The following is a 69,777-nucleotide window of genomic DNA, read 5'->3' on the forward strand; positions in this document are numbered from 1 at the left end:
TTTGATAATTACTCTCCCCTGTCCACGTTGTATCACTGCATTCAGGAATTACGGGCACAAAAAAATTTCTGATTTTTAGAACCGAACACTCTTTTTCCTTCCCCAAAACTGGCCAAAGCTTCTGATCTTCCAGGCATGCTGCAGAACCATCTGTCCAGAAAATGTAGGAGTAGGGAGTTGATACATCAGAGAACAAGAATTAATTAGATGCCTCTTTCTCAACCCCTGCTAGATATATATCATGGTTTCTGGGAAACCATCAGGTGTGGAAGAAATATTGGCAATCTGGTCATTATTTCTATGTGCAAGTAGCGATGTAGCAACACATGTATATCAGTCCCAGAAGAAGGACACACATTCAGAGTACCTCAGACCTCCGTTTGGGAGACGGATGCCTCTAACATGACATATGCACAGAAAAGTTCTTTTACCTCAGCCTCTGATTTAATCTATAAAAATTCTCACTGGTGGATTTCCTAGGAAGCAAGATACATGGCAAACCACATGGCTCGCTACAATGGAGGAAGCAGCAGTACAAAAAAGTCTGTAAAACACTCAAAAGCTGATATGGATAAAAAATGTGTTTTGTTATGCTTTCTGGCACTTCCAGCTTCCATCCTTTGGGTAGATCCTATAGACCACTGCATCGATATAGCCTGGCATCCAGTGCCATACATTTAGAGCTCTAACACTCAGTATTGCCTGCTGGGAAGAAGAATTAGTTTATCAGGATCTTATTTCTGCAGGAAATCATTAATCAAGGTGCAAAGGAAGTTGGTGGCAACATGGCTGCAGCATTGCGATGCTGCAAAGTTGGTGACAGCCCTCTAAATTTTTGCCACGTGAAAAGTTTTCACTATCTTCTCTTATAACCCTTATCTTAACTAGTAACAGTATTAGAGGCTCACCTTGCTCCACACACAGGACAGCAGCCAGCAAGGTGACTAAAGCAGCCTTCATCTCCACCAGATCCTCTCAGCCAGACTGGGAAGATGTTTGGAGAGCAGGTTATATACCTTTTGAATGGCAGCAGTTTTACATGTTCCAGATGGCTCGCGGGTGGACATGAAATCAACCCAAGGGTGTGTAATGTGCATGTGGGAGTTCTCCATGCTGGAGCCCATGGAACAGGCTGGCACCTTCGGGAAAAGACCTTTTAGCAACACATTTCCTGCTCTTCTGGTTGTATGAGTGATGGGAAATGAGGATCTGCTCTCCTCTGAGTTTTTTCCTTTCCTTCCTCCCAGCAGAAGCAGCAGCTGATGAAATAGCAGAGCCTGGAGGCACAGGAAGATATTTCTAGCAGTGCATTTTGCTAATCCCTTTGGATACTCAGCGTGTGATGTACCAGGGTTGATACCATTAATTTTCATTAAGTATTCCACAGTACTAGAAAATCAGACTCTCAACTGGCCTGCACTGGCTTACCTCCAATAAAATCAGTGTATTTTAACGAAATGAAATTAGCTAATGGTTAGTTAAACAGAAGATTTTCCTCAATTTTTCATGTCAGTCTTCATTTCTTTATCAGTTTTCCATTACCTGTAGTTAATCCCTCTGTTTGCTCCTCTCTTTGATGTAATTCTCAAATACTATGTACACTTTTTATTTAATGAAGTTTTGCTTCTATTTCAGGGACCCTTTAGAGGGTCGGCTTTTCTCCACACCCAATGGTTTCTGGAAATCAGACCTCCATTTATGATACCACAAATTGGCGTCCTGGAATTGCTGCTCTACTTTGCAAAAAAAGCCATCTCTCAAACTGTCTCTTTTTCAATGTCTCCTCTTAAATCAATTTCTGTTCTTCTATTCCTCTGTGTTGATCTCCTCTGAATGTCATAACATCTGTTTCTGACATTCTGGTAAATAGACCCTAATACAAGATAGGTCTCGTAAGAGCTTGAGCTATCTTCTCAACCAAGTTTCTTCCAAAGGGAGATTACTCCTGGACAGCAGGTAGCAGAACATGCAAAAGAAAAAACTGTCAAAGCCTCCTTTTGCTGGCAATTATGGAATAACTTAACAGGCAGTTCCCTAGAAGTAGCCATCAGTAGCGTATTTTTGTCTGTTTCTAATATGCATCATTCCAACGCTGGATGATTTCCATATCCAGGTGAGTTTCTGATACTTTTCAGGCTCTCTTAAACTGCTCCTAGAATGACATCATCAGGTGGTGAATTCCAGAGTTACTCAAGCCTGATGACAAAACAGGCATCCCTGCTCTTGTTTCTGGAGGTTTGTGAGGTCAGCAGGGGACATGCTGGTGATGATCAAATCAAGGCTACTGCTTTGAAAAGGACAATTCGGTTCACTGCCCAAGTGTGTTATAAACAGGTTGTTCTTCATAATTAGTGGGTGTGGCTTCTTGATGCCATTTTGCAATGGGAGCAAAAGGAAGCAACCATTTTTTCCTTTTTTCCTATAGACTGCTGTTATGTATATTCCTTTTCCTTTCCTCCAGAGATGAAAGAGTAATATAATTATTGTCATATCCCCCACATGTTAACTTTGCAAACAACCATTTCTTTCTACATGAACCTGCATGCAATAGGATGTTGGCTCACAGAATCACACAATGGCAGATGTTGGAAGGGCCCTCTGGAGATCATCCCGTCCCACCCCCTGCTTGAGCAGGCACACCCAGAGCAGGGGGCACAGGACGGCATCCAGGTGGGGTGTGAATGTCTCCAGGGAAGGGACCCCACAGCCTCTCTGGGCAGCCTGTGCCACTGCTCTGGCACCCTCAAGGTAAAGCAGTTTTTTCACATGTTTAAGTGGAACTTCCTGCATTCCAACTTGTGCCCGTTGCCCCTTGTCCTGTCATTGGGCACCACTGAAAAGGGTCTGGTCCCATCCTCCTGACATCCACCCTTTAGGTGTTTGTAAGCATTAATAAGATCCTCCTTCAGTCTTCTCTTCTCCAGGCTGAACAAACCCACGTCTCTCAGCCTTTCCTCACAAGGGAGATGCTCCAGTCCCTGGATCAACTTGGTAGCTCTGTGCTGGACTTGTACTGTCTTTCTTAAACTGGGGAGCCCGAAACTGGACACAACACTCCAAATGTGGCCTCACTAGGGCAGAGCAGAGTGGGAGGATAACGTCCCTCACCCTGCTGGCCACACTCCTTTTAATGCACCCCAGAACACTGTTGGCCTTCTTGGCCCCAAGGGCCTGGTGCTGGCTCAGGGTCACCTCGCTGCCCACCAGCACCCCTAGGTCCTTCTCAGCAGAGCCGCTCTCCAGCAGGTCACCCCCAGCCTGTGCTGGTGCAGGGGGTTGTTCCTCCCCAGGGGCAGGGCCTGGCACTTGCTTTTGTTGAATTCCATGAGGTTCCCCTCAGCCCAGATCTCCAGCCTGTCCAGGTCTCGCTGGACGGCAGCACAGCCTTCTGGTGTATCAGCCACGCCTCCCAGCTTGGTATCGTCAGTGAACTTGCTGAGGTTACGCTCTGTCCCATCATCCAGGTCCTTGATGAATACATTGAACAGGACTGGACCCAGCACAGACCCCTGGGGAACACCGCTAGTGACAGGCCTCCATCCAGACTCTGCCCCATTGATCACCACCCTCGGAGCTCCGCCGTTCAGCCAGCTCTCAATCCGCCTCCCTCTCCTCTCATCTAATCCACGCTTCCTTAGCCTGTCTGTGAGGATGTTATGGGAGACAGCGTCGAACACCTTGCTGAAGTCAAGGTAAACAACAACAACTGCTCTCCTTTCATCTACGCAGCCAGTCACGCTATCACAGAAGGACATCTGATTGGTCAAGCATGATCTTTCCTTGGTTCAGTCCTTTCATCAGGCCTCCTCAAGTCAGCTTGGAAAGACATTGGTGAGGCTAAGACATCCCCAGCACTGCCAACAAACGTGTACTGAGGAGAGAAATTTGAGTAGGAAATGAGTTCTTCTGTGTCAAACAGTTATCTGGGATCTGTCCCCAGGACATTAATGTCCTCATTAGTACCTAGATGTACTGCAGTGCTGGAGCCTGCCCTCTTCCCAGCCTCCGGAGAGCGGTAATTTTGCAGCACAGTGACTGGGTTGCAGCGATTCCTTCTTTCTCAAGAGGACAGATTTTGAAACTCAGTGCAGTCAGAGACAACACTTAAGCAGCCAACGTGGGCAGGGTGTCTCCTGCTGCCCAGCGTCATAGTCTTCAGCCTGGAGGAGGGCCTGGAGCAGGTCAGCCAGTGACACCAGGTGAGAAGTAAAACCGAGGAAGACTGCAACAAATGCAAGGAAGCTGAGTCACCTCTATAGAATAATGTCATCGCTACCCATTCAGGAAAACTAAAATGGACCTCAAAATGGAGCCATGAGTTGGCTATAAGACAAAAGAGTAACAATTGCATTTGAAAAAGGGATTATTTTGTCACTTTCCATGGCTTCCAGAAGCTATTTAGACCCAGTGAAGACCTTGCTTTGATCTTTTGCATCCATCTTTTCTCTTGCTTTGTCATTGATTCGCTGGGTGTTAATCGGATATGGGTGAATAAGCAGACAGAAAAGGAAGACATTTCATGTTTTGATGGAAAAGACAGCCAAATTATTTGAGAGTAGAAGGCAGCATAGGTCCTTCAGAATCAGTGGTGATAGAGCCCTGAGCGAAGGAAAAGAAGGGCAAGAGTTAAACTACCTCTTCCAGGTGCCTAAATTAGACAGGGCAAGGCCCCTTTGGCTGATCCAGGTCCTGGCACAGTGACTCAGAGCACTGAAAATGGAGCTTTTAAGTAATCCATGTAGAGAGAGCCAGCTGCCTCCCAGGAGCAAACCCAACTACTTAAGTGAGATGCTCATCTTCTTCCTGTGAACCCTCCAGGCACCCCAGATGTCTCTGCAGGGTGGCTCGCTACTCTCATCCAAGAAATATGCAGCCATGGGAGCCAACAAATATGAAACCCTGGGCAAAGGGATGTGGAATTAGGCAGCAGCATCTGCATGGGAGATGTCACATCAGGATTTCTCAGGAAGGCAGGCAGAGAGGACTCTCCTCTTACACAACACCTGTTGCCAAGGGAGGGTTCACTAAGGGAGCTTTCATGGTTTTAGGACCTCCTGTGCCTCAGGGCAATTGCTGCTACCACCTCCAGATAAGGTCCCTTTTATGTAACTTGACATGTGCGTCAATCTTTGGCTCCCATGCATGGCTTGTGTTGCTGGGTGGTTGGGAATGCAAAACCCATGGGATCTGGGAGAAGACCAGGCAAGAGGGAGGGAGGCTGGGGTCCATGGATGGAGCTGCTCCCTTAGAGGTGGGACTCCTGGCTTCCCAGCGCTGTTCATAATTTCTCCATGCAACAACCATAAGTTGACCATGAAATCCTCCACGGCAGAAGCAGGCTCTACCACGTGCCTTCACCCCCTTTGCCCACACATTTTTATACCTTCCTTCACATGCCAAGTTCCCTCCCAAACCAAAATGGAGACACGTGCCACGTTCAGGTAGCACAAGACATGACATTTTTCTAAAACCTGGATGCCAAGAGCAGGTCTGTATCCACAAAGTCAACAGGACAAGACCTGGAGCAGTACTAGCCCCAGCTTGGCCTTTGCCTGTGCCAACCAGCACAGTCCCTAAGAAATCCTAAGCCTGTGGATACCAAAGGCTGAAGACTAGTTCAAATCATTCAATTGTTACTGGGTGTGGGGCAGAGTGTGGCCATCCAAGGCCACAGAACAGTTCTTGGCTCATTCGAGGTGTTCAAATGTGTGTGCCACGTGAATATCTCTAAATCTGGTAGGAGGGGAAGAAAGGTGAAGAGAGTAGATTGGACAGAAGAATGGAGCCAGCTCAGCTGTGGGATGGCAGTGCAATAGACACTGTGAGATCCATGGAGAGTGTCATGGCTAAAGACAGCGTATCATTGACAATCTTGCATTTGCACCCAGGAGACAAAAAAAGGGCTGAGGCTCTAGCAAGAAAACAGAGGTTGAAGGTAAAGCCCAGACTGAATGAAGAAGCCAACGAGGAAGGCTGGGAGAGAAAACAGCCAGGGAGTGCATAGCTGGGGGTCAGATGTGGATGGCAACAACGGTGGACAAGAAGGGATGGGAGCAGGTTGGGGTGAGCTGGAGCCATGAGACCACGTTTCCTTTGCAAACCTGTTACAAAGATCCAGCTGTTTCTGAGTGGTGGTATTCCTCTCCTCGCGGCAGATACCCAGCACAGTGAGCAAAGTGTAGCTGCTGTCCCTGTGCAATGAGTCCACAGACAGAAAACCAGCTGGGTGAGCTTCACCCAACTAATTACCCTGGGAGATCTTGGGGTAATTCTAGTGGAGAGCTTCTTCAGCTGAGGAGAAAGCATCTCAGCTTCCTGTGACTCACTTCAGAAGGGTCTGAGTGAGCAAATCTCTCATTCCTAGCCAAGATTATCCACAAGGATACTGTAATATTACACACGACAATGAGTTCCTTCAATTTTAACCCCTATAGGAAACTTGACTAGCAAACATAAAAGATTTATTTTCTAAGTTAATATTTTGTTATATCTGAAGCTGAAATTTCCAGACTCCAGCAGACACACAGTAGAAACTGTCTGTCTTTTCTGACGATTTTCCTTTAAGCACCATGCAAGATACTTTTCTCCCCTTTCAAAATGATCTGTAATTCTTATAAAGCAATTTCCACTGGAAGATCTTAAATCAGTTTGAAGAAAACTTAATGCTCGAGATCCCTTCGTGTTGAGTCCTGCCTTGTTCCCTCTGTTTGCCTGCTGGAGAGCTCAACAGCCATTTCCTTTCAGCCAGCTGACCCAGAAGAGAAATTGAAAGCAAGTTAAATAGAATACAGTTTACTCTGAAATGGAGTCACAAAATGACACTTCTGCCGATGCAGGAAAAATAATAATAAAAAAGAAAGAAAATCTGGGGAGAGGCTTCCTGAAGTGAATGCAAAGCAAGTGCGATATATTTCAGTGTTATTTCAATTTGACTTGCAGACTAACGCCTCCGCTTTCGTTGCTGCTAACATGGATGCATCCAGCCGCTACGCCCGATGTACCATACCACACAGTCACACAATAGAATAAAATAACACTTTATTGTGCCCAGGTTCTGTTTAACAACTCTAATATTAAAGGCTTCCTCAGAGCAAAATGATACAGGGCAGAAAATGATATAAAGGGAAAAATGGCACAAGAGAATGGCAGGGACAAAATGAAGGGGAAAAAATGCACGGAGTTATAAAGGCCAATAGCAGGAGAGGTGGTGACTATATGGTGCCCTTCTGCATGTGCAGGGCTCCACATCATGCCTTTCTCTTCCAAACACCATTTTGAGGTAGGGCTGTGCTCTTATGCATTGTCATCGGAGCACGGAAAGAGCAAAAGTATTTGCTGATGGATTGTGACCTTCCAGGTAGAAGAAACAGGGCAGCATTCACATTGTACAGATGAGAGTTTGAGCCCTTGCAAAGCAAGGTCAAGCAACTCCTTTTCCCCACCCAGCCCTTTTAAAAACCCAACCGGAGAATGCAAGTGAGGCTAGCCAAGACACCCAGAGCTATCATAGTGTAGCTGGTTTTCACGCTGCTGGCACCACTGATGTTGCACAAGGAAGTCTCACAGCAGCTGGTAGCAACACCAGCTATGCCGATATTCAGGTCAATTGCCGGGCAAAATGCAGAACATTTCTTGGTAATACGCTGGTTACGGTCATTGCCTGAAGCGTGAGGAAGAGAAAATAGAAAGAAAAGTCAGGTTTTTTATATATTTTTTTTAGAGACTTCAATGACAGCCTAGCAGTCCAATATCCTGTGGGGAATATGTTGTTCTGCACTTAATGCTGTTGCTTTTCCCTTGACGTTCATCACACTACATCATTATCTGTGTATATGTGACCTGTAGAGAGCATCTCCAGGCCTTACGATTCCTTTGCTGTTTTCAGGGCCAGCTGAGTGCAACCTAGGGCAAGAATTTGGGGATCTAATGCATTTGTACAGTGCAAGATTGCAAGACATCATCATCACCATGGCTTGGAATCACTCCTTCCACAGTACCTGGCCTTTTCCAATTCTACTACCTCATAACCATATATTTGAGCTTGGAGATGGGACGAGGGGTTTGTGCAGAGAAATTTCTTCCAATGTCTCCCATTCCTGAGAGTGTTTAATCAGCAGTGCAGTACTGTTATGATACATTCCAACAGAGATGGGCTATGCTGAGTTCCCACCTGCTGCAGGACTGGCCCTCTGTGTGCTATGATCCTCATTAACTCTTCCACCACACCTCATGGTGGGAGGAGGCTTTGCAGCCGGCCTAACCTGAACCCCATCTGGTCATCAGAGCCTTAGAAAAGCCTCACACTTACCGAGTCCCCTGGTAGAATAGGTTGTGAGGCAGTACTTCTCATGGTCAGAGCATGTGGTTGTACTGAGACAATGTATATTGGAAGATGCATCTTTGCATGTGAAACATGTCAAGGAGAAAGCTGCAAAAGAAGCACACAACACCCATCAATCACCTCTAGAAATATCCGTAGGAGCATAAAACTGGTGGTGCTGGTCCAACTGAAGGATCTGTCAAGCCCAGCAGCCATAGACAGACAACCTCCTGGGTGTGTGGAACTTGGCCCCAGCGACTCTTCCGGACCCAAATTACTTTAAGCTCAGATTCCAGACACTGATGTGGTTTGCTCATTTAGTAACCCTCAAGGAATCTTCCTTCTAGATACTTACTTGAGTCTCCCTTGAATCCATTTAAACATCCTGCACCCCCAGCATGCTTTCGGAAAGAGCACCCCAGTCTATTACCTCTTGCAGCATGAAGCTCTTGTGGTTTCTTTCCAACCTGGCTCCTTCAAGCCCCATTTGCTGGCCACTAGTTCTTCTATGGAAAGAGACCAGTGGATCCCTGTCCACACTCTTTCACCTCCTCTTCAAGTCATTTGAGGAGTCCTGGCCTACACATCCTTCTCAGAGCACACAGACAACCAATGAATTACTTTAAAAACTCTTTTTGAATACAAAAAAGGAGCCACACAACTAAAAGTAACCCCCCTGGCCATACTAGGCATGACTATTTTGCTACATGCCCCCACAACATATCTCAAATGAGGGACAAGTGACCTAGATCTGCTTCTCAGTGTTTGCTGGTGAGATGGATGCTTGCATTTGGCTGGTTCATTTTCAGAGCTCTCCTGAGTCGGCAGGCAATCTTGGAGCTGTAGAAGACAGGGCTCAGCAAACAATGCCCATGGCTGCAGCAGACTCTTCTTTACAGCCATCCGTGGGTGATGACTGCCTAACGCTACAAAATGCGTGCATCTGTAACACTGTGCGGCTGCAAACACTGTGCTAATAGGAATGAATGAAAACAGCTTGTACTCAAGTCAGCTAAAGCAGTCATTCATAGCAAAGAGATCCTTGGGGAAGGTTTCTTCGCATGATAAGGGGAATTTCCTACTTATCTGTTTATCTGGAGCAAACACTCCTGCAGTAATGTCACCCACCGGGGATTAGGCTCATTCTTCTCATTTCCAGGCTATCCCTATCTATGGCCAGTTAATACCTGTCTTATTTTTGTACCAGCGCTGTCCTTTGCCCTCCTTGCTCTTGGTCTCCCTCACTACTCTTCTCCCTTGCTCAAGCTTCTTTGCCCTTGTTGATGCCTTTGCCAGCAGTGTCCCAACGCCATTCCTGCTCTTGTTTGACCTTAGACAAGCCCATCGGGCCCAAACCGGCTCTCTGCTCCCTATCGTCCTACTAGCCCAGACCTGGCCCCAGCTCTGACCGTGACCCAGGGGACCAGGATGTGCACTGTATTTCACAGGAAGCCACAAAAATGCCTTTTAGGGCACTGTTCTTCCTTCTCTGTCTCTGTGGAGACTGTCTTTTCTCCCCACTCCAGCTAACAGCCTCTTTGCCCTTTTCCATGGCCACCAGCACTGACCATCAAGTTGCTCTTGCGGTCTGTAGTCCTCGCAGACCCTACTCTCGCTCCGTTGTCCCTCACTGAAAAGCAGCTAGCAGAGGGCACAGAGGCCAGACTTTCAGTGACTCAGATCCCATCCCCCTCTGTTCCCATGCTCATCACCCTTATGATTTCAAAAGCCTCAGACCTGGCACCCTGCTCGCTCTGACTTGATACCAAGACCGTTGCAATTGGCTTCCTACCCCAGTTATGGGCGTTTCCATCTCTAGACTCTCTTGGCTGTCCTGCCTGGCTCTTGCACTCAGTATTCTCCTAACATTGCAGGCGACTTTTTTTTTTTTTTCAAGTCTGGGACCCTCCTTTAAACTATCTGCACTCAAAGCAGCGTGGCTTCATTCTCTTTTCTGTGCAGATTCCACACAGGCACATTTCTGTACCACCTCACTGGGAACCACCCTTTCCTCCCAGAATAACCCTACACTAGAGCAGAGTCCCCAGACTGGGTTTTCCAGATAAGTAACCCATTTTATTCCTTAATTAACACAACAGGGTTTTCCAGACACGTCACTCATTGTATTCCTTAATTAATGCAGCTTCTTTAATCAAGCCCATTCCAAGAAAAACTTCCTGAATCTATGCAGGAAACAGTGGAGCTTGTTACATGCCCAGGTCCTGTTTCATCCCAACCTCCCAAAGTTGCTGATTTAAGAGTACAGCTGTCCTGGGACCCTTCTAGCCAGGGGAGTGGGCAAGCACCTCCAGGGGTGAGTTTTCCAATATCTCTCTGTGCTCAGGAGGTTTCTCTCTCACTCACATTTCCTATAGATGACTCTGGAGGCATGTGGGCTCCTAATCTGAAAGCTCAGTTAAGACCCTGAAGACAAGTAGGACAATTTTCATCCTCTGTCGTGGTAAGAACAATTGCTGATGCTACTGAAAAACACTTCTGATTTTATTACATCTGTTGAGAGATCTGTTGTTACAAGGGCTGAGTGGGGAAGGGAACAATATTTCTTTAGAAATGTGCCCCGCTCAGCACGAAAAACCTCTGGAGGTCTCCTGTCTGCCTAACAAGACCTCTGCTCTAACTGAAAAAGAATATTCCTCAAGGAAGATTTTCATGTGAATAATTCGAGCCACCCAGATAAAGAACTTACACGTGTAAAGCATTAGCAAGTGCAAGTGCCGGCAGAGGCAGGGTTTACACCGTTAAAAACAGTAAGGTTCAGGATTAATTGGAACAGCAACCAGCCTTCTGGCTAGATTGCACAGTGAAGTGGTGCTGCTTATGTGTTAATTTTCTCCAACTCCTTTGGTAAATTTGCTGTCTCATTGTGTGATCTTTTTAAAAAATGTGATTACAGTTGATAAGCTGCAGGAAAGAATTCTTTTATTGTTCTCAACTTTCCCAACCCTGTTGAGCACAATGATTTAGCACATGCCAAATTTAAAGCCTGTGAAGTCCCACAGTAAGAACATTTATAGCCTCAAATTAAGTGTGAGCCTAAGTGCTCTGCTAGACCGAGACCAGAATGGCCAGTAATTTGCCAGCAAAGCCCTACAGCAGAGCCTGAGGAAAATTCAGTCTGCAATAAGGCAAAAGCCCCCCCTGCCAACCGGAGGAAATCAGCTATTCCCCTGGATTAGTCAAAAGGATTTTGAGGGCTGCACCCTCCGTTTCTTGCCTGACCCGCAGCCCAGTGCTGCGCAAACAGGGCATCTCCCAGAGGCACAGGCAGCAGTCCTCGGCAGAGCCCAGCCAGGCAGAGTTAAAGCTCATGTTCCCAGTGCATCTTTCCCAAAAGAAACAGCCACCAGTTATCAGAATGAGAATGGGACTCTGTATCTCCATCCCAGACCTGGGATCAACATTGGTAAATTTGTCCTTCAAAGCAGCAAGGTGCAAGAAAGAGATGGGAGGCAGAATTGCATCTTCTCGTGGCTTGCCCATCACTAGCAATTTAGGTAATGGTGGTTTGCAATTGCAACCAATAAACAAAAAAGTGAAAAAAAAATCAGGCTGCAGTTAGTTATATGTCAAATTTGCAGCTTTGTTGTACATATCGCCCTTTGCCTGCCCAACTCCGTATATCCCTCAATTAATTCCCCTTCTCAGCTGCACCGAGGGCTCTCAGCTGCCTACACTGAGCCACTCCAAGGGCTGGGCTGGGACTGCACGAGTCAGGTGAGGTGGGTATCTCATCCCCCACTTCAGCTCCTCAGCATCCTTCCAATTTCTGGTGGGGATACATCCCCTAGCTCCGTATCCTGAGGACTGGAATATTCTCTAGAGCCTAATGACCCTTCAGCTTTACCATTTGTGCTGCAAAACCCCATTGTCATCCTGCAATAGCAAAGACATGCCCCAGCTCTAAGGGTCTTGCTAGTGCAAAGCAATCCTTGGAGACTCACCACTCTCCGTGAACAGGGCTATGACGAGCACGACAAGAAGAGAAGTCTTCATCCTTTATAGGTCTCGCAGCCTCCAAAACAAGCAGGGCTCACCCAACGCAGGTTTTATACCTCTGCAGTGTTTGCTTTGATGCTGGGGTAATAACTATAGGGTTGCTGTGTCAGATGGTGGGTAATTGAGAGCAACATGTCAGTGCTTGTGTGTGGAAGTATGATTCGTTGGAAATCTAAGCAGGCATATATTCTCCCCCCACTTCTTCTTTTCCTAGTTGTTTCACAATGCATTGTGTTCATCGGGTGTTAACTATGCAACAGTTTCTAATTTTGGATAATTGGAGGAAAGGCAAAACACAAAACCAAAACAGTGTCCATGTAAGAAGAGGAGTGTTTTCCTTTCCAGGTCAGCTTTGGTCTCAAAGCAGGCTGCATCCTTGAAGATTCTGTCCTCGCACACTGTTTTAGTACATATGGAAATTGATTGAATTTGAAATTGAAATTGGGATTGAAACTTCTACAAAATATCTCCCAGGATTGCCAATACAGCTAGATCAGAAGAGCAGTATCCTTCCACTGCATTTCATGGGGGACCAGACATCATTTTCTGCAGGCCTTTTTAAGACAGCAGTTCAAAATCATAAATGTTTCTGTTCTAAAATTGGGTATTTTATATGAGGGAAAGTGTTCCCTTATTAGAAAATAATTTCCACTGGGCAATGAAAATGACCACTTCAATTAAAAAATAAAAATAACACCCACCCCCTTCACATTGAACAAGCTGTGATTTTTTTTCACGAATTACAGAAAATAAATGTCAGGGAGAAAAAAAACCAGACCAGTTAAAGCACAGAGAATGAGGGATTGCCTGATCAAGGATCTCAACTCATTAAGTCTTCAGAAAAATAAAATTGTAGCTGGACAAAATGATGTGAAAGGCCAAATAGGAGTTCTCCACTGGATTTTCATATGGTGCTCTTTATTCCTCCTTTTTTATCATGTTTCATCCTATCTCCCTGTATAAAATCAGAATATTTCCTATCTTCTTCTGACTGCTGTTGCTTTCTCCTCCCACCATTGTCTTGCTGCCATCTAGTCGTGGGGATGGAGGCACGGTCCCAGAAATGGGCCAGCTGGATCCCTTTCACATGACAGAGCTGCAGGAACAACCTGCGTGGCCTGAGCCTCTGCCAGCAGCTCTGCCCCTTGCTGCTCTCCATCTGTTTTGTTTCCCTTTTTTCTTAGGCTCAGAGTTGCTCAGATTTCCATCTCCCATTGAATATTTGGGTTTCCAATATGACCCACCTACAGTCGCTATCTCATCGAAAAGGCATGCCTGGTTTTTCAGGTGATGTAACTCTTTCCAACACCTCTAAATTGGATATATAAATATTGCTAGCATGGAGACCTGTGTGACTAAGGTGAGGAAACTTCTGCTTTCCCAATAGGTAGAGCATGAAACTCAGTTGGAACAGAGGTGGCAATTAACCAAGAAAGCTCAAAGGAGGGGCGTTGTTTGGCTTCATAAGGCCAATACCTTTGTAAGGCACTAGGCAGGAGGAAAACACAAGCTGGCACCCTCCATGCCAAGCACTGCAACCCTCTCTTCCTTGTGAAATATTTTATTTTCCCCAATCCAGAAGAGACTTCATCAGTCTTTATTGGTAAATCAACTTTTATTGCTGACTGTTTGAGGTAATAGCAGAAAAGGGGGCTCTAGTCTCAAGGCGATGCCGTTCTGCAGCCTGTACGTTGCGCTGCAGAGGCAGCCCACATTCAGATTTAATTCAGCCAACAGCATCCATTAACAGGTACAGAAATAGCAGCTCAGCCAGGCACCTTTTCTTTTTCCCCCTCCCTTGTAGTCTCATCCAAGCAAAAACTAAAATATCTCTTGTCTCCTGCAAGCTGCTGAGATTTTGAGATGGCAAGGCTGTATTTCTTAAAGGAGTTATTGCAGGATTTCTGACAGTTGAGATTTTCCATTAGATGGTCCTGCACTCTTCCAGCTGGTCCCTGATCTTAATGTTATCTTCGTTCCTCACCGGTGCCAGGTGAGACAGATTGAAAGGAACCCATGGGGGTAGGAAGGACACAGATGATTAGGGCACCAAAGGGACCAAGGCAAAAAAAAAAAGAGAAGATAATATCACTGTTTACAAGTATTTGGAAGCTATGAACTTCAAGAAGATTTTGGAAAGAGTAACAGGGGATTTGACGGGGGGTGGAGGATGGGGTGGAAAGACTTATTTCCATTGACACAGTTGCTGAGTGGAGAAGGAAGGAGAGTATTTTGCTCATCTCGCTCTAAAGCTGGTTGAAATTATCTTGTGAGAAGGGCAGTTTGTTTTGGTGAAAATACATAGTTTTCACGAAACAAAAGCTGAAATATAAAAGTCGCTGTGGAATTCAGATGTTTTAGATAAATGTGGATTTTCAAATTGGCCGAAAGCTTTAAGAATCATTTCAGAAATTATTGTGATTAACATACAGGAAAAGTGATGGGAAAAGTGGTTAAAAAGAAGTTACAACCCCAAGTTTCTCTTGGTCCCTCAGGACAGAAATGCTACAACACTATCATTCTTCAGTTAGCCCATCTCTTATTTAAATAAATGCCAGAACACCCTCCTTGCCCAGAAATTAAATCTTTATAGGATGACTAAGCCTAATCCCACCTTCACAGCCGTCGGCCAGCGCTGCGGTTTCTCCCCATTGCACAGCAACACGTGCACTTTGCAGCCTGTCTTGAGCACTGGTGGAGTAAGAATCCCCTCAAATCCAGCTGGGCTGCAAACGTCAGGGCTTTTTCCCAGGTGCCACTTCTCTACGAGCCCTCCCAAACTGCAGCACTGCACTTACAGACTGCTCAGTTGGGAATTACTCACCCTCCAGCTCCAAAAGTGCACGTATTTTGCCTGTCTTAGTTATAGCTCTGCTCCTCCAAGAGCTGCAGGGGATCTCCACCCCCATCTTCTCCATCCCCAAGCCTGAAAATGCAGCAGCGACGGAGGAAGGGGAAGGAGCAGAGACCTCCCCAGCAGATCAGACACCCGTCACCTCTGCCAGGCTCTTTGTGCCTGTTTTCCCTGTCCGTGCAGGGAAGCCATGAGCAAGCACTCAGACATCAATATCTCCTCCAAGCAGGCACCTAGGTCCTCTTTCCATGAGGACAGATTCCAGCAGCACCGACCTCATCTTGAATATCTCCAACATCTTGGGGTGGGCCCTTTACCTATTTTAAAAGCCAAAACCACCCACCCTGCAGAGGTCACATGAGAACTTTGCAGCAGAGCCAGGAGCACAGCCAAATCCTGGCAAAACCCCAGTCCTGCGTGTTAGCAGTTACAAAACAATCCTCGCTGTTGCTCACGATGGGAACAACACAAACATCTTCGACCTTTCCAGATTGACACCTTCATTCGTGAGCGCTGAGTGATCAGGCAGAACATCTGGGTTTGTGGAGTGTATGCCTTGAGATGCTGGATGCAACTGAGTCGACTGAGAAAGGCAGCCAGGAGTAGACTCACAGGAGTCTAAAAAGAGGAATTCAATGTGAAGTAGTGATTCAGACTACAGCCCTTTCCGGTAGAACTGTTTTGTCAGGCTGATCTTAGTGTGGATATAACAAACAAACTCTAGAATAACATAAACCTTTATTTTGTCTGACAATTGTTGCACACATGCTATCAAAAGAGCTTTCCCAGGGAAAATTAGTACAAAACAACAAATGATATGGGGGAGAAAATAGGAGCTACACTGCCATGCCATTTTGTTGATGGGACCTGAAGCAATGTCTTGGAAAAAACAGGGTAGCATAAACCCTGTTGGAGGCACTTGACAGAGGATGTTAGTTTCTCAGTTGGGGAATACCTTGTAGGTTCTTGGGTTGTCACATCTTCTCCCACCCCTCTTCACAGTCCTGCCTTGATGACACAGATCAAACTGGCCACAATTCCCAGGAACATCACGGCGTAGCTGATTTTTACACTGTTGGCACCGCTGAAATTGCACAGGGAGGTTCCGCAGCATTTGGTGGAATAAGCTGCCACGCCGAAGTTCACATTTGTCTCAGGACAGTCTGCGGAACATTTCTTGGTGATGCGGTGTCCCATGTCCTTGCCTGGAAGGAGAACAGACAAGAAAGGAGAGCTGTTATTTAAGATTCTTCTGCGACAGCTGACCAGAGGATGATGGGAGGAGGTATATTGCACTATGCTTAATTTGCAATACAGCAATAATGGCGATCAGTGGATTTGATGAGTGCTGGGTGAGTCTCCACACAGCCTGGATCAAATGCATGGCACTAGAAGGCCTGTGGTAGAACCCACACCATGCTTCATGTAGGACAGCAAAAAAATCACTGCCAATGCATTCTTAGTTTCTAAAACCACATTACTTACAGCCAACCCCTTTTCATCCTCCATCACAAAGCATGTGTGTGAGCTTTCAGATCAAACAACAGGGTCTGCTCATGAAAATCTGTGTGCTCCAGCCATCCCTGCCACAAGGTGGTGAGAAAGGTACCTCAGGTCATGGATCACAGGGCACCGCTGAGGGATTCACACATTATATGTTGTGATCCTTAAGCCTCAGTGATCAACAGCTACTGCCCTCAAAAAACTATTGCCTATCAGTGTTTCTGGAGAAAAAGGAAAAAAAAAAATAAACTCCTTGATGTCTTGCTGGTACTCACCAAACCCAGCAGAGCTGTATGTGGTTATACAGTATTTCTCATGGTCTTCACACTTGTAGGTTTTAAGACAGTTCCAGTTGGAGTGCTCATTCTCACATATGTAGCAAAACAGTGAGGAAGCTGGAAAGAGCGTACATGACACATATTAGTTGTTGCCAGCAATGCCCTCCTGGGAAGAAAGTGTCAAAAGCCATGTCCCTTCTTGGAAAATACAAGGTGAAAAATATGTTATGAACAAGTTTTCATGACAAGTGAGATAAGAGGTTGGTTACGATTAATGAAGCTGAGAAAGCAAACAGAACAAAAAAAGTTTTCTTCCTTTACTTGAGATTTTCAGTTATTAAACCAGAAAACACATTTTTTTCAGCCTGAGCAGCACTCTCAGGTGACCTTTCTTTCTCCCTACAGTCCACATTGGCCTGGTTGACAGCCAACCTGCAAAAGCAGAACTCGTGACCGGCCCAGCTGGGTCCAGTATAGGTCTGGCAAGGAGAGGGTGAGCTGGCACTGTTTTCAGGTTAGAGCTTAGTTTTTAGTATTTTCAGACCGCATCTGCAAAACATTGCACAGACATGAATTAATTAAAGCCTGTGACACCCCTGTGAGCTAAATTACTGAGCAAAGAGCCACATTAAAGGGAGTTCCCTGGGAAAGGTTGCTTTGGACAATAGAGAGATTATTTCTACTAGCACCTGGAACAATATTTTCTCAATGATATTATTGGCAGGGCTGATCCAGGTCTATTACAAAGCCAGAAGGAGGTAGGATATATATTTCTGAGCAAAACTGAAGTTAATTGAGCTTCCAGGCTGGCCAGCTGGCCATGCTAGAAACGCAGGTACATGCCATCTCGTTCCCTAGAGGTGGATTCACAATTGGTGGAAACTGTTCAGAGTCCCATGAAATGCTCCTCATTTCTGAGTAGGGTGGGTCAGAAGCAGCTGAGCTGCTCTCAGGACAGCCTGCTTCACCGCCAGCAGTGGTGGAGAGTTCCTGTTCGAAGGTGACCGAATAACAAACCAGGGAGGGTCCCCCTTTAAACTGAAATTTCCCTGGTTCAGTTCTTTCTGGCTTTCTCAATCCAGAAAGGTTCTTATTTCTGCACAGAATAGCCAATTTCAATTGAATTTTAATCTATTTTTGACAAGGAAACTCCTCCCAGGGACTCTCCAAAGCCCAGTTGATTCAGATTCATCTCTGAAGTTGAACCAGCCCATGATGTTTTGTTAGACAATTCCAGAAGCAGTTTTAGAAGAGAACTTAAAAGCCATTTTAGGTCCTAACTACCCCAGGGAGGAAAAGAAAAGACCACTCCTCTCTGATGCAGGGAGCTCAGGTGCCTTGTGCATGGCTCTGGAACCAGATCTGGGTGCTGGTGCCTTGCTCTGAATCCTACCCAGATGCTCTTTTTTAGTGCCAGGTGTTTCAGGCACAGGTGATCTCCATAACAGCAGATAAAATCACCCTTGTTGCATCCCGGTTTTAACTTCTCTTTAACTGACTATTCAGCACTTACTCTTTCTCCATCACTTGGATAAGTTCAGCCTCTCACCTCTCTTCTGGAGGTCCCCCAACCTGAGTTTTGGGCTGCCATCCTTTTGCGGACCACGCCAGAGCAATCCCAGACACGCTGCCTAGCCAGCGTTACTGCGTTTTACACTCCCTGTAGTGCTCTCTGATCTGCTTTTCTGCCAAATATCACAAAGTTGCTCAAGCCACTTCCTGCTGCAGACAGAGCCGAGACCCCAGCACGTGCAATCCCTCCCAGTCAGGACACAATAAGAGTTTAAACCATTATAGCTGTTTCAAAGCCTTGCCTGCATCTGGCCTCCACCCTCCGCTAGCTCTAGTTGTGCAAATGCAGCCTGAAATAGCCTTAACGGTGAAAAAAGCCTTGCAGTATTCCTTGGGATTGCAAATGCATGCACAGAGCCAACGTTTCTGAACTCGCTATTTCTACACAATTATCTAGTCATAGCTGCACTGCCGTCTGAAAGAGGGCAAGCACAGAGCGTTGTTGATCCCATTACAAACATACTCACTCCCAGACACTCAAAAAAGCTCTTCAAACCTATAAGCAAAGAGCTTTTAGGCTTTCGAATATGTGCCAGCAACCTGGTTTCTTACTTGTAATGTCATTATGGGAAATAAAGTGGAACGCTGGCAGAAGATGCGGTGTCAACACCTTTACCAACAACTCCTGAAGTTCCATTCAGGGACCAAAACAAAACCAAAGGCAAAACTATGAGCCCATCTTAATTCCTGTTAGAGTTTTTAGTTCACATGTCTCCTCAGATGTGAGTGGTCGGAGCTTGATACTTGAGGGTGTGAGAAACCAGAGCAATGAGCTCATCTTCTTTGGGTTATGGGTATCTCAGCAGAACTCACCCAGAAGCTCAGGCTCAACCACACTAAATATTGCTTGATACAGCTGATGCCAAAGAAAAACTGCACTACCAAGACCTCACCAACTGCAATAAAAGCTGTCAAACCTTCTTGTCCCTGCAATATCTCTAATTTCAGTTCTGGTGTTTTCATCCTCTCCATCTGGTTCTCCCAGCCTCCAAAGCTCCTTACCTTGCTTGGCACACAGGACTGCCGCCAGCAGGGCAATCAGAAAAGCCTTCATGATCGTTGTGCCCTCAGAGCCCAAACAATGTGGGATGGTGCACCACGGTAAGGTTTTATACTGGGACTGCGTTTACTCTGACTTCCTTTGATTAGAGTAATTTGAGGTTTGGGGAGTGACAGCACATAAGATGTGATCAGTGCTGGGTGTGTTTGTGCGTAGGAACCTATTACGAGGTCCAGGTAGCATTTTTTTTTACATCTCATTCAGATCCAATCTTTTTTTCCAAGGCTGACTCCTGCTGACCATGTCTGCATTGCTAATTTGGGGAACAATTTATCTGATTCAAACACGGGAGTCCCTTCTTACCCCACTGGGCTGAACCGCGAAATCTGGAGCAAAGCAGAGGCAGATGTGCCAGTGTGGGATGGCTCATCGCTTGCAAGATAGCAGGCGTCACCCGGCATCCCCCATCTTTTCTCTCTGCCATGATATGAGAGTTTCATATCTGTGGGAAGTCAGAGAGGAGGCAAAAAAGGTTCTTGCTGGATTGTCCACAGTCATTCATAATTATCTCACTTGTACTAAGGAAAGTGCTTTAAGCAGAAAACCAGCTTGTATCATTCCTGCAATGACACTATTTGTGCGTGGAGGCAGTCACTCAGAGGCTGCCATGGTGCAGGCAGGGGTGGGGTCTGATGCTTTTGTTTTCTCTGCTTCTCTCTGCTCCAGAACCATCCATGGTTTCCAAGCGATGATGTTTGTTGCTACCTGTAGACCAATTCTGGCCTCTGTCAGGTTTTTCCAGTCCCTCGTGACTTTTCCAGTCCTTCTGGGCTCCCTCCTGCTCCCACAACCACTTCGTCACCTCTTGCCAAATGAGGATGCAGCAGAGGCACAAAGTGCATGGGAACGGCTGCAGGACTTAAACTGTGAATTGGAGCAAAAATTACTTCCTCTTTTCTACAGCAGCTTCTCCCCCCCGCAGTTTCTGTCTCTGCCTGTGCTCAGAGCAGGGTGGAGGGGATGAGCACCCAGTTTTCAAAGTCTTCCAGTCTGTCCTTTGGATTTTCCCTGACCTAGAGCATGAATCTTTACTCATCTCCTCGAAAGAGGATGTGAGACCCACGTGGCAGTTAGTGTAACAGCTATACTTAGGAAATAATCTATGAAAAAGTCATATTCTCCAAACCGGACTTTGTGTAAATACACGCATGAATGACATCAGGCAAGAAAAAAGATCTCCTAGAGCATGGGGGGAAATAATAGGTATTAGTCCACATGTTTGTTTTTTGTGTAATAGCCATGCTTAGAATCACAGAATGTCCTGAGCTGGAAGGCGCACACAAGGATCATTGAGTCTAACTCCTGTCCCTGCACAGGACACCCCAAATCCACACCAGGTCTCTGAGGGCCTTGTTCAAGTGCTTCTGGAATAGCATCGAGCTTGGTGCCGTGATGCCTCCCTGGGGAGCCTGTTCCAGGGCTCCACCACCCTCTGGGGGAAGAACCTTTCCCTAATACCCAGCCTCACCCTGCCCTGGCCCATCTCCCTGCCATTCCCTCGGGTCCTGGCGTTGGTCACCAGAGAGCAGAGACCAGCCCTGCCCCTCCTCCTCCCCTCGGGAGGGAGCTGCAGAGCGCCATGAGGGCTGCCCTCGGCCTCCTCTGCTCCAGCTGAACAAACCCAGGGACTTCAGCCGCTCCCTGTATGGTTTCCCCTCTAAACCCTTCCCCAACTCCGTGGCCTCCTCTGGACACTCTCCAGTACCTTTATACCCTCAATGTCCTGCGGCACCCAACACTGCCTGCAGCACTCGGGGTGAGGCCGCCCCAGCGCGGGGCAGAGCGGGACAATCCCCCCCTCGCCCGGCTGCGATGCAGGGCTCGGTGCCCCCCAGGGCACAGTTGGCCCCCTGGGCTGCCAGGGCACGCTGTTGGCTGGTGTTCAACTTGCCATCGACAAAAACCCCTAGGTCCCCCTGCAGAGCTGCTCCCCAGCCCCTTGTTCCCTGGTCTGTCTGTACAGCCAGGGCTGCCGTGACCCAGGGGCAAAACCCAGCACTTGTCCTTGTTAAACTTCACACAGTTGGTGACAGCCCAGCTCTCCAGCCTGTCCAGACCCCTCTGCAGGGCCTCTCTGCCCTCAAAAGTGTCAACAGCTCCTCCCAGTTTTGTGTCATCAGCAAACTGAACCGGTGTTCCTTCCAGTCCTGCATCCAAGTCATTTATGAAGAGATTAAAGAGCACCAGCCCCAAGGTGGATCCCTGCAGAACCCCGCCAGTGACTGGCCGCCAGCCCGATGTAACCCCATTTACTGTGACCCTTTGAGCCCGACCCATCAGCCCATCGCTCACCCCCTGCATTACGTGTTTGTCCAGCTGTGTGCTGGGCATTTGTCCAGGAGGAGACTGTGAGAGAAGGTATCAAAAGCTTTACTGAAATCCAAACCCATCACATTGACTGGCTTCCCTTGGTCAGCTGGGTGGGTGACCTTGTCATCGAAGGAAATCAAATTTGTTAGGCAGGACTTTCCCCTTGTGAGCCCGTGCTGGGTGGGACCAATGACTGCGTTGTCTTTCAGGTGTTTTTCAATAACTCCCAGAATAATCTTCTCCATAATTTTACCAGGCACAGAAGTGAGACTGACGGGCCTGTAGTTACCGGGGACATCCCTGTTGACCTTCTTGAAGACTGGGACAACATTTGCCAGCTTCCAGTCAACCGGGACCTCTCCAGATTCCCAAAAGCATTGAAAAAATCATTCAGAGAGGTCTCGCTATGACATCAGCCAGCTCTTTAAGTACCCTTGGATGAATCCCATCAGGCCTCATCAACTTACTGGCGTCCAGCTGGAGCAGCAAGTCCTGCACAAGTTCAGGGCTTATTTGGAGTTTATCATTCCCAGAGTCATAGTTCAGTAGCCCAGGGCTCTGGGGGTCCCTGAGCCTACCATCAGTGTTGAAGTTGGAGGCAAAGAAAGCATTAAATATATCTGCCTTATCTATGCCCCTGCTTGTGAGGTGACCGTTCTCATCAAGCAACGGGCCAATGTTATTTCTGGCCTGCCTTTTGTCATTAATGTATTTTAAAAAAAGCCCTTCTCATTATCCTTCAAAGTACTGGCCAGCTTCAACTCTAATTGAGCTTTGGCTGCACGTATTTCCTCCCTGCAGTGGCGAACAGCATCCCTATAGTCCCCCCAAGTCACCTGACCTTGCTTCCACTGGCCGTATACTTTCTTTTTTCTCCTTATTTCAAGAAGAATATCCCTGGTCAGCCAAGCTGGCCTTTTGCCTCGCCTGCTTGAATTCCTACACTTTTGGATAGCTGGCTTTTCTCAGCCAGCTGGAGAAAGGGAAAACAAAACTTTATTCCCTTCCATCAAAAATCGAAAATGAAACTGAATTATCACACTGAATTCAGCTTATCTTGGAGCCAACCGAGCAGAAAAACACAGCTTCTCAGCAGGAAGAAGGGAGCAATGCATGAACACAGCCCACAATAAGAAAGAAGAAAAGCTTTGAAATTAAAACAAATAACTGAACAGTAAATAAATGACACTGTTAAAGCAAAGTGCAGCTGAATAGAAAATCTGCAAGTGAGAAATGGGCTGAGGAAGTAGAAATGTGAGAAAGCATTTAAATAGATTGGAGAGAGGGAATGTTAATAATAATAAACAAGATTAATATTTCACCCAGAACTGGCAATAGAGAAGGAGGGAGTTGAGAAATATTGGTACAAAGCAAAATAAATCAAAGCAAACACACAAAGCTTAGGGGGGGAAATAATTAAAGACAGACAAAGTGAGGGTAAGAAATAAGATGGGATGGGAGGGAATTATCGATGCTTTACTGTTTTTCCTATGGTGGTATTGTTTAGTGCTGTGCAAAATGTACATGTTGTTATGTGCGGACACTGTTCGGGAATTACCCGTGGCCCTTCAGGGTCTGGGGAACATTTTCTACAGCTCCACAAATCCCAGTTTAATCAGCCACTGGAGTCAGACTGTGAGATCTCTTGTGAGGCATGGATGGGGAAGGTATCTGGGTCATCACCTGGCCCCTATCCTTGTGTCCCTGAAGGAAAAGACTGGAAAAGCTTTGGGACCCAGACTGGGGTCTGGCCAGGTCCCAATAACATGCTATTCTTGTGTGCTGTTGATATTGCAGTCACGCCCAGGGCCACTGCAAGGGCTCTGGGCTCCAACCAGCATCACAGTGGTGGGGCAGGGAACGGGTGCCCTTTGAAGCAGAGAGCAGCCCACTTTTTGAAGCAAGGGGAGAAGAGAACTGGAAGAAAAGCTGGGGAAAAGACAACTGGGGCAGTGGGAAGTGTAGATGGTCCCCAGAGACTTCAGGGAACACAGCGTGGAGATGTCAAAACTACTGTCCCAGAGACATAATAAAAATAATAAGCAGAGGGCAGCAGGGTGAATCTTGCTGCAGAAACTGGGCGAGGTGGGTGTTAACCCAATGGTGCCATGAAGGATATTAAACAGTTAACAGTTGGAATTTTAAGGAAGAAACCTTAACACACTTCGAGCTTGGCAGCTGATGGCGTGTGTTTGTGCCAGACCTTGGGAGCGCATTGTGCAAGGCCTGTCCCTTTTGTGCAACTGGAGCCAGACAAAACGTGTTTTCAACCCGTGATGGAGCAGCAAGGTGAAGCAAATTGCCAGATCCGGGGATGTTTGAATGTCAGCTCTCCCCACTTTCTCCCTTTTTCTTTCTGGAGGGTGGCTCCAATCGCAGCTCTCCTTCATGGTGCAGGGAGGAAACTCCCTGTTTCAGCGCAGGGTTGCAAATTGTGGTCTCAACGGGGAAAGGAGACACCATGGGAGAACGTGTGAAGAAGGCACCTGTGAGCAGTGCTCCCAGTGTGCCTGAGTCACGCAGATGGTGTATGCAGGGCAAGGGGTGCAGCCCAGCCTCGGACGGCATCAGGCTGATCTGGTTGTGTCCTCTCCTTCCTTGGCATGTCGGGGAAAGCTAGGTTGCTTCATCTGGCCATGCAATGGCAACAGGGTCAGGTGAAGGACAGGAAGAGGGGAGATCTTGGGATCCAAAAACCCCAGGGGGAAAAGAAGACCTGTTTGTGTTATTTTGCCTTTTCCCCCTAAGGTCTGACTGTTGCGGGCAGCTTGCTTTATTCTTCCCTTTCCCAAAGCTCCAAACAGGACAGAGCTCCTCAGGTCAGCCTCGTGGCAGATGACACAGGCTACCAAACCTCCAGCTAGGAAGGACAGGGGTACCCCAAATCCACTGCATCTGGCTGAAATACAAGGTGATCCAGGTAGACTTCCATCTCAGTGTGACAGCTGTGATGGTCACGAGGAGCCTTGAAACTGGTCATAATGGGTGAAGAACATGAGTCCTTTGAGCTAACAGCCAACAGGGGGCCAAAGCCATTTGGTCACATTCCTTTAACCTCCAAGGTTCTTAAGAGATAATTCAGCCTCATCATCTTGGAGGCTCATGGATAGATATCAAACAGCACCATCATTCATGGAGTCAACCACTGTGATTCACAGCCCCACCAATGCCCTGGCTGAAGGGACAGATCCAGACTAGCTCACCAAACAGGGCACAAGACCAGCCCCAACATGATCCATGCCACTGGACCATCAGCATGGCTTGGGCACGCCCCAACCAGCATTATCTCAAACAGCATCCTGACATGGGGCTGCTCCTTTCAAGCAATTTGACTGTAACCACCCTGTTTGCAGAGGAAAGAGGTTAGAGTGTTGAATGTGAATCATCCTTCTTGGATCCAGGGCCAAGGTTTATTATTCTGTGGTGGCAGCTCTGCAGCCAGGAGGGGGGATACTGGAGACCTTGCAGGGTCTGAAGGTACAAGGGCAGTGAAGAACAGTGGTTGGGAAGAAGAAGAGGTGAGAGAGAAAAACCCATTACCTGCTTGGGATTCCCACAAAAGAGTTAATGCCAGTCCTCATCAAGGAGGATGCCATTGGCCACAACTATGTTTGGAAAGAAATGATTCTCACAGGTTTATTTAAGTTTGCACTTGTAACACAGTTGATAATTCCCAAAAGTGCAATTACTTTTTCACTGGAAGTGGGGATTTCCTGTTGTCTGAGGTCCAGCCCTCCTGACCCTCTTTCATGACATGAGCAGCCAACATACAGGTACTAAAATGAGACCGTCCCCTCTGCTGCGTGTTCACGCTGGTTCTGACAAGCAACGCTCTGGTCTTTCTTTGGAAGTCTTGGGCTGCGCTAGGTATCTAAACCATGCCAGTACAAACAATTATGAAAAAAACTTCACCACAGAAGATTTTGGACAGCATCTCCAGGAAGAAAAGTAGGTGACAGCTCTCATGTTTGTCTTCACATCTGTCTTTCTGATCACTTGGGGGGTGGGGGGTGGGTGTTTGTTTTGTGGGGTTTTTTACTTCTGTAAGACATAAAATTTTCCATGTCTACCCGTTAAAAAGGGTAGATACACACATCCCACCCCAGAAGGCAAGGAAACTTGTGGTTTTCAAAATTGCTCTTCTTTTCTTTCTTTCTTTCTTCCTTCCTTCCTTCCTTCCTTTCTTTCTCTCTTTCTTTCTCTCTTTCTGTCTTTTTTTTTATTATTATTTTTATGTGCTTTAGCTTCTTGACTCAGCTTTTGCATGATGGGTATTTCAGGCCTGGAAGTGATCCTCTGTGCTGAAGCCAAATGGCTGAAATTTCTAAGGTTAGGTGAAAACTGAGAGTAAAATGACAAAAGCTTGTTTCTCTCTGTCTATGGGAAAGCTGTGATGAACTCCATAGACAACCTCTCTGCTCTTAATTTGTTTTAGCGGCTCTGGGTCTGATTTTTTCCAAATGCACCCCAGCTGGGAGTGGAAAAAGTCACTAGGAGTGGAAAAACTCAGCACATGCGTGGGAAGAACAGGATGCTCCGGTTTCTCTCCTGACCCACTCCTGCTGGCCCAGCCAGGTACGGCACCAAAATCCCAATTGCATGATGAGAACAAGAGCTTGGGCCACCCCTTGTTACGTCTAGAAACTTGTCACACCTCAAGTAATAGCCATGCTGAAACCTCTGCAACTGCGGCTGAGAAGGGCAAGGAGAGCAGGGCTGTCCCCGGAGGAGAGCCCGTGACAGGCGGAGGAGCTGCAGATCACGGAAACATCCTGGCTGAAACCATCCCAGCCCGATGGGCATGTTCAGCACAGCAGAGAAACAAACAGGATGATATCCGGGAATGCAATTGTGTTCCTCACTGGGCAAACAGAAGGGTATTTTTACAGGAGGGTTAGCCAAAAAGTCAAGGCTTTGTGTTGCTTGGGTTTTTTCAATTCTTATTTTGGAAAAGCAGGACATAGATTGGCTGGGGTGTGTTTGTGCTGGTGGTAGGGCAGAAGGAGGGAAAGGCATCGGTCCACCCTAGGAGCACCCCTGCACACTGCAGCCGGCTTTTGGCTTCTCTCACCCTATTCCCACCACTTGCAGGGTATGGTGAGAGCAGCTCATGTGCCGTGATCAATCCCATCCACTGGCAGAGCAGCCCCACCGAGCCCAGCTCACCAACTATTCAGAGCAAGCAAGGGCTCGTAAACCAGACAGCATCCTGGGAGGGGCATGGGTACCAAAACCCACCCACACTGATCCACGGAGCAATACCATCATGGAAAAGCCATCCTGCGTTTGCAGACACCCTCCAGCTTGCCAGAGAATGGGCATGGTAGGAACAACTCACCCCATCTTGATTGCACACACCGCATACCAGGCTTTGACCTACTCCCAACTTGTTAAAATGTCAGGAAAAAGACAACCATTTCTTGAAGGGACTTTACAGTGTTTCATCAAAGGCATCCAGAGACTCAAAATTGAGTCGGAGTGAGGATAAGCATGCCCAAAATCACAGGCATGGGAGAGTAGTGGCTTTTGCTCCTCAGCCCGCAGAAGCTGCGGTCACTCTGCTCCCACCAGCTTTGCTTTGCAACCTGACCACTGCTGCAGGAGCAGGATGGGGGGGGATGGACAGAAACAGGATCTCTGATGGGGAAAGAGGGCCATGAAGCTTTCCTTCCTCTGAAAGCAAAATCAAGTGACATGCTCTCCCATTTCCGGGCTGTAAACACAGCACTTGGGATCAGGCCCTGATTTTGCTCACAGCCGCTCTCTCCTGCCTCCTTGCTCGGAGGAAAACCCACTTTCATTGAAGCTGAAAGGGAGATGAGATGAAAGAAGTACCAACAGAAATAGCTCTGGGGAGAGCTCAGCACCATGAGACCCATTCTGCAGCCCAAATCTTAACCCCTGTCCTCTGGGCATGGCTTTCACAGCAGACATACAGGGTATCTCCTCTCCTCTGATGTCCACAGCACCAAGCAATGCCTCCGGTGTCACTTCCATGGCCAAAATGGGGCCATGACATCTCCAGTGCCCTCACTGCCACCTGGACCTGATGGTGGGATGGGTCCTGCTCACCCATTCTGATCCCATCTGATTTCCCTGGGGAAGGGTGGCTAGGAAGGGGAGGATGTGACACGCCACCCTGAGCAAGCAATCCTTGCATGGGCTCGAGTCAGCCGTTGCCTCTTCTGAGTTTCTCGTGCCAGTTGTAGAGCACAGTGGGGTCCTGGCCAGACCCACAAAGCACTATGATAACAAAAAAGAGCTGTGAACCTACTTCTACACCAGTAAATAAGTGAAGAAATGGGCAAGGGCTTACAAAATTGCTCATTATCAACACTCACCCATGCCAAGAAACACCTCCCAGACTATGCTCAGGAGACAGCCCAGGGCCAACAGGCCATTTGGATGTGGCCACCCTGTTTCGGGGATGGAAAGGGTGCTGCAAGCATGCCATACCGTGTAGCCTTAGGGCTGCAGGTGCGTGCCCTGTGCTGTTTACCTGTCTGGATGGATTCTCTCCCTGTAGCGTTTGGCCTCAGGAGCTTGGTTTCACCCGTTTTCTTCTTCACATTCCTGCCAACACATGCAATGCAGCATTTAGTGTGGAGGGGCTGGAGTGGGAGGTGAGATTATCTGTGGGGACGCTGCTGTGACAGCCTCCAATCCAGCTCCCTCTTGCTCCAAATAAGAGGAAGGGGCCATGCAGGCAGGACCATTTCAGTAATGCCTGGGAGATGCGGAGCACCAATCCTGCTGGTTTCCTTGGAAGCAGGACAGCATCTAGGGGTAGCACTGGGTTTCTGTCACCACGCCTTGGTGACGGTGGGTATTTTGGGAAATGAAATATGGTCAGACCTAGAACTTCATCAAGCTCTGCTTCCTCCGAATTCTTCAGCCCCACAGCAGGCTGCAAACCTTGGGGAGAGCATCTGTCTCCAGATACACCCACCCCAGCAGCGAAGTCCACATGCCCAGGAAAAGCTTTGTACCGCTCTGAGCATGGGGAAAGGAGGCACAGAGCAGCCTGGGGAGGTTGTTCTGCGGTGGGGAGGAGTAAAGCACCACCCTCCCTTCTCACTACTGCTGACATCCATCTGGGAGCTGGGTGATGAGCAGACAAGCCAGTCTCCCAGATTTTTCAGGGTGGGGCACATCCCCAAGCCTCCTCCACACTCTCCTTCCTGCTGTAGCCCTCCTTCTCACTCATGCCAGTGCTGCAGGGAGAGGTAGGTCGGTGGCAGCCCTCCTGCTGCCTTTCAAGGCTTTCTGAGGACATGGGGCTCCGCATCTCATCCTGTCATTGGGCTCATTCCAGGGACCAAGTCCTGGCCCTGGAGCTCCTTCGTTTGCACTGTCAAGAGCCTCGGCATTGAACAAGGGGTCCTGGACCCCATCAGACCTTCTGAGCAGCCTCAGCCCATCATGAGACCTGTCACCCTGCTGAGAACCAATAAGGCAGTGGCCAAGCAACCGACGCACCAAGCAATGCCCACATACTTGCTTTCACCTCTGTGTCTACATCTATCATTGTAAAAGCTCCTGTGTGATGGGGAGGTGGGGGAGAGATGTTTTCTGCGCTGTTTGCATGCCCAGCTCCTAACAGAGATCCTAAAAAAAGCTCCTCGGCACCACAGTGAATCAAAGAACAGCATTTCTGGAGGAGTGAGCAACGTGGGAGCAGCCCCAGCTCTGCCATGACAAGTTTCTGCACCGCATTATGGAGAGGATGAACGTTCGCACAGGTTATAGCAGCACAGCGCTGCAGGGGTCTGGGAGAGGCAACCTCTGAGCAAACAGACATCTGAGTGGGTGGGCAGGCTGACCCTTCTTGGTCCCAGTCTAAGGACGTCCCTGGACCAGCTGGGTGAAGCATCACCAAGATACTGAGTGCCAGGATGCAAAAAGCCCTCCAGGCCAGGGTGAGAAGCCCTGCGTTGTCATCTCCATCTTAAGCTCTTGAATCACAAACACTGAATGACTTTCCTGAGGTCAGACATGGGGGAGCAGTGGTGGAACTGGATTTGAAGCCTCATTTAGACCATCCTCTCCCTAAACACCTTTGTGGACCTCTTCCCCTTTCTGCTTTCATACAACTGCTGAAGGCATCAGGCAGTGGGTTGTAGAGAAAGCTAAAACCCACAGGTGAAGAGGAAAAAGGTGGAGTTTCCATTATTTGTATGAATAGTGGGTTGCAGGTGGCGCTCTTGCTTTTTGGCCGTGACCATTTATGAGAGGAATGGAGGGAGTTAGCGGCGTATAGTATTAGAGGGGCAGAAAGATGTTCAAGGAGTCACTGCAAAGAGGCAATTTGTAGGAAAGTCAGAAAGAGGGAACAGAGTGACCCGTAATGGGGCAGAAGGGTGCAGCACCATCCAATTTGATCCCCTCTTTACTCCCCATGACCTCATAGGTGCTGAGAAAATAAGATTTCCTGAATGCTGCCCAGGCCCAGCCCAACATGAGCCATGTGATTTTGGGGGCTTCCAAGATCACCCCAGCTGTGGGTGAGGGAGGGACAGAGGGTTGCACCCCACTTCCAAGTAGCCCCTGGCCACAGGCTGTGGACTGAAACGTTGCAGGGCTTGGTACCAGCTTTGGGTTTTGGACGGAAATACCCCTTCTTGTAACACAGGCACCTCAGGAGCTGATATTAGATGCACCAGAATTATCCTGCACAGCCAAACCAAGGCAAATCCCCGGCGTGGGAGCAAGCAGATGCTGGAGGCTGGCCAGGGCCCACGATCAGCAAGCAGCGCTTGCTTCGGCGGCACGGTCCTGCAGCCATCCTTCCCTGGCCTGCCTCCAGCCGAGCCATCTCATCCCTTGCACGGCTGATGGTTTTCCCACTGGAAATTGCTCCAGGAGCATAGGCTTTCTGCAGGCAGACAGCATTTTGTGGCCAGTCCGGCGCCATGCAAAGGCACCAGCTCCCTCTCGTGGGCTTAGTCTGGTTCTCTGCGCTGGAAACCGTCCAGGATTTCCCAGGAAAGTGTTTTTTCGCTGTTGTTGTGTCCCCCACCATAATTCAGAATATTCATGAGTGCACCAGACATCAACATTTTATGGAAATGTGCCAACTTCCATCAAGTTTCCCCTCATAGGCAGGGTTTTTTGATAGTTTTGCCACCTTTTGTTTTTTTTTTTTTCCTTCATTTTCTCACTGAGGCTGGGATTCAAAGCAACTAATTTAGCCATGTAAATGGTAGGTGTCTCTGATTCACTTGCCCGGGGTCTCTGGAAAGCGTTGGTGGTCTCCACTGAGCCCTTCGAGCACCATCTTCGATGCCTGTCCTAGGAGGGGAGAGTCACCCCAGAAGTGCCCAGCTCTAGGCAACTTGGGGCACAGGCACAGAGGCACCCAGTATTTAGATACGTCAATAAAGGCCACAGCATGAGTCCCAAAAGGCCATTTCTCTTCATAATGGTTGAAACTGAGTATGTTTTTATGAAGTCAAAAGTCAAGAAAGAAAAAGAAAATAAAAATTAAAATAAACCCTCTTTTGATTTGTAGCACAAACAAAAACATGGCTTGACCCCAAACATTACCTGGGAAACACTGTCATTTCAGCTTCTGGCTTTGGTTTGAAAAACTCGTGGTTTCCCCAAAGAGCTGGAATTTCCCCCAGAGCTGAATTTCCCACAGCATTTCCACCCAAGCCCCCAGCAGGGAGGTGACAGTAGTCCAGAGGGGTGTTTGTCCATCCTGCAGCACATCCTGGTACCTGCTGGGGACAGCCAGGTCATGTCTCCCCTCTCCCTCTTCCCTGGGTTGTGTGACCCAGCAGGTCTCACCAGCAGCCCGGTGATGCTGGCCACCCCACAAATGAAACACTGACCTCACCCCCAGCCCCGAGGCTTGCGGAGAATTAGGCAACACATCAGGGGCTGCGCTTCAGAAAGGTGGTTTGGTGTTTTCCTGCCTGGCATGATACTCATCTCCATGGCATGGGTGGCCATGGGACAGATGGGGTGGCCGCAGGGAGGCTTGGCTCCCTTCATCTGCCATCACCACCCTTGGGGTCTCCTGCCCAGGGCACAACTGCTTCCCTTTTTGCAAGGTTTATTGGCTCCATTCCACTTCCAGCCTCCCTCCCAGCACTCCTTCAGCCTTGCCTACACGCACAGCTTGGTGCAGGGCTAAATTTATTGCGTGGGTTTGGCTGTTCGAGTCTGTAATCTGGTAGTTCTGATAGCAGAAGGGAAGGGTGACAACAACACACAGCGAGTCCGACTGTCCTACAGCCTGGACCCGAAGGAAACACGTCACAACTCCCCCTGATGTCCAGCCGATGAGGCCCTTAGGTATTTAAACTGCTAGCTATTATCTGCAACCAGGCATTTATTATGTCATTTGTAATTGTTGCTTCATCCCCATATTGTGTTTGCCTGCCAGCTCCAGCCACTGAAAGGACCCTGTGCCTTGTCCTCCCTTTTCTAAGTGCTGTGCTTGGGCACTTCTTTCTCCATGGACCTATCTCCATGCCTTGCACTGGGGTCTGTTAGCCCCTTTGGCGGACATCAACCCTCTCACCCCATGTCTGCCTGGTTGGGCATCCCCTCCCCAAATGCCTGCAATAATGCCGTGCTGAGTCTCCGTAGTATCTTTCTCCCAAAGCCTGGACCGTCTCCAGCTGAGTCGTCTCTTTTGCATTGTGCAGTGCCCTGAATGAGGTCAGAGAAGCTCAGTGCAGCCTGTAGTGATGACAACTAGTCCCTTTCCACCCAATGCTCAACCCTTTTCTGTTCAGGGACCTCCAAGCATCTTTCAAACCCAAGGGGTGAATGCTGCCTTGCGCAACAACACAGCAAGGAGCACAGGATGGGGTAATTTTCTGGGCAGCCTCATCCTCGTGCTAATGACTGCCATCTCTCTGTGGTCCCAACTGGCCCTAATTCCTGCTCAAAATTAGTGATTAAGAATCACGTCTGCCTCTTCTTCCTCCCTGCACAGCTCGGGTGTATTGGAGAGGAGTAATTGCCACCAGGGTAGCTTTGCACCACGGGTGGGGGCAGATTTCAAAACCCTTGAGCTGCAGTGCTCTTTGGGCAAGGGAAATAATCCTTTGCTCTTCAGCTATGCCCAGGATTATTTATTTGCCCTTATATTAGACATGGGATACAAGAATGCTTTTCTGCAGCAAAGGCAGACCAAACCAAGCAAAAAACAGCCAGTTTATCTTTAAAGAGGCAAAAATATACCCGACTATGTTTTTCTGCAAGCTGTGGGGGACTCTACCTCCGCTACTGCAGAATGTGTAAATCCAACACAATGAAATATTAATTATTAGAATCTGTCCAACTGGGATTCCTCAGTGCTTTCAGAGAGCTGAATAATTCCGGCACGCAGGAAAAAAAAAAAAACACACAAGTCCCTTTTTTTTAATGAGAAAATATTGTGTGAGGAGTAAATTAGAGCTTTTGAGCATTTGGGCTGAGGGACAGGAGGGGACTCAGATTGCTTCAGGGCGGAAAATGCAAATTCCTAAATAGGGTTTGAAAGAGATCGTGGTCTAATGAAGAGGTAAAGGGAGGTGCATCACCCAGCATGGCTCCTTCTGCGCGGAGATCTGCCCTCGCAGCATGGCGTAACTGTGACAAGGAAGGGGTAAAGGAAAGTAGAAGTTGATTAATAAAAGAGAGCGCACATCTCTGAAGACTCCCGTTATGCAGCACTTCAGAAGAAGGCATTCATCCAGAGCAGCCACGGGCACTAGCCCAAGGCAGACGTGCTCAGCACAGCTCAAAGCCCCTTTTGTCCCTCTTGTTTACCAGACCAGGGTTTGAAGCACAGTGCAGAGCATCATCCATCCCTTGGCTGAGCAATGTTTTGCAGATTTGGGAGCCCAGGCTGACCCAAGTTTAAGCATTTCCATGCTTTTTCCAGAGCAAAACTCCTCCAAAAAGTGCTGCTTGGGAGGAGGGAAAACCTCTGGCGATGAAAAATCTCTGAGCTCTCATCATTGTTCATTTTTTTCAGCTTCCTTTTACCGTCATTTCTCTGCAGCCTCAGGAAACATCTACATGAAATATCTGGCCTCTCTGAAGTCTGTGTTCTTCTCTTATAAACCCCTCCACTGTTCCTCAGCAGCTCAACCCACACGCTGCAAATACTTTTCGTTACCCCGCGGTTGCTTTGGGGGATGCCGGAGGGACAGGTAAAGGAACAGCTTGCTGGAAGATACAACGCCAGGTGGTAGGTCCAGGGCAGCGCTAGCCCCAGGTAAGGTCGCTTGGGTTGAACAACAGCCACAAGCAAGCAAGGCAACGCGAAGAAAGGGCTGACCAAGGACGGCTGCTGGAAGTGGAGGTGGGGACAAAGACGGCAGATAAGCAGAAGTGCGCAGATGTGCAGGCTGTGCAGATAAGCATTGTTTTGATGAAAATGTGGCACCGCAGGCAGAGCCAACAGGAAGAGATATGTGTCTGGTGTGTCTGACTGTTAATGGGGCACAGGGGGATGTCACTGTCCCTAGATGGGAGCTGGGAGTGAGAGGCCGGGTGGAGGGGGTGAGAGAACAAGGGAGGAGAGTTGCAGTTAGCGCCCATCACAGTCTCAGGCTTTTATGCACAGGACTGGTTTTTTTTTTTTCCTTTCCCAGCAGCATCCCCATGAGTTTGCACAGTTTCCCTTCTGAGTTGGCGCAGAGGGGCTGTTATTTTTGCCCACTCTGCTCCCTGAGTCTGGAAGCTGCCACTGTGTGGCTCCCAGGTGCACCCGAGAAAAGGTAAGATTGCAAAAGAAACCCCTCTAGAGATTTGCAGGACGTGCAGAAGCAGCATCACTCTCCCCCAGACTGCAGGACATAGCACGGCTGCTTCTCCATCAAGCTGCTGGGGCGACAATGCTCAGGTATGAGAAGCAAGTGAGAAGCTACAGGTTGAGAGGCAACACAGGGCAGGAGGTGGTGATCATAACACTTTATCTATTCTGCAGTATGTTCAATGTCCATACCCTCCTGGAGGAATCTGACCATGCTCTTCAGGCTTTCAGGAGCCCCTTTCTCCCACCACCGCTGAGCAGGTAAAGAAGGACACTGGCATGGGACTCCCTGCCATCTCACTCCCGAGCTAGCCTGGGTCCTGGGCACGCGCTCAGGTTGCACAAGAAGGTTTGGCAGCAATATGAGGTGTAGGAAGCCAGGCCCAGGCTGAAGTTGTGGTGTGGGCAGGTCTCGGAGCACTTCTTGGTGATCCTCTTCCACAAAGACAAAAAGCCTTGACCAAAGAAGGGAGAGAGCAGTGTTAGCAATGAGTTTGTTGATTGCTCCTTGATCTTGTACAGGAGGGAGGTGGGCTAATGAGTCCCACTGTTCCCCACAGCCCCAAAGACCAACATGGCCAATGAGACCCACCCCAATCCCACCACAGCCCAATAATTGCTAGTGACCACCTACACAAGGCATTCAATAGCCCTGCTGGGCATGTGGCACCTCCCAGCACAGACCTTCATGTCAAGGCTTTCTTAGTTGTACAATGGCATCCATGAGACAATGTTCATGCCTGGATTGAAAACATATTTCCAGGCTTCTCTGTTTTATTCCCCTCTATATGTCTCTATATCTTCTCATCCACCCTGGTTACCCGCTTGTTTTCATCTCCTTGTCTAATCAAGGTTCAAATTTATTTATTCTTCCTCTGAAGGATCCTCTCTTTGTCCTTCCTCTTCTCTCAGTGTCCCCTGCCTTTTCCATGCAGGCATAAAACAAAGGCTAAAGAGGACAACCTCAATGTGTGATGGGGAGGAGGATTTCAAACGGTGCAAACTTCAGCACTGCCAGGCAGGGCTAGTGAGGGCTCCACCTCCCACATGTGCTTCCTCATGACTCCTCAGCCCATCCATCAAGGGCAACCATAACAAATCCAATCAAAACCCCACATCCCATTCCTGAGTCCTTATCAGGGGATACAGAGCCAGCACATACCAATTCCTACAGAGGCAACATTGGTCACACAGTACTCATCCTTGTCTGAGCACTTCTGGGCCTTCAGACAGCTCCAGTTGCTTTGTTCCCAGTCACAGGTGTAGCAATACAGGGCATTTGCTGCAGGAGGAGAGAGAGATATGGAAGATGGAGACAAAATGCTGCTGGTCCCGGCAGCAAAAATTACCACCTGCTTTCCATTGACTCTTGAATGCACCAGGTGTGGGTCCGCTGAAAGCGATGGGGCTGCAAGACCCAGCCCCAGCCCCCTCTGCCGTCCCCACTGTTGCAGATTTACACCCAACACGTGCACTCAGGCGCACACCTGTGTACCTACACACACCAGCGGTGCAAGTCTGCCCTTCCTGCCCCGCGCTCAGAATAACAGCGGGATTGGCCAAGGGTACTGGGCTTGATGTGATGCAGGGAGCTGGGAAGGACAGGGTCCTCTGTAAGAGTCTACAGGGATGTCCCAAGGCTTGGGGTCACCCTTTCTAATTGCTGGAGACACTATAACATAGACCAGTAAGCACTGGCGGTTGAATAGGATTATTTGGGACCTCCATAGCCTAAAGAAGTCAGTCTCCCACACCTGTGTCTTAGGGTGGGACTTCAATGCCCTCAAACATATATCCATTACCTGGGTTAAAAAAAAAAAATATGAGGAGAAGGGCTTTTAAAACTTTGCTGTGTGAATTTGGCCCTAAGACACACTCAGTCTAACACTCCGAATTTACTGCCTAGGTCATCTAATCCGGATTAGGGCAGCCTTTGTTTCAGCACTCAAGACAATCTCTCTGTCCCCCAGGCCTTGTTAACACTTGGAAATTTGTCAGAATTGCTATTTTGGGAAGCGAACAAAGCCAAATAGCAGAAAGGTATTCTCAGGCCACAATGAGGCAAAAATAACTATTACAAGAAATTATTTTTCTGCACCGGACAGTGTGACAAATTTCCAAGCGCTGGCAAACCCGTTCCTCTGTGCAAGACGGGGATAACATTTATTCTCTCTGGTTGCTTAACTGTCTTTCCTATAGAGGCTATAAGATCATATACTTGAAGAGGGCTTTGATTTCATTTGCAATCTCTCTGTGAAATAAAATACACGATCTATAATGCAAATAATATGCAATTATACATCTCCACCCAATATTCCAGCATAAGGCTGCTTAACCCATTTAGTCCACAATGCAACTTCTCCCCAGTTCCCCAACTTTGCCCCAAAATCTCTGAAATCAGCAGTTTTGTCCCGTCTCTGAGATGGGCAGAAATCAGGGGCATTCAGGAGGCAGCTGCACATGGCCAGATGTTGTAGGTCCGGCCCTGCCCCACTGCTGCTGCTAGAAACGGCATCACTGACTGCAGTAGGAACCAGGGGCACAGGGTTGCTGATGTGTTGTGCTATCATGGGATGAAGCGCTTCTTCATCAAGATATAACCACGATCTTGCATCATCTCAACAAACTCACTGGGAAGTCTCTTAACAAAGGCAAAACAGTGGCAAGTGCTTCCATTTTTTATTGTCTTGCTTTCATAAAAATCCATTAGTCCATGAACCCATAGGGAAATTTCCCTGCAGAAAACAAACCTTTCACACATCCAGGCTGAGATTACAGACAAGAAGCCCACGGTGTCCTTCAGCTGCACCACTACAAGAGCTAAGGCACCCTCTCCCATGATTTCTTTCCCTGGCCATGAGGCCTCCCAGGCTTTAAAGCATGCAGCTATACTTCATCTAGTAGTGAACCGTGATACCTCACCTTGATCTGCGCATAAGATCAAAGCCAGCACGGCAAGGATGGCGGCCTTCATCTTCTCTCAGTCGTCTCCGCAGCCCAGGAAAAGCACCCTCACCTGGGGACAGGATATATATCTTCCCTGCGTTTGGACCGAGTGATGATGAAGACAACAATTTTGAAAGAGTGGGCAGGGATCATGTATTATTTGACAGCCTAGGAATGCATGTGGGTTGTTTTCTCACCTTGGCATTGCCTTCAGGCTGGTCTGATGGGTCCAGAGAGGAGTGAAAGCGCTAAAGCAATTCATTCCATTTATTGCTTTTAATACTTTAATTTATCTATGGTCAGGCTAGCAGTGCTACTGATGTCTGCGTGGGGTTTTTGTACTGTTTAGCTCCAATCTGATCATCGCATCTGTGGCCAGATAGTTCAGTGAAGGCAGCTACTCAAAGCAAAATGGTGATAAGTGGCATAAATTAATGGCTTCATCTCGGTGGATTATTGCCAAGTGCGTTAGACCTGGAGAACTCCCAATATCTACAGTCAGGGAAAATCTAGCTGTACGTTCATGGTTGGCAATATAAACCAGAACTGTCTTACAAATTCCTGTTTGCCTATAAAAACTGCAGGTTAGCAACGAAGTCCTAAATGCTCCGCATCTTGGTTTTGAGAGCAATGGCTTGGGGGTTCAAGTGCAGCTGCTGGGACACTGGAGGTTCGTTTCCAGCTTTGCAACAGCTTTCCTTTGCTACATCTGAGTAAAGGGTAAAAATATCTTTGTCCCCTTTGTACATGGAGCATCTGATTCAAAGTCCTACTAGATACCAGTCAGATGTCATGTTCTCAGCCTTTATGATTTCTCTGCATGCTTACATTTTGGGTGGAGCTGCTGCTGATAATTTCAGCCCTTCTGGGCCCTCCATTTGTCTCCCTGTCCCACTTCTGCTTCCAAGGAGTTACCAGGAAGTTTGGTGCTGAATATCAGCAGACATCTCTGTGAGTCACCATGTGCCTGACCACCAAAGAGCAGAGAGGACGAAGCAGGAGCAGTCCCTTTGACTAAAGCCGCTTGGGCAATCAGCTGTCTGCTCGCCCCTTCCTTCTCCACCCTACAAGACTCAGTCTGCAGGGAAGAGAACAGAGATCCAGCTGTAGCTAAACAGCCGGAGGTTTAGAAGATGAAGACGCAAAAGGAGAAGAGCCAGAGGCCCAGAAAACATGTGGAAGAAAATCTTAGATGGGCAAGGGAAGGGCTAAACTGATTGGAAGCCAAAATTAGTTTCTGGGCAGATCAGTCAGATGAGCAAGCGTCCCTTGAAGCAGGGGTCATGCTCATCAGAGACATTTAGAGCATCTGATGGGACTAATCATCGCTCATCACAGTGAAGGCATGGTCAGAGGAAGTTCAAAGGGACACCAAAACCCATAGCATCTTCCTTTTTAAGATAAAAAAAAATAGGCGGGGGGAATTACTGGGGAGGGCATTTTTGGTTGATTTGCAGATATTTTTGAGGTTTCCAACGCTAGCGTTAAACCACTGGGTCTGCCAATAGAGGTGACATAAAGCAGGATCAACAGGAAGGTGAAGTCAGCCCTGATAACCCCATGAGCACTAACCACTCCTCTGCAATAGACGTACACCTTCTGGGCGTGGAGAGAATAAACCGCATTGCTTGCCCAACAGATGAAGTTCTGCCAGACTCAGGGATTGCATACCACCGTGGATGCCAGAGAAGGTGTGTCAGTCCTCCCAGATGTCACGAGGCAGCAACTGAAGAGTTAGACCTATTCCAGGGAATAAGGATTGCCCAGCATGATTCATTGCTTGGTGTCCTCCTGCAGGGATGACTCTTTGGGGGAGTCTGGAAATCAGCCTGGGCAGCCAAGGCTCAGTGTCCTGCAGCAGTGGGAGCACCCTGGTAAAGGTCAGCACTGATAAAGCAGCAGTTTGCTTTAACCAGATTTAACTCTTTTTTTCCAGGAAGAAGGAAAAATAATTGTGTTACATTTCTATGATTTACAAGGTGCACCCTTGATTTTTTTTTTTAAACAAAGAAATGTCTCTGACTCAGTTTATTCCCTCACTTCCAAGGACTTCCTTCCAAGAACCAACCATATGAAGTTTAACAAGGGCAAGTGACGGATTTTACACCTGGGGCGCGGCAGCCCTGGCTGTACAGACAGACCAGGGAACAAGGGGCTGGGGAGCAGCTCTGCAGGGGGATCTGGGTTTTCTGGCTGACGACAAGTTGAACACGAGCCACCAGCGTGCCCTGGCAGCCAAGAGGGCCAGCCATGCCCTGGGGGGCACCGAGCCCTGCATCGCAGCCAGGCGAGGGGGGGATTGTCCCGCTCTGCTCCGCGCTGGGGCGGCCTCACACCGAGTGCTGTGGGCAGGGTTGGGCGCCGCAGGACATTGGGGGTATAAAGCTACTGGAGAGTGTCCAGAGGAGGCCACAGAGTTGGGAAGGGTTTAGAGGGGAAACTGTATAAGAAGAAGGTAAAGTCCCTTGGTTTGTTCAGCTGGAGCAGAGGAGGCCGAGGGCAGCCCTCATGGCGCTCTGCAGCTCCCTCCCAAGGGGAGGAGGAGGGGCAGGGCTGGTCTCTGCTCTCTGGTGACCAACGCCAGGCCCTGAGGGAATGTCAGGGAGATGGGCCAGGGGAGGGTTAGGCTGGGCATTAGGAGAAGGTTCTTCCCCCAGAGGGTGGTGGAGCCCTGGAACAGGCTCCCCAGGGAGGCATCACGGCACCAGCCTGGCGATGTTCCAGAAGCACTTGAACAAGGCCCTCAGAGACACGGTGTGAATTTGGGTTTCTCCTGTACAGGGGCAGGAGTTGGACTCAATGATCCTTGTAGGTCCCTCCCAGATCAGGACATTCTGTGTTTCTATGACTGATGGCATGAATGTCTGCTCTCTGACATGGAGTTGGAGAGGAGTCATTGTGTCCAGGGATTCAAATCTGCTGCTCACTGGCAGCAGGAAGGTGACCTGCAAGGCTACGGGAAGTGGTCCACCACTGGTCCGCTGGACGGAGTGATTTGAGGGACAAGTGTGATGATGGACAAGGGTGCACAATGGGCCGCTTGACATTTTGAGGGTTGCTAGTGGTCCATTGAGCCAGATAGTTGGGAAGTTACCATCCTGGCCTCAGGTATGCCTGATGCATATGCGTGAGGTGTGGGACTGCCATGGCTGGCATTTCCTCAGAGGCACATGAGAAACTGAGGATGGTGGTGTCACCCCGGGTGGCCAGTGCACGGAAGCAGCATGGAAGGCAGTTCTTGGCTGGGTCAGGGCAGAGAGCTGCAAAAAGGTGCCCCAGTATCCAGCCTCCCCAAGCAGCAATGAGGCTACAGCTATAGCAGTAAATTAAATGTGCCCAGGTGTCCAGGACCATCTCCACCACAGAGACCAAGAGGTGAATAGACCTTCCCTTGTCCCCTCTCCTCTATTTTTTTCCAGACATTGCATGGAACTATGATGGTTCATCCATGTTAAAACCTTGCCAGGTAACATGCTAGCACTCAAAACTGTTCATTATGTGTCATGGACGATAGCATTACAGATCAGGGAATAGGCCTAGGAACGGTTTATTTCCCTTTCTTAGGTTCAGCCTTGGAGATCAGACCCTTGCAGGCATATGAATTACATCCTTCAGGATGAGAGGTCGGTCCCTGATTTTACTCTCGCTGTGCCTCACTCGACTAGACAATTTTGTTAGAACTGGCTAGTAAGCACAGCTTTATTTGGCTGCCCTCGGCAGTGTTCCGGTTGTTGAATTTTCCTGGATGGAGAACAGAGATCAAAAGTCAATGAACACAAGTCAGCCAATGATCTGTTCATCTTCTGGGAGCCTTATTCTGGGCTCTTCTCAGAAAAGGCCTTGGGACAATGGCAATAAGGAGGGACAGAAACATCACTGTTTGGTCTCATGGAATCTCTTCCTTTTTATTTGCCCTGAAGTTTTTAACTTTTCAGCTTCCCTGTGGTCAGAGCATGTCTGCCTCATCACTTCTTAGATGGCATCTCAGAAAGTTCCCAAATATTTCTATGTATCCCAGAATCATCCCAATCTGTATGTTTCCCACACAGCTGCTGGTACATGAGGGGCTGCCAGGGCTTGCAGGACAGAAGTCATTCTCAGCACCAGATAGCCCTAGTGGTTAGGGTTGAAAAATAACTAAATAAAACCCATTCAATCAAGCAGTTGCAGAATCTAACACTCTCTTGTCCTCTGGCCTTCATTTTGGGTAGGGTTATGATGGAATAAGAGGCCAGGTCAACATGGCACCACTTGTTTTTGGCCACAAAGGGTACAGTTTGAAACACACCTTGCCCTGGAAGAAGAGGCAGGTGTGTGTGTTGAGCACCTCCTGGGTAAGGGCAAGCTCCAACTCCTCCCATCCTTGGGTCTGATGCCAGAAGGAAAAATTACTCTTCTGTCCCTGATTCTTTCCTTTTACCTTTCTCCTCCCCAGGGATGTACCTGTGCTTGGTCCTACAAGGCTCTTTTTTTGTATCCTTCCTGATCATGACCTCTCCAGAATCAGGACAGCAAACTGGGTTGTCATCACCAGCCCCTGACATGATCTTTCCCCACCTCAGACCTTCACCCATGGGTTTACTGCAAACTAACTTGGGCTTAAAGCCTTTGCGTGCCAAACGCCTGAAGGACTTGGGTGCCGTGGTGGCTCCTACCCAACCTGCCATGCACTCCTCACTCCTCGGTGCTGTGAAGGTGGCCAAGTACTCACCATGGAGTCCCACTGTGAGGCAGAGATACTTGGGTTCAAGAACGCAGCGTGGGCAGCCTAGGGCCAGGTTACACCAAGGTTTTGAAATCCTTCTGAGAACCTGCCCTTTGGCTTCCTCTCTTTCAAGCAGGGCAGCAAAATGTTGCCCCAGGGGCACGCCAAAGCTTTGTTTACCAGTATCACCTGATGTCATGGTGTCCCTGGAACTGTGTCTGCCAAACCCAGCTAGTTCTGGATTAACTTACATACAGGATCATACCTGTACTTAGGAACATTAATAGGGGTATCCAGTAGTGATGTCCAGGTGTCACAAGCTCCAGAGGAGGTCACCACACTTCCAGCCACCCTAGGGCTGGAGCCACACTGCAGAAGAGCTATCATGGAGGCAGCTAAGTCTATATCAGTAATACATGGAAAGCCCATGCACAATTTCAAGGGCTATCCCACAGTTGCTCCACTGTTTAATTGTTAACGTGCTCCTCAGCACAGTTTTAACCTGACCAACTACGACCATCAGTGACAATTCCAGATCTACTTTCCAATTATTTTGGATTCAGCCACCTATTCTGGAGGGAAGGAGTTCAGCTATACAGATGGGTATCAGCTGACCCCAGGGCCAGGAACTGACACAGGGCATTTCATTTGCTAATATGCCTTCCCCATGCTATCCTAGACTTGTCAAGACCAGAGTGTTGACAGCATACTAGAACACCACCATTGGAGATGCAAATTCATTATTTCTCCAGACCTTTTTCTATAAGCCTTTGAAACTCTCTGCCTAGCTGAAGCAGTAAGAGACTCTGATCTGGGGCTGTGCTAATCAGGATTTTATCCTCCTCCTACTCACCTCCATTTGTTTAGCTCTCTGTGTACTTGCGTGAGCAACCTGACCATGCTGCTTGAAAAAACCCAGCCCTGCTGTGAGTCAGCACTCAGTAAAAAGAGAATAAATAATAGATGTCTTGGAAATTTTTTTTTCTTTTTTTCTTTTTTTTTTAATGTTGACAGCAGAGCCCTGTTGCATGAGAAGCTATAAAAGAGTAACAGAGGAATCTCTTCTCCATCATACTCAAGCTAGGTTCAGACTGGCCCTTCCATGCCTGAACACCAGATGTTCAGAAGATATTCTGAGGACAGACAGGCAAAATAACTGCAGGTGCTAGTGGATCAGGATGGGTTAAGAAGCTTGCACGGGTTATTCAACAGGGACTTCATCACAGCCCAGTCCAGAGAAGGGGCCTGGTAACACTGACCAGAACTGCAGTTCCCAGCACCACCGTAGGAGGTCTCATCCCTGATGCCTCGTTGAGATTGCACTTGTCCCGACTGCAGCATTCATAAGGGTCTTTAAACAGGCTGCAATTTGAAATGCAGTTTTTGCTGATCAGCTTCTGCGGGTGAGTGCCTGGATGAAAAGTCAAATAAAACCAACCCATGAGTCTTTCCCCCAACAGCAAATCCTGACTTTACTTTGTGAGCAGCATGCGAAATCACTCAAGTCTACATGGGTTACGGTGTTCATTTAACTACCCTCTACCTCACTGTTCAAACAAAGAAAAAAGCTGGGCTTGACCTGTAACCCAACACTGTGCAAGTTCTCCCAAAGCCCCGTGGAAGAGGAATATTTTAGACCCCAGTGCACCAGAGCAGAAAGCAGGGGGAAAGACAAAGACCCACTGAGACCAGGGCTGGGACACAGGAGCAATGGGCAGCGGGGCTGAGAGATCACAACCCATGCAGTGCTTGGCAGTGGGACTCACTGGTACCTGTCTTCCAAAATATAGTCACACAGGCAGTCTCATTTTTGGTACATGAGGAAGCCGTCAGGCACTGATCATTGCTGGTCTGGTTGGTGCAGGTGTAGCACGTCAGCGAGTTGGCTACAGGAGGGGAACATAAATAATTTGCATGAGGTCAAAGCAAGAAACCCCTTCCCAGCTGGGCCTGTTCCCATCCTCATGCACGCCACAGGACAGAATAAGACAGAGGATTTAGCTGAGCCTATTCTACCCTTCTACTTCCCCACACCCAAAACTGCTGAATGCTCACGTGTAGAAAAACCCTCCTTCCAGGTGAGTGGGCAGCAGAGGCTTTCTGTGGACATTGATATTCAACTACCCCATTACAGCATTTGGCAAATGGTCACAGGGCCAGAACAGCAGTGAAGGTTCACTCAATTTTGAGCTTAAAGCTTAATTGCACCCCCATCCAAGAAGTGTAACATTAGCTGCAGATCTCAAGATACAATTGGGTTTGCGGAGAAACCCCAAAGGGCTGTTTTCAGTGGCACATCATGAGAATAGGAGAAGGTGACAGATTTTGGCTTGCTCTGTGGGCAGCCCAAGGCTGCAGCGTGTCTGCTGCACAAGTCCTTTAGCAGCTGTGACAGCACAAAGGAGAGGGAAAGCTGACCGTGCAGACCAGCTCTTTATCGCTGCCTGCTGACTTCTTAAAGACCACAGGACTTAGAAGTTTCAGATGTGGCTTCTCCCCTAAAAATGCCAGCTCTTTCCATCCCAGCCCAAGCCTTGCAGTAATCCTGAGCAACTCACCGATGTCCGTGTAGAGGACAGCAGCCAGACATGCCATCAGGAGAGCCCTCATCTCCATTTGCTCTTCTCTGCCTGCACAGTCTTCAGGGGAAGCAGCTCCCAAATCCCCCGTGGAGTCCTAGCTGGGAGGGTGGCCAACGCAGAGGCTGACACAGGTCAAACCACGTGTTGCAGTGTTCACAGCCCAGACCAGGGGGCTGACACATACTTGCAGAAGCCCAGCACTCACATCTGCTGCCCGAGTTTTGCGCACTGCCTTTGTCTGAGCAAGTGTTACTTAATATCTCAAAATAAACCAGAAGGAAAGCAGTTGCTACTGATAGCAGTGGTGGTTCTTTGAAAGAAGGCGGGAGATAAAAGGTGGGTAGGAAGTGGTGACCAGCCTATGAGGAAGCAAGGCCACCCAAGAAGGGGGATGGGGACTCAAACTTGCACGCTGTGAGTTGGTCCTAGAGAAAAGGGGGTATGCATACTGGGTCCATCAAGGAGGAGCCACTCTGAGGACCAGGGCCCCCATCTTTGGTTGCCTAATCAGGGTTAAGTCTGGAGCCTTGGGTTAGCACTGGGAAGGCTTGTCCCCCTGCAGCTATGCAGATTTTCCTCCCATGACTTGGCTCAAGTGCTGCTCTACCAGCTCTATTACCACAACCCTGAGCTTGGCACCACACCAGCAACATCAGGGGAGCCCAGGAGAACCAGCGAGAGACCAGATAAGGATGCCATGCTACTGCTACCACCTCAAAATCTCATCTGATGCGCAAACAGAAAGCACATCATCTATGCGTGCTAGTAAGATTTCAATTATACTAATAATATGTTAAGTCTCATCCAAGAATGACTGTCGGTCTAGATCTAACTACTGTAGGAAAGCAAAGAATAATCCTATGGAGAATTATATTATTACTGAAATTATTACACACACTTTGCGGTTTCCTGGTGTTTTCATTTTCCTGGTGTTACACTCACCCTTCCCACTCTTGGGGGTTTCATGCTGGTGGCACTACTGTGAGTCATCATCATCTGGAGCCCTGTGCCAGGAAAAATAAGATGTTCGTGTTGATAGTTCCTTCTTCCTCTCCCCAGGATCCACTCAGAGTCATTTCAATTATGTTTAACTTTTTTTTTTCACATGCTTTTTTGTTTGTTCTACAGCTGCATCTTACATCTCAATTTACTATACGCAGTGCCTTTTACATATGTTAGGTACTACTTTTCTACTACTTGTTACCTCTAAAAATCAGCCTAGTCCAGCTCCAGGTCTGCATTTCTTCAGCTAAGAGGTTTATAGCCAAGGGGTTTCCAGTTCCAGCCCAGGCACCATCTCATCACCCCATACCTACACTCCTCCGCACATCTCTCATCTCCACTTCCCAAAACTTTTGCAGTTGTACCAAGCCTGCATTTCTCTACACTATGTCTTGGGTCAGAGTCATAAACGCCTCATTCTACACAGAATAATAGCTTGTTACTGCTATCTATACAAGCCTACAGCTGCACTATACAAAGACATACAAAAGTAAAACAAATTAGCCATAGCCACTTGGTCAATTAGAAAATTGCTCTTACCGCCCAGCCAAGTTAAAAAAAAGCCTCAGGCAGTTCAAGACAAGCTCAATCAGAGCAAACCTAACAAGCCTTAATCCTGAGGTCTTGCAAACTCAGTACAAAGCTTACAGCCTGTTACTAGCAATAGCAATACCAAATTAAAGTTCTATGGGATAACAAACCATCTTGTGTTAGACTCTCAAAGGGGAAAAACAGGACTGAGCTATTTTGTTTTATTTATAGAATTAACTCCTGTTTTTATTGTTTTCTCCCCTTCCTACTCTTTTGCACTGTCACCTTTGAAAGCTTCTACATGAGGCTGTGCTGGATTGTCCTCATGTGCCTTTCTGTGCACTGGGAAAGAAAAAAAGATAGAGGGAGGGGGAGAAAAAGACCCCCAAACTTATTTGCACAGGAAGGGAGTCAGGGGTTGTGCAGCTACAGTCCAGTCACGCTTCTTACTAAAGGGGCCGTGCTGCAAAGCTTACCCCACTGGCTGTAGGGAAAATTAAGCTAAATCAAATATAACTAAGAGCAATAAAGGAGGACGTAATGGAAGGAGTCGTGAATGAGCCACAGCCTGTTACAGCACAGAGCACACGCCAAATTGCAAAGATGCTCAGCTCTTTGCTAGCATTGCCAAGACCCCATTGCATGCTCGCATGGCACACACTACATCAGGACAAAGCTGGGGGTTGGTTACACCCCATAAAAGACATGGCGATGAAGCAGAAAGCTGGATGGCTACAACCTCATATCTCATCCAACACAGGGTCCCAAAAGGGAGAAAGAAGAGAAGACTAATATAAGAAGAAAAAGATGGTATCATGCCATGTACCGCGGCTAGGAAGAGAGGCCAGACCTGCTTGGTCACCTCCCCTCACTGCCTCCTAATCTCACCACCCCTGGAAAGGTAGCCAGCAGAATTTGCTTTTGCAGGCACTCAAGGTCTTCTCGTGCCTCCTTTTGTGGGGAATCCTCGTGCATACGAAAACAGGGACAGTGCTGGGTCCAAGGATGCACTGGAGACGTGGTGGTGGAGATTTACAGCCCACCCTGGGCCTGTTTCTGACAGAAGTGGGCTTTGCAGCACCAGGAACAGGTTATGGGAAGTCAGGAACTGTTTCTGCCTGGTGGACTACCAAGAAGGAAGCATGAGCCCTAATTAAAGTTGATTAAGATAATTGCCACCCCATTCTCTTCCACTTTGGTAAACTAAGCCTTCAAGAGTTGAAGAGTCCAGATATGGCTTAAGAAATAGATGAAAGATTACAGAGAACAGCTTTAAGACAAAAAAAAAAAAACACAAACCAAAACAAAGAGCTCATTCTTGTATAGGTGACCTGTGGGAACTAGTTAGAGACTTCCTCATCTGACCTACGTTGGCCAATAATCTGGCCTGTTTACAAGAAGTGTCTGGATGAAATCCATCAAGCTAGAAAGACAGCTTTTTTTTTTTTTGAAAGGCATCAGCTGTGTTCCTCACCATCCCTTCAGCAATACAGGGCAACCCCAGGGAACCACTGGAAGCTACTTCAGTTTGCAGAGACTTCGCATCATGCCCTTCTCAGGCTGATGGCAGCAAAAGGAGCTTATGAGCCCTCCTGCAGCTGTGAAAGCAGTTATTCAAAGGCTTATTTCTCAGTCAAGCCAATCACTCATAATCCAAGCCTGGATTAAGGTGCAATTAAGAATATTAAGTAATTTATTGGAATTCTTCACGCCCCAGCTTGCAGTGGCTCAGGATTAAGGTCTAGAGAAGCCCTTCTCAGAGCTCGGGACAAGCTTGACTGAGCTCTTCCTGATTCTTTATTTTCTTTTGAGTAACAAATTTGTTTAGCTGACAAAAAATATCACTACTATGGCTAAAAAAAGAAGCCATAGGAAGAGCCAGCCTATGGACCATCTACTTGTTCCCTGTGGGACACCCATGATGGGCAGCCATCCCCCATCCACAGCTGCACAGAGCAAGTGCCAGTTCTCCTTTGCAGGGCACAATCCTGATATCCTGGAGTATCATCCTTGCCTCAGGAGCCATTCCTCTGCCCCTCATTAGACTGTCCTGCATTTTATCACAGGGATCCAATTTCTCATAAGTTAATGATATGCTTTCCTTTTCAGCCGCTGTCCTTGGCATCAGCAGGGCTGCATTTACAAACACGTGGCAAAGGCTAATGTCTGTCCAATTTGAGCTTGTTTTACGGCAGTCGGAACTTGGCTGACTTGATGGACACAGAGTGCAACTGTATAAACCCAGGGAGCTCCTTAAGGACATGGGGTTTTTTTTAATGCCAAACCACAGACATGATCTTCTCTCCTGCTAAACCGCATTGGGAAAGGAAACGCCTCCATTCATCGTGTTCAGAGACAGAAGGTCAGAAGCACAGCAGTGACAGTCTCAAATCTGTGCTACTCCTTTCCTCTCACCCTGACAAAAGCATTCTCCTTTAAATTTTCTGTTTTATTTTCCCCCTCCCCCTTTTTTATTTTTCATTTTTGCAACATCAGACCCTCAATGGAAAGAAGGGAGGGGAGGAAAAACCCTCTGGGAACCCTTCACGTTTCTCTTCCTTGCATCCCCACAGGGGTTTCTCGCCTCTCACATGTCTGCCAGACTACAGCTGTTTTGCTTTCCCCTTAATCTGATCACTCACCAGGGAGCAGATGCAGAGCATAAGCAGCCATTCAACAGCAAACGCTCCTCACTGAGGAGTTTTCATCACACCCACTTCCCTCTCTGCACCAATTAAGATGAATCAGCCAAAAGCCCATCTCTCCAAACCACCTACAGGTGAGCAAAGGCCCTGTCATTAAGCAGATAAAAGAGCAGCTAAGCAGCTTTGATGGCTGCCCTTCCTCAGTTCACCCACCAGGACCCCTTCTCCACTCCACGCAGCCCTGGTGGGCAGGGCAGCAGCACTGCCAACCTCACTGCCAGCCCCGACCGCTATGGAGAGCAGCTCTGGGAAACAGGAGGCTGATGGACTTTTTCTGTAATGAGGATCAATGATCTGTTGGCTGTGCGCCAAGAGCTTGACTCACCCCCAGGAGAGCACACAACTTGGGAAGCTTTCTGATGAGCACAGCTCAGTCCAAGGGCTTTAATGCTTGCAAAAAGGTGCCAACACGTAGGCTTTATGGTCCCATCTCTCCAGGATGCTGATGCAGAAGCAACAGACAGGGACAAAGCCCCATCAGAACCTCCAGATGCTCAACTTATGCAGGGAGAGGCATTGCTCATGCATAGCTCCTAAAAGCTACTGACTGAGATGGTCCTACCTCCTTCAGCCACAAGCTCCTACCACATCCCTCTGAGGCTCAGCAGGCTGGTGTGCAGCAGAAGGTGAAGTTCAGAGAAGCTCATGAAGTTCAGCAAAGTCCCAGATGTGGGGCTGAATAACCCCGTGCAACAGAGCGTGTTGGAGGGCAGCAGGCTAAGGAGGAAATCAAGCTGTTGCCTTCAGCTATTTAATGAGGAGCAGCAACCAAGAGGCCAGAGCCAGACTCCCCTTGGAGGTGCACAGAGAAAGGACAAGCAGCTGGTTGCAAGGTGCAACAAGGGAAATTCCAACCAGGTATAAGGGAAAAAAAAAGTTTTCTGGGGCAGAGATTAACTGCCAAAACAGGGACCCTGAGATATGACAGAAGAATCTCCCTCCCTGGAGAAATTGAAATCTGGCTGGAAAAGGCCCTGAGCAACCCAAGTTGGTCCTCCTTTGAGCAGGAGGTTGGACTCAAGCCTTCCAGACACCCTCCCAGCCTCAGCATTTCTGGGAAGAGGCTGGGCATGGGCAGCAGATGCCAAAGCAAGACAAGAGGAACTTCTACCTCCTACCACCCAGAAGTTCATCTTATCAAATGGCCACAGTATCAGTGCTGTCCTTGTGCCATCACACAGCGTGGGACATCCCCACCCTGCAGGTAGGGAGACAAACTCTCCAGCCCCCAGAACATTTGTTTTTAAGCATCATTATGTAACTAGAGCAGCCCTAAGCCCATCCCAGTATCAGCTTGAGCAGTCGGCTTCGTGCCTCGTAAATTTGCCTTGAGGTCTCCTCCCAACCAATATGAACAACAGGTTTTTCTCAAAAGCACATTAGTAACCCAAGAAGTTACAGGGGAAGGTGTCACTTCTAGTTTTGCCTGAAACCAGATCTTCCCTTTTTGCAAATTTATTTTTTTTTTTTTGCTTTAAAATAAAAAAAGGAGAAGTAATTGCAAAGGAATAATGCTAACATTTTGACTTTGCATTTCACTAGTGAAATACTGGCAAAAATACTCCTAAGCGTCTTGGGCAAAGCACAGGCTTTTATGTGCCTACAGAAAAGGCACTTCCTTGGAAAAAGTGAGTTGAAACATCCTTGGAAGGGCCAAGGCAGGTAAGGTTCATCTCAGTATGCCATTATTGCTCATTGTATCACCAAATAACCCCAAAACTGTTGGGCTGGGAGGGAGATCCTGCTCTCAGAAGTGTCCGTGACAAGGGTGTGATCCTGCTACACAGGGTCCTGAGCAGTGGAAAAATCCCTGTCGGATTGGGCATTAGGCCAGCCCCGCTGCTTCGTGCCACTGTGATGTCAATGGCAAGTAGCTCAACTTCTCCAACCTGTATCTTGCTTGCATGTGGCCGAGGGCCAGGAGGACACTCCCCAGACTTATCAGCCTCTCTCTAAAGCTTAGCTGTTTCAAACATCGTGCTACTAAATGCAGTGCAGATTATAGGATACCTGGCAAAACGCATGAACTCTCTACCTTGCTTTTGCTTTGTACTTGGGATTCCAATCTTGGTTTCACCAAGCTTTTTGACAGAAATGGTCAAGCCCCATAGAACTGGTTTATGGGGCAACACAATTCAGGGTAACACCCTTTGGGGAAAGGACGCTTCGTTTAAGCTCCTACAGAATAGCTAATAATTACTATTTAGCTGACACCAGCAGGTCTTTGACATCCAGAGCACCTGAGCATGGCCAAACGAGTCCTTCAGTATTGCACAGAGCCCATCTGCCAGCCTGGCCCTCCTCATCTGCTGCAGCACAAGAGGCAAACACAAGGCCTCCATCTTCATTAGCTGAGCTCTCACTGGAGTTGAACCACCTCAATTTTGCTCCAGGCATGACCTTTTGGAGAGAAGCAGGATGCTTTGATAAAGATAGGGAAGCTGTTGAGGAAAGCACAGCCCTGGAAGCATGAAATATTGCCAGCACCCACTCTGTGGATCCACCACCCCAGAAAAAAACAGGGTGAGGACAGAGAGGACCATGTGGGACAGCAGTCACCCAGTCTTTCCACCCCACTAACCCAGTAGCCAGCCAAGGATCACAGCACTGATGGGAACCTGCTGGAGGAGAGGCCAAGAACCAAGCTACTTATTTCCTCCCAAAGCTGTGGTAGGATTTGCTTTCTAGGGTGTTTTTTCCAGTGCTCTGCCAGCAGCTCTTCAAACTCCTGCAGCTACTAGCAGCTCCTTTCTCTCACATGGTGCTTGAGAGACTTTTTCCTCTAGGAAATACTTTAAAAAAAAAATCTATTTGTTCAATGGAAACAGCCATAGTGCTCATCCAGTTGCATCTTTCTCCTTTTTTCCTACTACTGGGAAACAGGAGCACTGTGTCACTAGGGGTTTCACTAGAATCGCTCCATTTTTGGGGATGGAACAAACTTTCCACAACAGTTAGTGGTGAATATTCTTTTTAACCTTGTTTGAAAGCCAGAAAGCATTTATCAGCGTGGGCAGAAGAACATCTCCATCCATTGGGACCAAAGCGGTTACCTCTGTTTCACAGGAACAAATGCAACACAGGGGTCAAGGCATGCTTGGCAGCTCCTACCCATTGCTTGTGCAGCTGATAACAGGTCTATCTTTGCCAGAAAAATAAATCTTACTGCATTCAGCTTGATTTAGATCTGTGTTTTAGGAGTCAGTTGCCTCATTAAAACCAACATGAGCTCTTGGGGCTTGCAGAAGCAACCCAGTTTCATAAGCTGCCACATCTCAGCCAAGCTGCAGAGCACACCCCAGTGCGGATGAGAGATAAAACAGCGTTGGCTTCACCCATGCATTTCCCCCTTACATTTGTCATAACTCTGCTATCATGCAGCAATTCAATTTCGGTGGCTCAGTTTTGCATACAGGCCCTTAGGGACTAAGCACAAATGGTCTGAGATCTGCGGGCAGGCTCTTTGCTTGAAGGCAAAGGATTTACTATCAAGCCTAATCCCCTGCAGACAACTGAGGGTACACAGACCCCATTATAGAGACTGAGCCCTGGCTCAGAGCTCTGCACATCAGCTCACAGCAGAACCGCATCCTGGATGAGTTGCGAAAAACCTCCAGTCACCGATACTCAGAAAAAAAATCACTTCCAGTTTTAATGAAATGCATTTCAAGTACCTGACTTCCAACCAAAATAGCAACAGTTTAAACACAAGAGCAAGCGGCTGTAAACGAACACATGGGAAGCACCGAGAGCTTTGGACTACAACGACCTGAACATCAGCCCTGAGATGCCAGAAGGCTTTGCTGCCAATGCAACAGCTTGCTTACACCTGAGATTCACTGGCATGTAGGCTAACAGTTGCCAGGTCCATGCCAATATCACTGATTTTTTTTTTTCCTCTGAAAAACAGCCAATTAGGCACAAAGCACCAACAGTTTATGCTATCAGTCCTTGCCTGCTCCATGCCCAGCAGGAAGAGACTGGGGAGGATGCAGCCTGATGACAAAGCTGTCATCCCACCACAGGCACAGCTCCAGCAAGATTAATACTACTCCCCAGCTTGCTCACATCCCACCAGAGCTTGGCCCAGCCCCACAGCCAGCAGCGCCCTTTCCCATTGCTAAATCTGTGGCTGGACAGTTTAGTTTCTGCTACTGATACAGTGAGCTGAGCCAGAGCCAGCTGAAGCAAGTAGGGGAAAGTAAGTATGGCTCCAAACAAGATGTCCTCTCCCTGACCAAGGTTTAATGACACAGGGGTGATTAAAGTACACTTCACTCACACCAAGGTGAATTTCATCCCTCCAATGCAAAACCTGCTTTTTAAACCAGCATCTTCCCCTCCCTCGCCATGACATTCACTCCCTCCCACACCATTTTTCCATTTTGATTATGTTTGTGCAATTGCACTTTCTCCTCTCCTGGAGGTGAAAGGGCACAAAATACTCCGACATGTAAAACCCTGAGATTTTTTCCCTTCTTCCCAGTGCATCCCTGACCCAAACCCGGGTCTTATACTGCAGCTGCCTGTTTCAGTGCTGTCATTGCCTTGTGTTTCCCCATCGAGCCAATTCAGAGAGCCTGAAAAGGGCAGCACAGCTCCACTACATCAAGGAGGTAGGATTAGATCTAATCTTGTTATCAGCACAATTAAGGCACTCATTCAATCTTCTTCTCAGACTCCGGAAGAGGAAAAGATCCAAAGCACTTGGCAACTCTGGAGAGGAATTAAAAGTTCACATCAAAGTCACTGCAGTCAGGATGAGTGTCACAAGTCAGTAATACCTGTTTCAACTAGAAACTGGGTGTTTGTTTACAAAAAAGGCACAAAATACCCGTATCAAACATGTTCATTAAACTACCCCCCAGCCCCACCCCTGCAACAACTGCAGCAGCACGTAAAAAAACCCTTCCAACAGCACCAAACGAGCACGATGTAACATGAAAGGCACTGCCTCAGAATTCAAAGTCCTCATCGGCCATGTCGATCGCCCAAGCAAACTTGTCCCTCTGCGTCTTGTTGTAGATCTTCTCGATGGGCACGCCAAACTTCTTGCACCTGCACAGAGCAGAAGACAGCAGCGGGGATGTGCTACCCATCCCGCTCTGCTCAGGGTGCGGCATCTTTCGGCCGTGCAAACTCCATCGCCCCAAGCTCCTTAAGAAATTACCTTTTTTACCGCTGTCAATAACGATGTGCAAAGTGACCCCTTCTTGCCCTGAGCCCAGAAGGGACACCCTACAAACAGTTATTTGCAGGAAAGGAAGCCTCAGCTTTGGGACTTTGCTCACTTCTCCAACACATTCAGGGCTTGGGCAGGTTTCTTTGTCCAAAGTTTATTCCTTTTCCCCCAAAGGCTTAGAGCTCTGGCATGCATTTATCTCCCTCCCCAGGCAGCACTAGGTGATCTGTACATCTCTAGAGGCACATCTGCCCCATAGCATGCCCAAGACTTACCAGGCTATGCTAATCCTGGGGTCCAGGTAATTCAGCTTGGACGTGCCCAGAGCTATCTGCTTGTTCTCCTCCTTGTCTGTGGCCTGAACATTCAGCTTGGCCAGCTGCTCTTCCAGCCGCTTCAACAGCTTCTTTTTCTTCTCCACATTGCTGAGGGCAGAGGAAGAGCAACACAGACAGCATGTTAAACGGGAAAAGAAGCAGAAGAGGTGAAATACAGAACAGTTATTACGTGCTGCTGCCTGGGAGCATGACTTGAAGCCAGTGAGTTTCAGCTCAGAGTAGTCTACTTTCACCTTAAGTCCTATATGGCCTGAGCCTAGAAATACTCCAAAATGGCAAAGTAGAAGATGCCATTCAGCACTACCCTACTTTAAGTACTTTAACCTGATAAGACACTTTTGTTTGTTACATGATCATCATCAAATTTGGGCAAGCACAAAAGCCAGCACCCCAGGAGAGACCATCTCCTCAAAATCAGGCTCCATGAGCAACAGCCATCTCCAACAACCTGCTTTGCATCTCAGCAAGACAGGGCACGAGCAGAAAACAAGAAACCCCAGAGTACAAGATACAGGCCTTGTTTCTCTCCTCCAAGCTCCTCCTGTCTTTGGGCAGCAAGTCCCATTTGGGCTCTGGGAAGGGGGAGCAAATTTGAACAGACCCCATGCAATGACTGCTGCAGAGATCAAACAAGCCACAATTCACCACTCAAGTGTCCTGCAAAAAAAACCCTGCATGAGGACTAGTCTGTCTATCCCCAGGCCTAGGCCCAAGCTAGGCATCCTTTGCACCATGGCATTTGCAGGATAACTCCAAACCAGCAGCTTGCGTTGAAGTTTGAGTATTCAGAGAGATGTGCTGTATCCCAAAGAAATCCCCCTGAAGGGGAAATTTCCAACACTACTGTTGCAAGAAATCATCCACCAGACGTCCACCCATTTGCCAGGTTGCCATGGGACAGGAGGCACCCTGGTACCCAACAAGGGCACGGTCAGTTCTGCTGAGCTGCACATAGGGTGTCAGACTGCACCCTTCCCCACCCACAGGACCTCTGCACAGAGACCCCTCTGCAAGAGTATTGTAAGGATGAGTCAGGAAGAGTCACTCACGCTTTTGCTTTGTCATTTTGTGTATCTTCGAACTCATCTTCGGCTTTTTTCAGCTCTTGCTGGGCTTCTTCCACTTGTTGCTTCTTGGCATCGATCTGTGAAGGTAAATAGAAAGTCATCCCATGCTCCTGTCCTCCCTTGAGGTTTCACCTGCCTCCCTCTTTCCCTGTGCTTTGCCACACCACTCACCACAATGTCTCACCAGCCAACAACTTGCCCCTGCAACACTTGCTGTTGCTCAAGCATCTCTTAGCATCTTGCAAAAAAAGTTCCACACAGTACTGATGCCAGAAACATTTGCAGCTCTTAGCTGTTCATCCTGTGCAACTGCCTGAGACTGACAGGCTCATGACAGTGCTGGAGCCCACTGCAAAGCCCCAAGCTCACCAGTAGAGTGTGAACAAAAGCTGAGGACAGTTAAAAGTGGTAGTTTGAGGTATTCCCACAGCAGACCCATGAAATTTCAGCTGGTCCTCCTGCAAACAGCCAGACAGGAAAACCAATTTCCCTGGTCCCGAGCCAACTGTGTCAAAGATGTGCCACTGTAAAAGGCACCCAGCTTGGTTTGAAGACATGAAGAGATGAAAAAACCTCAGTGCCAAGTGTGCTTCATCCAACATTTGACCTTACCCCATCCCTCTCTGCCCTGGGCTGCTGATGTCTCTGTACTGATTAAAAAACCACTATTCCTGGTTTATTCTATGCCGTGCTTGTGATCAATGCAGTCTCTTTAGGCATCACATTACTCACCCTCTCCCCATCCCCAAAACAAAAAGGGATCAGAGGTGAGATCAGGTCTGGGGGCCCTCAGTTTAGTCTGTCTCACCTTGGTCTGGAGGTTTTGCATCGACTTCTCAAAGGTTTTCGGTGTAGACCTCTGATGGTTGCACAGGATGGCCACAGCTCTGTTAGCTCGGTTGTAGGAGAGGAGTTTTCCTGCAACATTGTCTTCAGCTGGAAATAAATGGAAGCATCACTATGTTTCCTTTCTGGGAGTTGGGGGAGGCAGGGAACAAACCAGAACAGCAGCAAGTTTTTCGCCTTTCCCATCCTTTCTCAAGGGACAGCAACACTGGTTGGGGAAATTAAGCATCACTGAATCTGATACTGTGCCTCACCACTCATGTGTCCAAGGCAGGCAAAAATAATGCAACCAACCAGCAATGCCAGGAATATTTCTGTTCCCCCTTCCTATCTTGTGTATCAGTTAGTCTGACTATCGCTGAGGGGGATCTCATCAATATAAGTATATGAAGGGCAGGTGTCAGGATGATGGGGCCAGGCTCTTTTCAGTGGTGCCCAACGCAAGGCCAAGGGGCAACAGGCACAAGATGGAACACTGGAAGCTCCACTTGAATATGAGGATAAACTTCCCTGTGCGGGTGCCAGAGCAGGGGCACAGGCTGGCCAGAGAGGCTGTGGGGTCCCTTCCCTGGAGACATTCACCCCCCGCCTGGACGCGGCCCTGTGCCCCTGCTCTGGGGGTGCCTGCTCCAGCAGGGAGGGTTGGACGAGGTGATCGCCAGAGGTCCCTTCCAACCCCCACCATTCTGTGATTCTGTAATTATTTCTCACTTCACATGGTTCCCAACCCACTACATACCCCTGTAAGTTACATACCACCCTACAATGTGCTGCAACACCTGCCAAGGAGGGGCAGGCAGTTCTAGGGACCCCAAGGCAATGGATGGACATCACTGAGCCCACTGGCCGCACACTGTGGCTGGGGTACCACAAACAGTATTAGTAACTCACAGTTAGTGAGTGCCTTGAGCTGCTCCTGCAGGGTGATGGAGGCATTGTAGGTCCTGAACACTTTGGCAGTCAAACCATCCATCAGACTCTGGAGGTGTCTGTTCAAGATGGATGTCTGGAGGGAAGAAGACAGGACTAAGCAGGGCAGGGAAGAAAGGAGAACAAGCAGAAGCCAGGACAATAAAGCACTTGCTTTTCAGACCATCTTCTGCCTCAGCAACCAAATCAGGCATTAAAAAGAAGTCTTCTGTAGCTTGCAGATCTGCTTGTTGGGTCAGGCCTTCATCTACCAAAACCTGGCACAAGTTACACCTAAACCCACAAAGAATTTATCTGGAAGTCAATCTCTGCCCATTTATGTCCTTGAGGACATCTCACATCCAATATCACATCTCACATATATCACATCTGATATCTCTGTTCTACAGAGCACATAGGGCTGCAGTTGGGCTGGAAACAGAAGATGCTAAGAGCCATCTGGGGTTTGGAGGGAGCCTTGCTTGTACCAAGAAAGCCTATCACAGGTAAATCCTATTTAACCAGAGAGGAGCAACCTCTTAAGAGAAGAGATGGGCAAGGGGCTTTGTAGGGGGTGCAGGCAGAGGGGGAGCATGGGTGGCAGCACCCTATATCCTACACTGAGGAAGAGGTTTTTGCAGGGAAGTAGCTCAGGAGGGAAGGCTGCAGCACAGCTCTCCATTTCTGTGCTCTGGAAGCTTCTCCTGCTTCTGCTGAGCTCAGTGAGGTGTGAAAGCATCAAACCCATGATGTTTAACACCTCTGGCAACACCCCAAGCAACACATGCACGGGCAGGCCTCCCCAGGCTAAAAAAAAGCCCAAGCAGACGAGTTAGAGGGAAGGAGTGGAAAGCCACATCCTTATCAGGGGCTACTTGTGGGTGCAGACAGACAAGCCTGCATTCAGAGAAGCAGAGATGCTACCAGTGCAGAAAGATGGAAAAAATATCACAGCATCCCAGCAGGGTGTTCAAACAGTTTCAGTGGTGTTTCTGGAGGGGAAATAGTTAAAACCAGGGTAAGGAATGACACTGATGCAGCACCACAGCCTGGGAGCCTACAGGCTGAACAAGGGTGTCACGGGTTAGCACCGATGGCCCAGAGGGAGTAGAAGCTGTTTCAAAAGCTTAGAAGTGACAACTCACATTAAGCCTGTCAAAGAGGTCATCTGCTGGGTCCTTGTTCTTCATGAACAGCTGCAGGTTCTTGAACACCTGAAGAGGAGGAAAGGATGGCCGTGATCAGGGACAAGGAGCCAATTGCTCCCAGACATCTCCATCTGCCTCCTCATCCAGACTCACTGAGATTCAGACTTGTGTAGTACACATCCTAATGCACCACCAACCATCTCATCTTCAAGCGCTGCCACTGGGACCTCAAAGCTACTGGTGCCACAGGCTGTTTCCCCCACTCTATCTCTGCTATCCCCAGCACTCCAGTTCCTCCACAAACACCATTAAAATCATCTATCCCATAGGAAAAGTTAAAAATAAAATATCAATAAGGACAGTTCAACTCCTAATGCCCACCAGTCAACTGACGATGCTCCAGCAGGAGGCAGGACTTCTCTCTGTCATGGTTCATGGGCTAGAACCACCTTGAAAGCTCTATCCCAAAGTTCCTCCCCCTTCTCCAGGCCAGAGGCAGCACACGTATGTCCTTGTCACCCAGCACCATTGCGTCTCACACACATTGCCTTCATGGTGTTAAAGCACAGGCGGCATCTTTGCAATGGGTTTCAGATGCAGACTCAGGACTGATGACCACTGAGTGAACCAAGCCATCCAGCTACCCCTGCACCAAATGGCCATGCCAGCTGCTGCCTCCATTTCTACCCCACTCACCGGCTTCTCCACTGACACTTTGTTGTAGTAACGGATCGAGTCTTTCCCAAGGAAGTCAAACTCCACCACGTGATCCTGCCCATCCAGCTTGGGGTGCAGCGTTATGTGCTCCACACGCAGGGAACAGCAGCCAACTGTGTCCGCAGTCTCCCCTTCCTCTTTCTCATTGCCAGCTCGCAGGGCCAGCTGGAAGGAGACAACGAGCCATCCATCCCAACCCACCACAATTCCCCTTTCCAAGGTTAATGTAGACATGGACACTGCGGGGGAGGAAGCTTTCTCACTACAATGCCTCACTGAGTGGCTGTTGGGACCCTGGTAGAAACCAAGAACTGACTGGCTCCAGCAGAAGATTCTTTCACTGCTCTAAGAAACCTTAAATTATCAACCCCCCAGAATAAAATTACCCAGGTCTCCAGTGGGACGTTTGCCAGAGACACACACGCTGATAAAGTCCAGGGAGGCCAGTACAGCTCCAGCACTGCGTCACAGCTGTGTCTTCACACAAGCATCAGCAGATAGGAGGAATCACCATCCTCCATGATCACTACCAGGTGCCTCACGAGGAGCAACCCTGGCTAGTCCAACCAGTGGACACCAGAAAAACTACAAGGTGGATCAGGTAAGCTAAATCCCAGCCTCAGGAGGGATGGGGGACCTGGGGCCAAGGTGGGGCTGCAGATACCTTATCAATGAAGTAGAGGGCCACTGCTCTTTGCCGCTTCTTCATCTCCTTGGACTTCCAATCAGTTCTGTACTGAGCACGGATTTTGTGGACAACATCCTTTAAGCGCCGGGCTACCTCATACTTCTGCCAGTCTTTCTCCCCCTGGAAAGAGGCCAAGACCCAGTGCCCCATCTTCCTTCCACACCCACCAGTCAGACCCTGTTCTGGAAACACCTCCAGCATCTAGATACTGCTCAAAGCCCATTGTTTTCTTGAGGAAAAATCCATGAAGGGGAAGAATCAGAGCAGAAAAAGCTCATCTAGGGTTTCTGTGCCCTCTGCTGGCTGTGCTGGACCTGGCATCCTGGCCAAGTCTGAGCTGCTCATAGTCTGGAGGTGTCGCCTGCCAGCAAGCAGCCAGCACACAGCAAATATGTGGTCAAATGAAGTGGTGAAGCGCTGCATGGCCATGGCCGCTGCTGCTTGGACACCACCACGGGCACAACTCAGCAAGTGCATTGTGTCAGTCCAACTTGCATGCAGTTTCCTTATGTGCTTTGAGGACTGGGAATAGTTTTAAATCACCTTTCCCTCCCCACAGCGTTCACTCCCTCCCATGGCACTACAGATGGTGATCCCACCTCCCCCTGCCCTCCATTTACTAGCATAAAATCATAGAATCATTAAGCTTGGAAAAAACCTTTAAGTCCAACTGTCAACCCAACAACCCCAGGCCTCCTAAACTATGCCCTGAAGTGCCATGTCTACACATTTTTTGAACCCCCCTAGGGATGGTGACTCCCCCACCTCTCTGGGCAGCCTCTTCCAACGCCTGACCACTCTTTCAGCAAAGACATTTTTCCTAATACCCAATCTAAACCTCCCCTGACGCAGCTTGAGGCCGTTCCCTCTCGTCCTGTCACTGGTGACTTGGGAGCAGAGACCAACCCCCCCCTCACTCCAGCCCCTCTCAGGCAGCTGCAGAGAGTGATAAGGTCTCCCCCTCAGCCTCCCCTTCTCCAGGCTAAACCCCCCCAGCTCCCTCAGCCGCCCCCCCAGCTCACTTGTGCTCCAGACTCTTCCCCAGCTCCGTTGCCCTTCTCTGGACACGCTCCAGCCCCTCAGTGCCCTAAATGAATTCAACTCCATAGCCTCTAGTCCCTGCGGACCCTCTCTGCCCTTGTGTGGCTTCCAACAGCCTTGCCTGGGCACACTGAGCAGCACGGCACAGGGATGGCTCTGCCAGTAGCAATCCATCCCCTGGAACAGGCTTGATGCTTACAAGTCATCCCTGTCCCTTTCTCCTCAGCACCCAATGGCATAGCAATTTAGTTTATCTTTGTTTTGTTGTTTGTTTTTTTTTTCAGGGGGAAGTACATTGTTGACATGCCACATCTCTGCTTTCCCCTGATCTTTCCACTTAGCAAAAAGCTCTGCCTGAACAGCAGCATCACTCCAACCTTCAGCTTGGAGCTGGGGTTCAGCATGATGTACTTCAAAGTGTTCTGGATGTTTTCCGTCCATGAGGCCAGCCAGGTAACCGTGTTGTCAAAGCGCACCTCCTTCCACTTGTGCCCTTCTGGTGGCTCGGGGATCTTGGAGTCCCTGTGGGCAGAGCAGGGTTACAGCCCTCAGACCACGAACAAGAAACAGGAACAGTCATCAGCTCGACGGCTTCTTCACAGTGGGCCAAGAATTGTCAACACATTGTAGCATTACTTACAGAAAATATACAGCCCACCCAGAATTGCTCCACTGCATGATCAGGTCTTTATCATTTGGATGCTGGGGACAACAGGAGAACTTGCTGGGCTGGTGGTGAGTGTTTTAAATCAAGGCCACAATGTCTTCATATGGGTGGTTTAATACCAAGCCAACTCACATCACTTAGAGGGCAAATACTCTTAACCCAAGCCCTGCTTTTCCTCCCTCCGAGGAGAAATGGCTTGTTTGGAAGAGGAGCACGGGACAAAGAGTAAAGAGCTGACCCATCTTCAGAGAGGCCATAGGGGCACTGCAGTGTTTGTAGTTGATGTTGGGTGAACAGTGCAGGCACAGCTTCTGTGGCCACTGCACATCCACAGAGAAATTTAAAATCAAACTGCAAAACAAATATTTGGAGGTGACCAGGAGGTGACAGAAGGGCTCCAGTGAGTTCGAGCCTGAGGGTGTGCAAAGCAGTGATTGTGGGAGATAACAAAACCCTGCACCAACTTGGAGTAGACGAGATGTGCTGTTTACCCCAGTCCAAAAAGCAGCTCAGCTTTTGGGAGCTGAGCTCTTCCCATGGCAACTCACTTGCTGCAGTTGATGATAACATCTTCTGGCATGATCCTCTTCTTCAGCATGCCCATTTTGGGGTGGTCACCACGTCCACGGAACAGCCCTGGCGGCTCAGTTTTGAAGTTACCTATCTTCTCCCGGTGCCCATCCAGGATGCAGTACCCATACTCCTCCTGGATCTTGTCTGCCTCCTCCTTCAGTTTCTGAAATGAGCACCATCCCCCCCCATCACCACAAAGGATGAAACCAAAACACCATGACTCATGCCTGCCTATCGCTACCCTCCTTTCCCTGAAGGAAGCAAGGCTGGAAAAAACAGAGCTCAAAGGGTTGGAGAGGAAGAAGTGAGCTGGGGTCCAAGTCCACTCCCAACAAATAGCTTATCTCCACTCACTTTGCAAACCCTCACAGTGATGCTGTCCCAGCATGATATGCTGGTGGAAAAAGCCTGTGTGCCACCAGGCCCTTAGCAAGGTCCACCACCCTCTAGAGAGGGCAGGACCCCAAACCATGGTCCAAGGATGACTGGTTTCCTGCAAAGGCATGAAACACAGAGCATCTACATATAAACTTGAGGGGTGTGATGATCCTGGAGACAGAGCTGGTCCAAATGCCAAAAAGGTCCCAGGTCAGGTCATAACACCAAGAAAGGAGACAAGACAAAATACCCCAAGCTGGTCCCAAAACATATCATCCAGCCCCAGACATCATACGAATCAGTCCTCACCTGCTTCTCCTCTTTGGAGAGTGCTTTCCGTGCCTCACTTTTTTCCACAAAGTACTTGTGGATCTCCCTGAAGTCACACTTGTCCAGGTCCTTGATTATCTTCTGCTCCTTTGATGTCATCTCCTGAGTAACAGATGAGAGGGACTGGGTAAAGCCAGGAAGCAAAAGTAACTCCACAGAGCTGCTGCCTATGCCTCTTCTTCACAGAAAGAAGAAATAGAGACTCACATGCCAGTTCTTCAGAAAAGTCAGAAGGAAGCAGCCACCACAGCTATTCCATCTGTGTGCACTCAAGGGCAGACAAAGCTGCTGTGGTAGGAGGCCAGGCTGCCTCTGGACACCTGAGCCTGCACCCACAGAGAAGCAAAACACAGCCGGCTCTGTGGTGGAACAACCTCTAACCTCTGCTGCAGAAACAAGCGGTCCCCAAGCATGGCTGCACGCAGCTTGCAGGGACTGCAGAAGAGACACTGAAGGTAACTGGGGCCACATAAACTCACCCTAGCAGGGGTCTTGCTTTTTTGGGGGACTGAGCCATGGTGCTGCGGGACCAGGAGGTTAATCCTTCAGAGGGACACGTGCCCCAAACCATTTGTGAAGCTGTTTTCAAGACCCACCACCTGCTTTCTTTGGTTGCGTCACTACAACTCAGAGGGAGCACGAGTGCCAATGTGAAGCCCTCAAGGATACTTCAAGACAGCAAGTCCCAGCCCAAACCCACAAGCAGCAAGGAAAAAAAAAATCATATAATTTAGAATCTTGTAATTACGTGATTGTAAATTATGAACTAAGCCACAAAAAACTCATTCCCTCCGTCCCACACTGCAGCCTAGGGTCTGCCTGGAAATGACAGGTTTAATGCCAAGTGTTTAATGTGGAAGACGGCATGGAAGCCCTCACAGGGAAGGTACCTTCCTCCAGTCATTGAAGAAGTTGTTCTGGAAGATCTCCTTGGTCGTGTATTCATGGTCAAGCATTTTGGCGTAGAAGGTAGCAATTTCCTCCGTTGCCAGGCTCAGCTTCAGGGGTTTGCCTAGGAAGGCAGAGGACCTTTAGTATCAGTTATGGGGACAGCCCAACCCTGCAGCCCCAGGCAGTTGTTCAGCAGGTCCCAGTGCTCAACACAGTGCCAAAACAGGGACAAGGGGTGAGAACAGACACTGGCAAGACTTCAGCACCCCCCTGCACCAGGCACAGTCTCGTCTGGAGATCAATACCCAGAGCGTTTGGCACAGTGGGATGCTGCTGCAGCCCATCTGCAATCACACACTTAATTTTCTTTTCCAGGAGAGTGGAAATCCTAATTTATGTTAAGGTCACTGAGCCACAGGACTTTCAGCAGCCACCATGCTATGATGAGTCCCAAACTTCTGGCTCCACATGAAGACATGGAAAGGTTTGTCTTCTGACCATGATCACTTCTGGGACCATGCTGAATAGCCAAGGTTCTCACTTGGAGAGGTCTCATCTCAAATACCTTCCCATGCAGATGAAGCACGAATCTCAGCTTTGAGCTTCCCATGATTGCAACAGGTACAGATGCAAGAACCTCTCATGGTGGTCCAGTGGATCTCGGATCATTTCTTGGAGGCGGCAAAGCCACCGTCCTCACCTGAGCTCTTTGGCTAGAGCAATGAAGTCTAGTGAACCCAAGGAACATCTTGGCTTTTCCTAGGAAACCAACACTTTGAAACAGGTTTTCTAAACAAGCTGCAGGAAAAGCACACTGCAGAGCTCCAGGGGATGGTTCAATCCTACTGCACCAGACACTGGTTTTGGGGGTTCCTGAGCTCCACCTGAACTGCAAGGCATGGTGGGTCACAGCCTTATAGCAGCCCCATGACAGCCTATACACACCAGCTCAGCCATGGTCCCTTCCTGCTTGGGGTTGTTGCCTGTCCACAAACATATTTTCAGCCAGTAACGATGACAGCTTTTAGCAAACCAGCCACCCCCCAGGTGCACTTAACACACAGATGGGTCTCCAGCAGCTCAGAGGCCACAGAGAAGGTCCAAACCCTATGCAAGACTACATACGGATGCCAGGGCTCCTCCTCAGAGACGGAAAGGTCTCCAACATCCCCATCAATGTCCCAGCAGTGCCCTCTGGTGATAGCGTTGCCAGACACCTTATTTCCCCAAATTAGCCCTTTTATCTACTGTAAAAACCAACAAGGTATAGGAAGTCCCAGTAAGGGGCCTGAGGAGGACCAAGACTCCATGGGACTGCAGTCCCCTTCCATCTCCAGCATCCCTTGGTCAAGCCCCGATGGTCCTTCTTGCCTCCCTTCCCTTGATCTGTCAGGAAACAGTTCAGGGATGGGGCTGAGAGCAGGGAGAAGAGAGCCCAGTAGGCATGGTGGGAAACTAAGGAGGACAGCAAAGACCTGGTCTGCCAATCTCTCAGCCCCTTCACCAATGCACCAATTTGATGTAAGGCGATGCATGGCAGCCCTGGGGACAACATGGAGAGCTGTGACTAAGAGCTTGGAGCAATCCAGCTAAACCTTGCAATGTCTTAGAGGACAAGCAACATGGCAGTCACTGGGACGGGCAAACCGCTCCTCTCAGACAAAACCACATTCTCCCAGCTTGTAGTGAAACTGTGCATCAGCTGACTTAAAGCTCAAACCCCAAAGCATTTTAATGAGGAAAAAAGTTTCTCCCCCTCCACCCCAGCCCATCTTTGCAAGAGGTACACAAGGACTTCAGGCAACAGCATCAAGATGCATTGCTTCCCCTTGAGAAACTCAGGATCCACCCCTACCACTGCATGCCCCACGGCCAGGAGAGGCTGTGAGCAGAGGTGCAAGTCTCAGATCTACACACGGTTGCATTGCAACATCCTAAAAACAACAGCAAGCAACCACATGAGAGCCATCACCCTGACCAGGGTGCTCCACACAGAGGGGATGCATGAAGCACTCTGCATCTGCCAGGGGCTCATTAGCTCCCCAGTAACCCCATAACTCCTACCACATGCAAAATGCTCCAGCTTTAACCCATGGTTCAGGCTTTATCCAATGGTATATTTAGGCCCTTTAATAATGTGTGGTCTGCAATGCTTCCCCCTCCATACAAGGGAGGACGGTGGCTCTTTGGCTGGGCAGAGGACAACTCCACATGCCCCAGGTCCCATCACAAGGCAGACATACCGTCATAATAAAACTGCACATCATCAGGCAGCGGCTCGTAGAGGGGGGCGAAATAGGGTCCTCTGTGTTCCAGCTGCGTCCACTTTACCCCATCTTCTTTCTTCTCCTCTTCCCACCTGGGACAGATGCACAGGGACTTGTGAGAGCATCCCCACCCTGGGGTCTGGGACCTTCCTCCAAGGTCACACCAGGGAGATCCTCTGTGAGCAGCAAGGGCTGCCACAAAACCCAGATGAAATCCCGTTGTCTCTGCTACTGCCTCAGTTTCCCTATTCTTTCAAGCAAGGAAGACTGCAATACAACCCAGGGAAAGGCATCTTGAGGACAGGGACATGCTCAGTGCAGTGACATGGAGGAACACAGTGGGAGAGCAAAAGGATGGATGGGTCAGCCAAATCCATGGGGAAAGGCTCAGAGACCCCTCCTCTGAGCCACAAAGGTTGCTCAATTTGCACCAAGAGTCTGAAAGGGCTAAAACACTCCCCCCTTTCCTCACTACAGTCTTTATTTAAAAAGCACACAAAAAAAGCTCATGTGCATACTCCAGAGGAGCTCACACCATGTTCGGCACTAGCAGACCACCACCCCATACTTCTTATACCTATGATCTTAATGCAAATAAAAACGTTAAAGCACCTCTTCTCCCTGCAGAGCAATCAGGATTTTAAAATCACCACAAGTCTTAACTGAGAAATTTTAAAAATATAAAAGGAAAACCAGACAAATTAATTGAAGACACCCACCCTGAAGAACAGAGGAATAACATTAAAAAAAAATAACCCAGGTTGGGGGCACAAGAAGCCTGCCAGAGAAGTTTACTGATGACAGCGCATGGGACAGGCACAAGGTCTGTGCCCTGCGGCTCAGCACCCGCCAAGCACCTGCCCATTAACCCCAGCATCTCCAGGAAAACAAGGGTTGCTGGGAAAACACAGCAAGATTTCACCCTGGAGAAGAAAAACCCCTGTGTTTCTTGCTCAGCGGTGCCCCGGAAGTATTTCTGACCTTCCTCCTCCCCCCGGGAAGTGGGGTGGAATAAATCAATCACATCAAAGTGTGTCAGGAAAAATATAGAGGAAAAAGATAAAGAAAAAAAAAATCAACAAACTGCAGAAAATTTGGCTGAAAGCATTTCAGAGACAGGCAGCTGAGGGTGATTTGCACGATGCTGCAAGGGCTCTGTCTCTCCTCCCACACCCATGCAATCCCCCATCCCGGCAGAGCATTGCCTGCACTCACCTGCTGCAGCCCCCCGAACCTGCCCGGAGGCAAACGGGGCTGAGCCGGGGGTGACGGACCCTGCGGCCAAGCAACGAGGAGGCAAGACGCCAGTACATGCCACAGACCACCCACAGAAACAGCAAGGCTGGCGGATGCCCAGGTCACCCAAAACATCTCGGCCCAGCACCCCGCTACCCACCGTGGCATGGCGGTGGTGGTGCTGGAGGCATCGCCATGAGGAACCACCAACCGTGTCCAAGCAGTCCAGGCTGTGGCACTCCCCACGTGCCAAGGCAGTGCAGCCTTATGGGAAATGTAGTCCTGCACGCGTTTCGGGGCAAAACTGCTGCAAATCGAGCCACATACCGGCCTCTCGCCTCTGTGCCAGGCTCCAGCCCCACAAACAAGGCATTACCTAGCAAAAATACCCGCGTGGTCCCACTTTCATGCCACCCCGTGCCCCACAAGAGCTGTCCCAAACATCCAGGCACCCATGGGCATCCCTGTCTGGGGTAACACTCTAACAGCTCCCCACAGCCCAGGTTTGCGACAGGCTTCAAAGCTTCTAGCCCCCTAAATGCTCCTTCCCTGCCCCAGATATTGGGGTGCTCTGGGAGAGAGTGACACCAAGTGGCTAAAGCCACTGCTCCCTGCCACCTCAAAAAAAATACAGCATTCACCAGCACCACGAATATGTCCTTTCCCAATGCTCTCCTGACTAAAAGCTTGCCTGGATCATCCAAGAACTGCTGCAAAAGTGGGGGGGAGAGGGGGAAATACAGCCCCTTTGTATCCTCTACAACTCCCACTGTCTTGGAAGCTGTTTTATCTCGCAGTGTCACACAGATCATCTCCTTCCACCAGCCATGAGCATCTCCCTTCCCTGGCTAGGCACCAGCAAAGCCAGTTCAGGAGGAAAGCTTATTGTATACACTGTTACAAGAATAAAAATATACAGAAATTATTGTGTGCTCAGGACCTCCCATTATCTCTCATTCCCTTCCTCCAGCCAAGAGCTCCAAGTTCAAGGCTTAAGATAATACAGCAGAACAGTTAAAAATAGCTGTAAAGAATTTTCACAATTTTACCCAAAAAAACCCTAAAACCCCAATTGCATTAGTGTTAGACCTGCCCACAGGTCATAGGCACACAAGACACTTACCATTTCCACTTGTTTTCTGCCTCTTTCTTTTCTTCCTCTTTCTCCTCCTTTTTAGCCTTTTTGTTGTTCTTTTCTCCTCCTTCTTTAGATTTCCTTTTCCGGGTCTTCCCCAGGGTCTCCTCATCTTCACTCTTTTTCCCCTTCTCTTTCATTTCCCCCTCTGACTTTTTTTCCTTGATTTTCTGCTTTTTCTCTTTCCCTGACACATCTCCCTTCCCTGCCTCCTCCTCCACCTCCTGCCCAATCTCTGCACTCTGGGTCTCTCCCCATCTTTCATCCCCTTTCCCATCCACCTCCTCTTCCTCCTCCTTCACTCCTTTCCCATCTCCACTTTCCTTTCCCATCCTGTCTCTCCCCTCCAGTTCATCTCCCACTCCATTCTCTCCTGCTTCCTCATCTGTCTTCTCCAGCTCTTGCTCCTCTTCCAAAATTTTTTCTTTCTTTATTTTCTTCTTCTTCCCCATCTTCTCCTCCCCCTCTGTTTTCACCTTCTTGCGCTTCTCTGCTTTCCCCTTCTGCTTTTGCCTCCCATCACCCTGTCCCTGGGTGCTGCTGCTCCCTCGCTTGGCTCTGCCCCATCCCACTGCCTGATTCCTGCCCCAATCAGCACCCTCTTCCTCCTCCATGCCCTCCATCACATCCTCAGGGCTTTCCTCAAATTCATCCTTCTTGCTCCCTCCTTTTCTCAGCAAACCCTTTTCCTGCTGCTTCCTTTGCTCTTGCTTCTTCTCTCTTTTCCTTTTCAGGTCTTGGGCACACCCTTGCTGCAGCGGGTCAGTGGGGTCCAGATCCTCCTCCTCAGCCTCCCTCATAGTGGTGATGGCCACATCCATCTCCAAAGCCCCAGGCTCTCTGGAAAGGGATGCAACCCCACCAGCAACACCATCACTTGGCTTTGGGACCTGTGGGAAGCAGCCAGAAGGCAAGAGATGTTGAAGATGGTAAAGGAAAGTGATTATCCCAAAGCCCAGGCACATGGAGGGGGTGCTAAGGGATGTGGCCCACACAGGATTTGGTCCAGAGGGTGACAGTCCCCCCGGGTTTCCTACCCTAACTCCAGCCTTGGTTGCTGAGGGATGCTGTCCTGCTGCAGGTCTTGCTTTCTGGGGTTTGCTGTGAGACCTACAACAAAAGCACAGCGACTTCTCACTGCACTGGTGAGCAGCACCCTCCACCTTCTACGTGCAAAATTAGGAGTTTCTTCCCAAATGATCCCTTTTCTCTTTGAGCC

General features: G+C 48.7%; 4 protein-coding genes across 12 annotated transcripts in view; all 4 read right to left on the minus strand.

Annotated features, from left to right (window-relative positions):
- Positions 1-1,000, minus strand: part of LOC142054002 (lymphocyte antigen 6E-like) — a 4,943-nt gene extending 3,943 nt beyond the window's left edge. Inside the window, exon 1 of the mRNA XM_075086204.1 lies at positions 909-1,000. Coding sequence (XP_074942305.1) covers positions 909-960 — 52 coding nt within the window. The 5' untranslated portion in view covers positions 961-1,000. The remainder of the gene's footprint in view (positions 1-908) is intronic.
- A 15,187-nt stretch (positions 1,001-16,187) lies between these two features.
- On the minus strand, positions 16,188-19,598 carry LOC142053755 (lymphocyte antigen 6E-like). Its single transcript, XM_075085816.1, has 2 exons — positions 19,547-19,598; positions 16,188-16,396 (listed from the first exon to the last, which is right to left on the minus strand). The coding sequence occupies exons 1-2, from the start codon at positions 19,596-19,598 to the stop codon at positions 16,188-16,190; spliced, it is 261 nt and encodes an 86-aa protein (XP_074941917.1).
- A 15,065-nt stretch (positions 19,599-34,663) lies between these two features.
- On the minus strand, positions 34,664-37,695 carry LOC142053807 (lymphocyte antigen 6E-like). The gene is made up of 3 exons (XM_075085951.1): positions 37,597-37,695; positions 35,837-35,956; positions 34,664-35,129 (listed from the first exon to the last, which is right to left on the minus strand). The coding sequence occupies exons 1-3, from the start codon at positions 37,646-37,648 to the stop codon at positions 34,972-34,974; spliced, it is 330 nt and encodes a 109-aa protein (XP_074942052.1). The 5' UTR covers positions 37,649-37,695; the 3' UTR covers positions 34,664-34,971.
- A 5,583-nt stretch (positions 37,696-43,278) lies between these two features.
- Positions 43,279-69,777, minus strand: part of TOP1MT (DNA topoisomerase I mitochondrial) — a 30,628-nt gene continuing 4,129 nt past the window's right edge. Inside the window, exons 1-17 of one of the 9 annotated variants that reach the window (XR_012659335.1) lie at positions 68,547-68,740; positions 66,164-66,279; positions 63,920-64,041; positions 63,009-63,131; positions 62,297-62,484; positions 61,459-61,603; positions 60,017-60,160; positions 59,332-59,517; positions 58,633-58,701; positions 57,470-57,584; positions 56,541-56,668; positions 55,715-55,809; positions 54,603-54,752; positions 45,850-45,911; positions 44,884-45,145; positions 44,098-44,211; positions 43,279-43,736 (exon numbers count right to left, since the gene is read on the minus strand). Coding sequence is in view for 6 of the 9 variants with exons in the window: in XM_075085944.1 (XP_074942045.1) it covers positions 54,599-54,752; positions 55,715-55,809; positions 56,541-56,668; positions 57,470-57,584; positions 58,633-58,701; positions 59,332-59,517; positions 60,017-60,160; positions 61,459-61,603; positions 62,297-62,484; positions 63,009-63,131; positions 63,920-64,041; positions 66,164-66,279; positions 68,547-69,379 (2,418 nt within the window). In the remaining 3 variants the exon portion in view is untranslated. Of the gene's footprint in view, positions 43,737-44,097; positions 44,212-44,883; positions 45,912-52,778; positions 54,204-54,598; positions 54,753-55,714; positions 55,810-56,540; positions 56,669-57,469; positions 57,585-58,632; positions 58,702-59,331; positions 59,518-60,016; positions 60,161-61,458; positions 61,604-62,296; positions 62,485-63,008; positions 63,132-63,919; positions 64,042-66,163; positions 66,280-66,906; positions 66,926-67,402; positions 67,671-68,546; positions 69,449-69,595; positions 69,669-69,777 lie in introns of those variants that run through there. The other 8 variants (XR_012659334.1, XR_012659336.1, XM_075085946.1 and 5 more) reach the window with 8 other exon arrangements.

Source organism: Phalacrocorax aristotelis, chromosome 2, assembly GCF_949628215.1.
Source record: "Phalacrocorax aristotelis chromosome 2, bGulAri2.1, whole genome shotgun sequence".
Taxonomy (NCBI): Eukaryota; Metazoa; Chordata; class Aves; order Suliformes; family Phalacrocoracidae; genus Phalacrocorax; species Phalacrocorax aristotelis.

Bases quoted from the DNA above. Each gene is read 5' to 3' on its own strand.
- LOC142053807 (XM_075085951.1), bottom strand. From the start codon at position 37,648: ATGAAGGCCGCCATCCTTGCCGTGCTGGCTTTGATCTTATGCGCAGAT. The intron at 35,957-37,596 runs GTGAGGTATCAC...CTCCTCCTGCAG, and splicing joins GATCTTATGCGCAGATCAAG to CAAATGCCCTGTATTGCTAC. The intron at 35,130-35,836 runs GTATGTGCTGGC...TCTTTGGTCAAG, and splicing joins TGTTGCCTCTGTAGGAATTG to GCTTTTTGTCTTTGTGGAAG.
- LOC142053755 (XM_075085816.1), bottom strand. From the start codon at position 19,598: ATGAAGGCTTTTCTGATTGCCCTGCTGGCGGCAGTCCTGTGTGCCAAG. The intron at 16,397-19,546 runs GTAAGGAGCTTT...TTCTCCTTCCAG, and splicing joins AGTCCTGTGTGCCAAGCAAG to GCAAGGACATGGGACACCGC.